The following is a 70,401-nucleotide window of genomic DNA, read 5'->3' on the forward strand; positions in this document are numbered from 1 at the left end:
AACCCAATGCATCACTGTACAACATGCATTCAAAAACGTATTGCCATGATTCCAACCTTTATGTAGCCGATTCCCACAGTAGGTGTAGATTTGTCACATTATCATTAGGTCTGGGAATAGAGAAGAGGAAGTATGAGGAAATCTCAATGCAAATTCACTAGAACTTTATGGATATTACAGTGTAATCAACACCAGATATGTTGTAAACAGTCCAGACATCAATAACATCAAGTGCATTGTGACAGTTATTCTTATCAGGTGTAATCTAATCTTTGTTCTTTCAAGTGAGAAATTGAGTCACTGGGATAGCAAACTCAAATTGTGGCTATGAACAATCAATGCCTTTGATGTCTAGCCAAGTCTGTAACAGCTACTAATTTTGCTCAGACCGACAACCAGAACAGCATCTCAATCTGCAGTTATATTATCCCAGTAAAAATTATTGCTCTTAGGTCTATTCTTCTTTTTTTTCCCCATCCCAGTAAAATAATGAGAATTGCTTTACTATTTCATTGAATGTTGTTATGCGCATTGTCCTATCTCAGTATACCACAATTAACTGAATAGAATTTTTAAGTTAATTTTGGGTCATTGGTGTTTTCCTTTTAATCTAATGACCTTAAATGACTTGAATCAGTATATACAGTTAATAGTTTATTACTCATGTGTCTCTTGTTTTTTTTCTACAGTGCCTCAAGCACAGACCTATCAGGATTTGAGTCAGGATTCCTTAGGAAGAGCCCAGATCAGTACAGTTCCCGAGGCAGCATGGAGAGCCTAGATCACACTCACCCAACCTACAGCTCCTGCTATCAACTATCATCATCCAAATCCTCCAGCAGCATTGATCACCTGCACAGCAAGCGGGATTCTGCATATAGTTCCTTCTCGACCAGCTCCAGTATCCCAGAGTACCTTGCGGCAGCTCCATCATTTAACAAAGAGAGGTCATATTCCATGGAGAACGTTCCACAGAGAGAAGGGATGCATCAAGCTGATATACGCTACATACGCACTGTGTATGACCCCCAACAGGGTGTATCTGAAGAGCATGAGATCAGCTCTGCTGCTGTTATGAGATCCAATGACAGCAGAGCACAGTCTAGAAGTGGGAATGTCTCAGGCCAGATCTGTCACCGTGGCAGCAGTAGTAGTGGAAGCAATGGGAGTAGTGGAAGCACCTCCAGCTCACAGCGCCACAGTGTTGGGCCAGTCTGGGATCCAGTGCACAACCGGCGTTCCTATGAGAACCTAAAGGGGGTGCCAGCACCTCCATTACGCAGTGACAGCTATGCAGCATTTCGCAATCACGATCGTCCCAACTCTTGGTCGAGTCTTGAACATGCTCGTTCACAGCGGGCACTTCATAAGGGTTCCTGGCATCACTCAAGTGGTTCTGTGGCAACAGGAAAGTCCTCGTTTGGGGCTGAAGGTCAGTTGCACACAGTCATAGAAAAGAGCCCTGAAAGTAGCCCCACTACCAAACCCAAACAGGGTTTTCCTCAGGCCGCACAACCCGGTCGCCTCATGTTACCCACTGGCATCTACCCTGTTCCACCTCCTGAGCCTCATTTTGCACAAATTCCAACCAGCAACCCTAGCTCTGGTAGTGTCTACCCAGCACTGGCCAAGGAGAGCAAGCACAACCATCACTGTGACCACTTGGGTGGACCAGTGAAAGAGGACAGGGTCACCATTGAAAATGGATACCAAAGCAATGCTCCTAGCTCAAATCCTGTCCAAACCCATGTTTCGGCACAACCAAAGCTCTCCGATAGGGTGCAAGATGGCACTCAAGTTAAACCTGGTTTTAATCGGCCTCACTTGCAACCACAAATCCAGAAGTCACAAACACCATATGTACCCCAGGAGAGGAGGGACCCTTACACCCCGGTGCAACCAAGAGGAGAGAGACCAAGGTTCTCACTTGGTATGGAGGATTACGACAATTACAGGCCACCTCAAGATGAAGAACTAAATAAATGCAATGAGCAAAGCATCCATCCAGACCCAGGACACACTGGGAAAATTTCACAGGGACAAGTTGCTCAGACATACAGAGGAAACTTCACTCAAACGCAAGGAAGTGACCACATAGTTAAACCTTCAAGGTACTACAGTGACTCTAGTGCTCTCCAGCAGAAAGCGCAAGACCTGGATCATCCCCTGACCAGACTGGAGAATGCACTTGTTGAGGTTCAACGATGTGCCAGTCCCGAGAGTACAACTAGTCAATCCAGTTTCCAAAGTGAGCGTAGCATGTCCGTGCTGGAGAAAGTAAGTCATTTTGAGAGACAGCAAGTCAAGCCTCGCAGTCATAGCAGCCTCTCCCACCATGGTTCTACGGCTCGTCCGAGCCAAACGCCACGACCTTCCAGTGCCAAGAGCTCCTTCTCTGGTGTAGAGGATGTGCGCAACATGTTGGAGAGCAGCAACAGTTCAGTCCCTCATGGGAGAACTCAAAGTACTTCTAGCATGGCAAGTTATGATGGACACACGGATGTGCATCAGGATTTCCTAACAAGACGTGGAAGTAGTGATCATGTCCAACATCGCCAGCAACAAGAGCCTTTCGTTACTCACAAGACCTGTCTTCAAAGAAGTAAGAGCACCTTTCAGCTTGGTGAAGGGAATGGAAAAGACATCCATAAGAAAGGTGACATTCATGACATATTAGGCACCATCCAAGACACATCTTTTAACAGAGCATACAGAGACAGTGTTAAAGATGCCCAGTCTAAAGTTCTGAGGTCAACTTCTTTCAGGAGACGTGACCTTAGTGTTAACCCTCCACCAGTGCCAGCTAAACACATGTCTCTAGAACGAAAAGGACCCAGTACAAGTCCCAAACCAGCTATAACATCCCCACACACTCCAAAGGAACGCCATGTTGTTCCTGTTGAAGCACCAAGCAGACCCAATCCTCCTGAACTCCCCAGTGTCCCAGCTGTTGGACCCCCAGTTATGCGCATCTGTGGACGCAAACGATTCACAATGGAGCAAAAGAAACGATCGTATTCTGAGCCTGAAAACATGCATGAAGTTGGAGTGTTGACTCAGGAAACCAATCCGGGTGACAAGAAACTTCAACAGCAGTTTCTGGCAAGTGAAACGAGTGTTGCGGACAGACGCAGGATGTTCGAGCAGGTGGCGAATCGTAACTCTGACCCCAGATTTTCCTCCTCCAGGCCTGAGTTGAAGCAAATGCAACAAGATGCACTTGTTGAGTATATGGAGCGCAAAACAGGTAGAAGAGTAGACGGACATTCAAACCGCCCACATAGTGCTTATCTACAGTCTGCTTCTTCCTCTTCTGCTGACTTGCGTAGCCTAATCTCCACCCCAAGTATGTCCTCTTTGCAAGAGCCAGCATACGATGGCCTCACTGGTGGTATACTTAAAGCCTCCACCCTTCCAGCAGGAATGCAAAGCCCCTTTTACCCCCCAAATCACATACAGCCTGAGGTTTTTGGCCTGCAGTCACAAGGCACAAATCCTGAATCTTACAAATCAGGCCCAGCCCTGACCAGACATAACCTTCCACAGCACTTGAAAGCCGCTTTTGAGAGAGCCACCTCTGCCAGGAGCTCAGGGAGGTCAGCTTCAGCTGAGGATTTGCTGGACCGTAGTGAAGAACGTCCCGTTCCTCAGCATTTCCGCTCCAAGTCATCTCCAGTGGAGAACGTTAGTCAGGTAACAATCATTTATTAGGTGGCAAACAAGCTGGGTGAACTTGACTGCGTCATTGGTTAGATCATTGAAGTGACGTGACTTCATACCACACAAAGTTAAACAGTAATGTTCATGGCAGAGTAAATTTGCTTATTTTAACCCTCTTATTGAATAGTTTAAACCAATTACTCGTACAGAGTTTCCTTAGCTAGAAAGCTGATGAAAAACTCTCAGAACCGAAGAGAATCCGTTCTTCTCAGAATAAGCAACATTCCCACACCCGGTCACAAGCAAACTGTAAAAAATTTTCTACCTAGTTTTTAAAAATGAAAATGGTCATCATTTGCTCATCCTCATGTCATTCCAAACTTATATGGCTTCTTCTTATTTTTTTTATTTGTGGAACACAAATGAGGATATATTGAAGAATGTTGTCCATACAGTTAGAGTCAATGGGGTCCAAATGGACCTTGTTTTTGACACCATCGACTTAAGCTCATTGTATGGACAAAAACAGTTTGAAACTGTTTTTATGTTCCACAGAAGAAATAAAGTCTCTGGAATGGCAAGAGGGTGAGTAACTGATGGCATTTTAATTGTGGGTGAACAGTCAAGCTGGTGTTCAGCGATAAACAGTGCACAAGTTTTCAGCCAATTATGGTACTTGGTGGCCTGTCCATTATTGTGCAAAGGAGCAGTCCCTTTCCTAGACGTGGACAGATAATCATTTTTGTACCCACTCCTGGTGCACCACAGGAAGAGGCCAGAGCTCCTCACTTCCTGTGTGGTGCCACAGAGCCTGGGCTTTAGTCAGAGATCTGACAGATGTGCAACAGATAACTGCACTCCTTCTGTGCCAGAGAGGAGATAATGGACGACCCGTCATGGTTTGAAATATTTGGAATGGTTTAGAAGGCCATTTATCTAGGAGAATAATTATCCTTTATGTAAACGATAATGGTTCTGGTATGATGATGACCATGTACAGTAGACGCACAACTGTCCTGTGAAATCCCAGACTGTTCCAGCAATCCAAAATTAGAAATGGTTCAAGCGGTAGATAAAATATGAAATAAAATAGATAAAATGGCTTTACATAAACTGACACATTCTGGCCATGAAACAAATTATCTAAACCAAGCACACCATTAAGGTCACAGTCATACTAATTGAATACGACATAGTTCAGCTATGAGGATGTTGTCATGCTGTGTCTCTCTTTTTTATTAACGGATCTTAGTTTATCAGTAGTCATGGCATGCGCTTGAGTTTAAAATTAACACCAAAGTACCAACATTCTCTAAACTTGAGGTAACCATGAAATAATGATTAACTTCCTGTTCCTGGTATATGAAACTGTACTATTTTTAGTTGCCACTTCTACCAGAAAGTGCTACAATATGTCACCTGCTCAAATAAAATATTATTTGTTCTTTTGTGTCTAGGACTTCTTAGCCAGAGACCTTCAGCTGTTGAGAGTTTCCTCCAAGGAATCCTCTGAAAACAGGTTGTGTATACATTCAGAAACATTTACTTCCATTGTCCTACAAATAAATCCTACTTTTTCGCAACGAATTCACATACTAAAACATTTATATATTTAAATATTTTGTCATTGCATAATCTATAATTGTATATTATAGGCTTCAATTTAAGACCAATTAGCATTAGTAACATTTTTGAAGAAGAACTGTGCAGATCAGTCCTTAAAAGAGCAAGTTCAAAACTATTTGAAACTGAGTTTTATGGAAATATTTACCCATAATAGGTCTTAAATTATGGACCAACCCTTAATTGGTCAGTGGCAGTGACAAGAGTCCCGCTACAGCTATTTTTGAGTTTGTTTTGAGCCATGCACGATTTCCCACCAGACATTGAAGGATAATTGATTTGCATTTCATATGCATGTTTTAATAGGGTTTTGGCGAACACAGGACAGATACAGCCATCATGTTCAGCACGTACGGAGAGGAGTTACCAGCTAAACCCAGGTCCTGTCCAGCAAAACGCACCTGTGTTGAGGCGTGAGCGTCAGAGACATTCAGACCGGCCTAGAGCTCAGAGTGCTTCAGGTCTGGCTGCGTCTGTGGGACTCCCTTGCCCTTTCACCTCTCCAGGCACTGCCGCCAGCCTTGACTGGCATAACGGAGACAGACTGTGTCAGCCCAACCTGGATTCTATTGCATTTCCCGAAACTGGCCCACAAGGTCCGTCCGGAGCACCAGGAATGCTGCGGCAAAACTCCAGCGACACCAGCACTTCTGAAGACACTCTGAAGGACTTCCCATGTGCACCTCCACATCCAGAGGTCACGGGGTCACAACTTGATTCAAGGCTCCTTCCCAAGAGCCCGGTTTCCCCAGCAAAGCCTCTTCTCTCTCTTCGGATCTCAGAATCTAACCTTCAAGATGTTCAGAGTATACCTGTGTCGCAAGATGATGATGAAGTGTTTTTAGCACCTCCGCCACCATCTCCTCCTCCACCACTGCCCATCAGAGAGACGGAGATTATGGAGGACTTCCCGCCTCCTCCACCTCTCACACCTCCAGTCGAGGAGAACGTGGAAGTGTCTTTACAGCATCCGGGACCATTACGGCCCATCAGGTAGAGACACTACTTGTTGGTCTTGAAACAAGAATTCTATCAACCAATCAGATTTGAGGAATTAAAGCCCTGGTTAAGGGCTTGAGCAAAATGATTTTATGTCGTATCCCTCATGATATTATAATGGAGGTTAGGGTTTGGCTTATGATTTGTTTGATAGGAATGTTGTTCCAAGAATAACAAGTGAACATGTCAGTCATTCATCATGCTAAAATGTTACAGTACAGTCGCTTTTAAAGGAATGTTCTGGGTTCAGAGTTAAACTCAATCGGCAGCATTTGTGACAATGTTGAATGCCACAAAAACAATTGCAATTCGTCCCTCTTTCAAAAAAAAAAAAAAAAGCAAAAATCAAGGCTCTGGTGAGGCAACCCATATGACAAAAAATAAATACATGCAGGTGTATTTTTTATGTAATGCAAAATACAAAAATAAAAATGATAACATAAATGTAAAATATATTTACACAAATTAATATAGATTTTTTTGCTAAGTATTTGTATCTTATTTATTTTCAGCCATGTTCAATATATTTTTAGTCTAAATATATTTATATTGTATAAACAAATGTATTTATTTAAAAAAAATGTGAAAATGTATTTTCCACACTCTTGAAGCACATTTTTTAATATTTTGCCATTTAAAGGTTTAAACTAAATATTTTTCTCATTTGAAAAATATATTTCTTTAAGCTGTGCTGCTTACAACATATATTTCTAAATATATTTTGGCCAGACTGCACATGGGTAATTAAAATGGAAGTGTTCTGCTTTTAAATTCTTCAGTAGTATGAAGCTTATAATTTTATAAAAAAAATATTATTTGCATATTATTTGAGCTGTAGAGCATTTTATACTGTTTAAGGTTAGTTTGCAATTTCCTCACTCTAAAATCACTGTATATCTTGTGACCGTACTGTTGGAATAGTGATTAATTTAACAATTTACAAATCAGCTCCATTTACTTTCTTTGTAAATGTCTGATTTTAACCCAGATTTTGCTTGAGTTTTATGTTTTTCAAAAGAAGAGGAAGGAATGGGTGGAAATTAATTTTCGTCATGCCGTCGATCCTTCAGTCTCATTACTGTAACATGATTTTCTCTCTTTTCACGTTGCAGCAATTGTGAGAATCTGACTGAGCCAACAGCTCATCCAGAGCCTGAGCGACCATCAAATGACTGCACGACTCCATCGGTGAGCCCTGACATCACCAGCGCTGCCTCTCTAGAGCAGGACGCCTCTGAGATCCTGGGACCCGACTGCCATCTGCTGTCCAGACGAGAGCGGACACAAGCCGAGCTGCTCGTGGAGGCTTTAGCTCGAGAGCTGGTGAGCCACGACAGATCGCTCACCTCGCTCCTGGACACCTGGGCAGGAAAAACCACCCTCGATCTGATTGAGGACCTCTTCCCTTCACACAGGACGATCAGTGGCGGCAGCCATTTGAGTGACAGGTGAGTGTTGTTGAAGGTAAAGCACGGGAATCATAGATTTCATGCTCGCAGGGCTGATAAACACAAGAGCACTTTGTTTAAAGCTGATTATATTAGTGCTTGCAGGTCACGGCCTAATTTTATTGCAGTAACTCAACAATAGATCATGTTGTAAACTTCTGTGTGTTTCCTGTATTTAGTGGATAATTCACTCATATTCCTTATAAAAAAGTGACTGGCGGTACTGTTACAGAGATGGCTGTGGGTGATAATACTGTACTTTGATGTATACTATTAACTCAGTGTTTACTGTACTCATTTAGCATGCTATTTACATGCTACACAAGGCAGTGAACCACTGATAGAGCGTTTTCAGCGGGTGTTAAAGATATCTAGAGACCAGGATGCAGTGGTTTTACTCTGTTTAAACTAAAACTATGAAAAATTGTTTTAAGTAATTGAAACAAAATATAAATATTAGATGAAATACTTAAACTTGTTGTAAACAAAAATTAGAAATGAAATAAGTTGAAGTACCAAATATAAAAAATAAAGTGATATAAAATTAATAAAAATGAAATAAAATATAATTATTAGATGGAATACCTAAACTTAAATATGTAAACAAAATTATAAATGATATAAACAAATTGAAGTACCAAATATAAAAAATAAAGTTATATAATTATTATAAATATATTAATAAAAATGACAAATAATCATAAAATTGCATAAAAATACAATAAAAACTAAAAATATATTTTAAAATAATTTTAATGTTATACAGTTATACTATAACTGTATATGAATAATAGAAAAATAACACTGCCATGATAAATAAAGTTTCATTATAGAAAAAGAGAAATTAAATGAATAAAATGTAATTCTATTTTACATAAAATATATTCCAAAGTAAGTGTTTTTATCTATTGACAAGATTATTGTTAGATTTTAAATGGTATTTCACCCAGCAGTCATGGTTATTTATCACAAAAGCCAAACACCAGTCAATAAATCAGCCTGGCGGATATAAATAGTTATATCATTACTCCAAGTAAAGAATACCATGGTCCAAAAAACATGGCCTTACATCTTAAAAAAGGTTCAATGGAGTAAGATATCCATATGTTAAATAAAACACAAATACACTGATCTGAGGTGCCATATTTGACCGTAATTTTAAAGCGTTTGAAGCAAATATGAAATATATTAATTGAAAACAGGACTTACAGTTTATCACCAACACAAACACACCAAGAATGAAAAAGCAAGCAAGGTCGAGATTTTTCACATGAATTTGTCTCTGGTGCTCTGGTAAAAGATTTACTCTCTATATTAATTATAGGTGACCCGCTAATCAGAGCAGAACTACTCTGACATCTAGTGGCCGATCCTGAAATAGACACATTTCTCACCCTCAGTCTTCACTATCCACCTGCTGAATCTATATAATAAGCTCATATAATATATTGTTTCACATTAATATAATTGTTTTTTTTTCTTCAGGAAATGCATCTGATTAACCAAACATTGAAATGTTTTTTGGGCATAATACCTTGAAAGACCATAACTTTTTATACATGTACTGCTGTAACAGCTTGTTTGTTTTTTTTTACATTTATGCATTTGGCAGATGCTTTTATCCAAAGCAACTTGCATTACATTAAAGGTATACATTTTTTACTCATTCCCTGGGAACTGAACCCATTTATATTTTGTATACTGTATGAACCATGGTAATACCACAGTAATTGTTTTAAAACATTTATCTGTCACTTATAAAACAGCAGTTTTTTTGCTCCATTGACATGTGGTGATTGTTCTGTTGTGCCGCTGAACTAAATGTGTAATTACGTGTGCTCTGTTTGACACGGGGAATGTGGATTTTAGCCATTCTCTGTCCCTCTATCTAAAAAATAGGGCATTCAGGAGGAAAACTAGTGTGAACAAGACCAACGTTTCTCTTTGTTTCATGTGTTTGACCTCCATTAGGGCTCAAGATGGTCCTGATACTCCCTCTCAGGCTGTTCCAAGAAAAATGGAAACCAACTTGGACGACGAAGAAGCTTACTTGAATCAGAAGAAGGTCAGATACACATTTATAAATGAAAATATAAAAATAGAAATAATAATTAGGGAATGTAAGTAACTAAAACCTATTTTAAAAATTATATTTCAAATTTATAAATATTTTTATACATATATTTTTATATTTATATATGGTTCAGCATTTAATATAAATATTAAAACCTATCAAAAATATATTTATGTTTGTGATGCATAAACATTTGTTATTATACATAGATTTTAAAGGTTTTAACATCTAATAAGAACTAGGAAATATAAATAACTAAAACCTAAAATAACTAAAACCTATCAAAATAAATATATATTTAAATGTGTAGATTTTTATAAATACGTTTTATGTAAATATTTAATTATTATTATATTACCATTTAATTATTTAATATACAAAAAAAGTTTATTTGTAATATTTTTATACATACATTTTGTATATTTATGCAAATCTATTAAAAACTAGTGAAAGATAAGCACTTACCAAATATAATCATATAAGCGAACTTCCAAAATATGTTTCTATTTGTAATGCATAAATATTTATTTCTATGCACACATTTTATATGTGTATATATCTAAATATGTTGAACATCTAATAATAACTAGGAAATATTTGTAACTAAAATCAATCAAAAATATATTTATACTGTAATATATGAATATTTGCTTTCCTATACATATATTTTATATATTTATCTATGTAAACATGTTTTAACATCTTTGTTTTTGGCCACATTTGTACAATCTGAAATTTATTTTAAAATATATTTGGATATTTATTTCTTTGCTGTGTGGTAACCTTGATTGCATTGTTTACACTCTCATACTGGATTCACATTGTATTCACTGAGTGCAGTGGCACAAAAATGAGAACAATGGCACTGAGCACAAAGCCATTCTTCATTTCCCTGAATCAAGAGGCCCAGAACTCTGATCTGAGAGAGTCTGTGTTTTTGTTGATGGTGCAGTGTTGTGTCCCGTCCTGCAGGTGGAGCTGTTGCAGGCGCTGCAGGTGAGCATGCGGTCGCTGCAGGGGGAGAGAGACGGGCTCTCGGAGCAGCAGAAGCGCTTCACGGCTCTAGGCGGCAGCATGGAGGCTTTAGTTCAGGAGCGCTGCAAACCCAATGAGAAAGAGAAGTACCTCATGTTCGTCGGAGACCTGGAGAAGATCGTCAACCTGCTGCTGTCGCTGAGCGCTCGACTCGCACGCGTGGAAAACGCTCTCAGCGGCCTGAGCGACGACGACACTGCAGAAGAGAGGGTGAGCAGTCTTTAAATAATGCTTTGTACTAAATGGGACATTTTTGCCTTTGTACCTTTAAGGCTTCTATGTAAACACTGTTTTTGCTTATGAAATAGGCAAAAATTATTGCTTATTTTATATGCAAAATATGGTGTTTACATACAAGTCTTAAAGAGACAGCAGCAAAAATGTCCTCCTGTTGTCGATGCATTATATTTAGTGCTGTTACATGCTTGCAAACAACGTTTTTACAAAGTTGCATTACACATGACCTGCATTACACATTTGCAAAACAATTTGCTCTGAAATGTGTTGCACAAAAATTCAGACCAATATGATGAAGGCATGTTATAAATCATCAAACATTTCAAAAGAACAAGGAAAATGTGATTATCTCCTTTTATACGCCAGTGAACAAACAAGGATCTGTTTTGTAATGTAATCAGTCTGACATATCTGCTGCCCTGCAAATAAACATGAACAAAACAACCATTAGAGATCAGTTTAGAAAATTACAACGTCTTAACCACTTTGCCTGTGGGAGATGCCAGCATCACACACATAAAAACACACTGTGCAATAGTATTGGGATAGTTATGAACAACATTTTCTTCAAGTTCTCCCTGTTTGCAATCAATCTTAATCTCGAATAGTAAAGTGTAAATGATCATGTAGTGTGTCAAATGCATTTCTGTACACTACTATTCAAAGGTTTGGGGATTTTTGTATTGTTTTTGAAAGAAGTCTCTTCTGCTCACCAAGGCTGTGTTTATTTGATCAAAAAAACAGTAATATTCTGAAATATTATTACAACTTAAAATAACTGTATTTTATAGGAATATATTATGAAATGTAATTTATTCCTGTGATGCACAGCTGAATTTTCAGCATCATTACTCCAGTCTTCAGTGTCACATGATCCTTCAGAAATCATTCTAATATACTGATTTACTGCCCAAGAAATATTTCTTATAATTATCAATGTTGAAAATAGCCTCTCTTTTTTTTTTTTGGAAACGGTGATACAGTTTTTTCAGGGTTCTTTAATAGAAAGTTGAGAACAGCATACATTTGAACATTATAAATGCCTTTACTTTCACTTTTAATCAATTTAATGCATCCTTGCTGAATAAATAAATAAATAAATAATGCAATGAATTAATAAAATCTGACGCCCAAACTAGTACTAATATTGCATATAGCCTTTCGTATAAGAGGCTACATGTATAATAATTATGAAGGAATTAGCAAAAAGAGTTTTATAAGGCGTATGTCTCACCACAGGACACATCACCTTCCCATTGACCAAAACTAACAACAATCCAACCTGACACTCCCTAAACATATACTTTACTGAATAAAGGGTGATCCAGATAATTACACATTTCACACACTGAGAAAGAACGAGAAATGCTTATTAAATGACATAATATTATATAACAGCACAGAGTGATTCATTTCAGACACCTGCGTCTGAAACTCAGCTGAGGACAGAGATAAAGTCTAATCTGCGAATTACACAGAATCAACGTCGTCATAAATTGAGGGTCAAGTTCATGATAATTAGACTTTGTGTGTTTAATATCTCATGACATAATGGCATTTAAAATCTGTACCTTCAGTTATATTTTAGATATTGCACATGCATGTGTATTTCAGAAACCAATTTTTTTACAATATATCATAACACTATAAACTTTTATCAGAGCGATTCCCATATCTTCAAAAGTTTTTTTTTTAAGTCGCACAGTCATGTGCTTGTGCACCATTGTTTATTTTATTGTTCAACAGCTAATCCTGTTCAACAGGCATCAAGAACTGTACAAAAAACTACAGTACTGTTAGTATCTGTTAAGAGTGATGTTAAACACCTTTTCTGTGGAAACACCTGTTTGCAATATTATGCAAACATAAGACCTGTCATAAATAAATCCTTGTTTGCAGAGTAAGCTAAACTAGTAATTCCTTAAACGTCAAAGACAGCTGATGACATGTTGAAATATTGTTATTGAAAATAATATTTCTGTTTCATCTAGCATCATGAACAACTGTAAATATTTATGTACACTACTGTTAAAAATGTGAGATTCGTTAACGTTTTTGAAAGAAGTCTCATCAAGTCTGCAATTATTTGATCAAAAATACAGTAAAATCAGTAATATTGTTAAATATTATTACTATTTAAAATAACTGGTTTCTATTTTAATATACTGTATTTAAAAATTTATTCCTGTGATGCAAAGCTGAATTTTCAGCATCATTACTCCAATCTTCAGTGTCATATGATCCTCCAGAAATCATTCTGATATGCTGATTTGCTGCTCAATAAATATTTCTTCTTATTGTTAATGTTAGAAACAGTTGTGCTGCTTCATATTTTTGTGGAAACCATGAAACATAATATTTTTCACAATTCATTGATGAATGGAAAGTTCAAAAGAACAGCATTTAAATCTTTTGTAACAAGTCTTTACTGTCACATTTGATCACTTTAATACATCCTTGCTGAATAAAAGTATTAATTTCTGATATGTTTGTCTGTATCTATAGGAATCGCTTCAGCTGAAGAGGAAGCAGTTGTGCAGTCAACAGGAAGACGCTCGCGAGCTGAAGGAAAACCTGGACCGGCGCGAGCGAGTGGTTCTGGACATTCTGGCGGGTTACCTGAGCGGCCCGCAGCTGCGCAACTACCAGCGATACATCCGCGTCAAACCCGCCCTTCTGATTCGCCAGCGCCACCTGGACGAGCTCATACGGCAGGGGGAGGAGCAAGTGCAGAGGTTGGAGGAGACCCTCCCCCCTGAGTCCCGCCCAAAGGACACTGACTCCGCCCATCAAACGGCACATTGCTTTAACTCCACCCACTTGCCACGTCCCACCACTGTGACCTCACTCTGACTCCGCCCATCGCTTACAGCTGCGGACGAATCAGAATCAGTGACACTGACTAGAAGCAATGCACACTGAGAAGTGCCTTAAATGAAGGAAATGACTTTTTCCGACTTTTTAAAGTATGGAAGACAATAACTGGTTTATCTACATTAAACAAATACACAGCACATTTACACTACATACTAAGCGTATAGCACAACACTGAAGCACAAGCACAATGCTAGTTCAAAGGCACAAAATGCCTCATTGTGATTGGCCGAAACACGAAGAACTTCCAGCCCTGAGCACTTAGGAACACATAAACCACTATGACGTCACAAAGACAAGAAACAATTGAACACACAAACACTTTCTGTCTATCTGAAATTCCTGTCGTCGATAAAAGCGACAGCTGATTATTTATGATTTTACGTTGTTTAGAAACAATTTTTTACTCCGTACGTTGCTGTACATACTCAATCCCCTCGTGATTTTACAATGTAGATGGTTAAAAAGCAGAATAGATATTGTATTTTTGTAAGCAAATGACTAGCGAGGGTGTTTTTGGGCGGCTTTAGCAGGTGCTTTTATATCTAAATCAGAGACTATAATAATGCTTCATCAGCACTTGAACACAATATCAGTACTTGGTTTCAGTAGCAAAAATTCTGATAAAACTGAATATTATTCACAACTCGGCTGAATGCACGGGGTTTGATCACAATGCACATGCCCAAACTATTTTACCATTTTATTTTATTTTAATTTGTGGCTGTTTTTTATTTGAAGAACTTCTTTATTTACGAAATATGTAACCCTTGTACATCTGTATGAAAAGGCTGTGATAGCAGCAAACTGTAGATGCTCATAATGGAAGTGTTTATATCGGACTGTCCTTCATCTGATACACATGCAGTTGTTATTTTGATGGGGCTTATCTGAAGAAACAGTTCAGCCATCCTTTACACTGTTTAAAAGCAAAAAGAGCACAATTGGAAGCAAAATAAATCTATTTTTTAAATACAGCATTGTGTTGGTGTGTTATTTGCAGTTTAATTTTGATTTAATTCTAATGAAAATAAAACACCTGTACTTTGATTGATCATGTCCTGTAAATACACGATTGAAAATTATAATGCAGATGTGATACTTGGCATATTAGTGTATTAATAAAATTGGTTTATCATAATCACTCATATTTCACCTGTTTTATACCTAAAAAAAATTAATCCCACATGCAAATCATATTCTAATGCAACGTTTCAGGCATGCGACCTTCATCAGGTATTGTTTTCACTTAGCAATGCTTAATGAAGGTTACAAGAACCATTGCATTTAATTTAACTCATTTTATTGATACACTAATATGCAAAGTGTTACTTGCGGATTGTGATTTTCAATAGTATATTATATGACATGAGCAATCAAAAAGTATCAGTATTTTATTTTTGCTTTTTATACCTAAAAATTATTTATAGGTAATAATTCATGCTTTCATACATTCCTGTTTAGAAGCAGAATAGCATGTATCCATGTCAAATTATATAAATAATGTTTCAGATTTCATTGCTTAAAAAATATGCTAAACGTCTGAAGTATTCACCTCATGTGCAAACTGAAAGTTATGCTGCATAGGTGAAACTCCGGGTATATTCTAAATGTTTTGTATTTGAGCAAAACCAGTTGCTCAACCAAGTAAAAAGGGCAGGGAAAGAAATTTCTGTGGTATCCAGTAACACTTTAAAATGTTTTAGCATCTAGAAATTGCTCTTTGCGAGCATAATCACTGAAAACTATTAATCACAAATGCATGGGAGAGTCATGGAAATTGGTCAGAAGGTGTGGAAATACATGCACCTTTATTCTTGAAATGATCCCTAGAGAGAATCAAGACACACTATGGTCAGTACTTCAAAGAATACTGCAACTGGAAACTAACAAGGAAAAAGAAACAATGTAATGGTAACCAGATCACAGAAACAACTAAACCATAGTGATATCCACTACTTTATCAGGGCTGAGCAAGCAATCTGAATCATTTAAGCAGCAGAATGAAATCAGCGTATGCCTCATAAAGGTTTAGTGATTATGGCATGATGTAATAGATGGGAAATTCTGTGAAACCAAAGAGAAAATGATCTAAAAATGCAGCATGAAGCACAACCAAAAATGCAGATTTCAAGGTCTAACAATTTGATTGGTCTGTATCTTAAAGCATTGCATTAAAAGGTCAAGATGGTTTTACAAAGGTCAAAGTCATTGTTTTTTATTCAAACAATAAACCTGGAACATAAAGGTGCATCACAAAGTGTAAATATTACGTAAGATTCAATGCAGAGCAGAAACACAGCCAACACACCCTGACACGTCAAAACATGTCTGTAAACAACACTTCATACCACACACACACACACACACACACACAAAAAGGCTCAATTGTGATAGGATGCGATAAAGATAAACATCCAACTCCACCTGTCAGATCATACTAAACTCTCCTCCCAAACTCTGCTTTTCTGTATCTATCAGATCAAAAAAAAAAAAAAAAAACTGGTTTAGCTAAGCATGCAAATCAACCAGCCTTGAAACTCAACACAGAACTTCTATTCCTACTTCAACTCACTCTATAAAATGATTCTGAGAAAAACCAAACAAGAGAGAGAAAACTTGACCAAAGTCACTGGGATGTTGCTTATCCTACACTTGAGGTCTGTGAGGTACCACTGTACCAACAGCTGGAATGTTCTTATAAATGAATTGGAATTTTGAGGGTTTTTTCTTTATCGCTCATTCAACAAATTTAGATAAGGAGGAAAGTTGAGATAAACCAGCTAGGAGCTTATCTTTGGTATTCTTCATGAATGCATGCAGTGCTGCAGAGCATCAGCGTGTGAGATCATGTGATGAGAGACACCGACTGCAGCATCCCAATATGAAAAGCAAAGAAAGAAATCTAAATGAGATTGAAATGCTCACATTGTGGAAATCTCAAATGCATGGCCATTTCTGAACAGCATAGTTTCCAGGATTAAACACAAAAGTGGGCACAAAGAGCTTCCTACACCTGCAGAGCACAAGGGTAAAAACAATTACAGGGCACTGAACCAAATTCGTCCCTGCAGAGAAAATTAACAACTTGTTATGGGCAGAACATGTATTTAGATGATCCTCAGTCTGAAACAACTTAAGAATCTAGTTTGTCAGTACAAAGCCAAACACTGTTGCATATAAGACTTATTAAAGGAATAGTCCACCCAAAATCAAAATCCTGTTCATAATACAAAATAAGTATTTGATATCGGCCTCACAAGGGAAATGGTTTCAAAATGCCAGAATATATAAATGGCATTCATAGAAAACACACAAACCCAGAAATATATAAAGTTACAAACCAAGAACAAAACAGGAAAGCCATTGTACAATGCAAGTTTCCATTTTTTAATTATTAAACAAAAGGCTTTTTCACCACAAAAAGTGCCACCATTATGAGCAAGGGTTTAGGTCCTTACAATAATCTAGTCGCTAAAAGGCTTGTGGACTAGATGAGACCCTCAAGTGAGACTTGTGTTTGATCAGTGCAGCGATGGATGAATGTCTGCTGATGTTCACCTTGGTGGTGGCAGGTCTTGCGGTCAGGTTCGCTGGACTACCGCTGTTGCATTTCTGTGGGGCGCCCAGAAGTTCTAAGATGTCCCAGGTTTCGTTTTTGCTCAGATATTGCCATGCTCTTTTACCACTGCTGTCCCGGATCCGCACGTCAGCGTTGAACTTTTGCACCAGAAGCCGAATGAATTTCTTGTGGCCGTGAATAGCTGCCAGGTGGAGTGGCGTGTATCCACACAAGGTCTTTGCATTGACGTCTAAAGTCATCCCAGCCTTGTCGACGCCGTACCACAGCGTATTCAGGACGCGATGGTCACCATGCTTGGCGATCCAGTGGACGATGGTGAAGCCGGATATGAAGTCTCGCTTGCTCAGAAGGTTCGGGTCATCTCGGAATAGAGCATAGATGTCGGACCATGTGCCTGATGCCGCTTTGACAAACCACTCGTGCTCTCTGGGGTCAAGAGGGATGGATGAGAGTTTGCCGCTGAAGGAACTATCGTGCAAGCTTCGTGTGGATCCAGCAGGCGACAAGAGGTCTTGGGAACTTTGTCCTCGGCTAGAGGACTGCGAGACTAAATTGCCCATGCTTAGAGTCGAGGACAGCAGCTGGAGTCGGTTGTGCCTCGCCGAGACGTTGTCCTCTGGGAACGGCTGATCCAGGTCTTCTCCGAGACTCCGACACATGCGACTCCGCAGACGGGACGTCAAGCGGCGGACGATGGGTCCGTGACGGGTCTCTGGCGAACTGCTTCGCGTAGAAGAGCCCTCGTCGACAATGTGACCGGTCGAGTGGTGCATGGACGTGATGTTGTGACTTGGTTGGTAGAGTTGAGACAACAGCCTTGCTTCCTGAGCATGACGTAGGAAAGCTTGTACATCGTTCCCGTCTTGTCCTGGGACAAGCCCCTGATCCTTGGACCACTCATTGTCATGCGGCCAACCGGTGTCGGGTGGTGTAGAACAAGGCGAGGGGATTGAGACGCTGTCACGACTTGAGGAAAGACTCGATGACTGACGGATCTGCAGGTACGTCGCACTTGCATAGACTTGAGGGTCATCAACAGACAAGCCGTGAGTCTCAAATTCGTCCTGCTCCTGGATCGGAAATCCATTAAACCCTCCATTTGATCGTAGTAGACTATCATTGCTTCGGTTTAAGCCTGCTTGGTTGTACGTCTGGGAGTGTATGTGTGGAGAAACAGGACGGTCCAGCAGACAAGGCGAAGACTTGTATAGGTGAGACTGTCCGAGGGTCGAGCACAAAGGCCATTCTTCGGCGACAGGCTCGTCTGAGTGTTTGGTGTGAACGTCCGATGTGCTTGCATTCAAACTTTTCCTTTCAACCGTAGGCGACACTCTAACCTCATAGTAAGCAGGGTTGACGAAGGACTGCTCGCAACCGTCTGCTTCCCTTAACTGTCTCTGTTTGGCTTCGTAAACACCGTTGTGTTCCAGATCTGTTGCTTCGCTGGCTGTGTTCGACTCCCACGGCTGTTCGAAGCTCTGGCCGCTCCCACTCGAGCGACTGTCCGTGTCCGACGGGGTTGGTTTCAAAGGGCAGGTGACGTTCACCTGCTCCACACAGGAAGCAGAGACAGCAGGTTGTTCCCTCCCATGAGGAGATGAAGTTCTGACAGCTTCTTCAAAACTGGGAGTAGCATCTTTGTTGTTGTTGTTGTTGGTGTTGGTGAGGATTCCAGCAGCTGGCAAGATTTCAACAGTTGGGACGGTCAAAGCAGCTCGAGGTTTAGAGTCTTCATTCTGCTGCTCAGGCTCTCGGTTCTTGGAGATGTCTCCGAGATGCACACGGTATTTTTTCCTCAGCACAACATGAGACACCCCCTCCTCCTGCTTCACAGTCGCCACGGAGTTCACATACCTCTTAAATAACTCCCGGTTCTGCACTCTATCTTCGTCCTCCCGCAGAAACCGCCTGTAGTGGGTTAGTAAATCCACATTTCGCACCTTGCCGCCGTTGTTGATGATGAAGCGCAGCAGGGATTCTTGTGTAAAGTCGGTGGCCATGCTCTCGCCGTGTGACTCTCTCTCGCAATCAAACTGAAGGACCTCACGAGCGGTTTCGCCTGTTGAGACTGTAACTCCGCCCACGAGTTTCTCTCTCAGTTCCACCTGCATACCTGCGCGCTGAGCTTCCCTGTGCACCACACACAACACACAACACACATCTATCAGAATACGAATGTATGTATTTATTTGTGTATAAATCAATTAAAATCTTTTTTTTAAGTCTGGTCATGAATAATACTTACAATAGTACATCTTACTACTTAACTGCTCAAATGTCTACTGTGGAATATTATGGGAACTTTATTAAATTTGCCAAATAGGTAGCCTATACGTCTATTTATTATTTATAATGAGTTTTTTTGGACATTTGAGAGGATGTGAAAATTTATAAATTCCACTACATTGGATTAAACCAAGTTGTATTTATTATATACATATGTAAAACAGCACAAGCTGTATGAAAAGATTTCACACACACACACACACACACAAAGTGTTTTAACTGATAAAATATAAATACTGTTCTAAACTCATGTAGTTGAGTTGGGTATGTTCATAATTAATGTGATTAACTTGTGTGAACTTGAGGACAATTGACTCCATCCACAAAACATTGACATTCATACAATAAAAATATTAAGTTGATGGAAAAAAATGATTCTGTAGCATTATATTTTATTTAAATTTTTGGTTTTAGTGCATGCAATGCACTCATACGAAAATGTAATATGACATATATTGCCCTTTATCACGAGTGATGTTACCTACAAGATATAAAATATTTTTACATATATACTAGGTAGATAAAAATACGTTTATTAAAAAATAAAATAAAAAATCCCCATAGTAAAAATTGCACGTGTACATATGTTAATATCTGACTTTTAATGTAGCAACTATATGCAACTTTATTAAAACACACACATATATATACTGTATATAATCTGTATGTTTATAAGTTTTTGTAATGTTTTAAATATATGTGTACCTTTTATATTTACATAATATCAACAAGTATTGACAGGCTTTAAGATGGATATACATACAGATGACATATGTGTCCAAAAATGTATTACACATTCATATTTTTATGGGCTAGATGTACATGTTAATGAAATTAACATTTTTCAAATTTCTAATAGTTATCATATGCCAACATATTTTATGTATGGAAATGTGATACCACATTTGCCCATGGACAGGAACATTTCTCTAATCCATCTTGGAAATTTGGAAACTTACCTTATTAGATAAAACACTGCAGTTCCAGAAATTCAACAAATTCCTATTTGAATAAATAGCTAAATTTTCATCTGTGCCTCACTCACTTATTGTCATTGCAGGCTTTAGATACTGAATGACCTTTTCTTTGGCAACTCATCCATCATCAATTAGCTACAGCACATAAATCGTACACCGAACACAACAGAAGCCTGACCCCTCAGTTTCTCTCTTTTGTTAATGAGAGCAATGAGTCCGCAGTGAAGATCTCAGATTTCATTCTTAACAGGGATCCTCTGGCAGAGTATTATTTCTCCACACAAACTCAGAAAAACGAGAAGACACGAGCAGTTCAGTAGATTTTCATTTATTTGAGCATTGGGAGGTTTCTCAGCAGCGGCCCGGACCGTCATCAGCACCTCAGAGCAGGAGAGAGAGCTTTCGGCAGGAAGGTTATGATCAGCAAAGGAATGGCGTCAGTCTAAAGCTTCTTCTGTTAGTTCAGAACCTTACGCAGTTTATTCTAATCATTATAACAGTTGCATTACTAGGTTTAAACAAGTGACAAACAGTTCATCTTACCGAGCCACGCCACAAACAACACGAGCTCATCATTAATGCTCAGTATAAGAAAGTGATAGGGACATTATCACCCTTCAAATGCTCTCTCTCACACACACACACACACACACACACACACACCTCAAGCAGTCAGACCCAGCTATGAACGAGAGTGAACATTTGTACAAAACTAATATACATCTTCAGAAATGCCACTCTTTAACCACGGCCTTAAAAAAATAAAATAAAAATAATAATATATAAATATATATTTATTATTATAAATATATATTTATCATTATGAAATAATTAAAATAATAAAAAAAACTTTAATAAAAAAATAAAAAAATAAAAAAAAAAAAAATTTAAATTCACTCAGAAGTGTTGAGGGCTGTGTTTGACAAATAAAAAGTGAGAAAAGACAACAGTGAAAGTTTTAGATGAAACTAAATTGGCAAATACATATAAAAGAGAGACAAACAGGAACAATAACGTTTCCAAAGATGGAGGGAAAAATATGGCTACTTTTTTTTGCAAACATTTTTCCTTTATACATACATATAGATTTTTTTCTGCTTTTTTAAAGCCTTTTATGTTTACGATTATGAAATGGCATCATGCACAGAGTATGTTTTTTTTGTTAGTATTTTTGGCCTCTCTCTTGCTCTGAGGTGAACTGATGAACGCGGCTGCTGCGGTTGTGTGATTGATTAGCCGTTTCCTCTAGGTTTCTCTGACTGGTTGGAGAGGTGGGCAGGGGGAGGAGCCAGCGTTCTGCTGTATCACCAGTAAACCCTGTCCTCCTCCCACTGTTTCGGCTGTGCACGTGGGCGCCCCCTCCTGGGGACTCTCCTCGTTGTACAGGCGCTTGATCCCATCAAAATACTCATCCACCTCCATGTGTTCCACCTTCCGCTTGGCCGAAGATTTGCACGAGCGGGTGTGGGTGATGTTGAGGTCAGAGTGCGCTGTCAGGGCGGGGGAGACGTGCCAGGCGGGCAGGACTCCCCCGTCCCGAGGCTCTGGGGCATTCGGCAGGGGATGGCAGATGTACACAGTGTTAGGAGGCAGGGAAGCCGTGTGCGTGGACAGGCAACGTGCAACCAGCTCTCGACAGCCGATCAGCTGAGAACTGTCGATCTGAAAGAGAGGAAACAGAAATTATGATATGCACAGTCTTTTATTCGGGAAGGAGGCATTAAATTGATCAATAGTGACATTTATAATGTTAAAAAAGAATTCTATTTCAAATAAACGCTGTTCTTTTGAACATTCTATTCATCAAAGAATTGTGAAAAAAATAATGTATCACTGTTTCCACAGAAATATGAAGCAGCACAACTGTTTTCAACATTGATAACAAACAGAAATGTGTCTTGAGCAGCAAATCAGCATATTAGAATGATTTCTGGAAGATCATGTGACACTGAAGACTGCAGTAATGATGCTGAAAATTCAGCTTTGAGCACAGGAATAAATTACATTCTAAAATATACCCAAATATAAGTCTTATTTTAAATAATAATAATATTTCTCAATATTACTGTTTTTACTGTATTTTTAAAATAAATGCAGCCACTGAGACACTATTATAGTTTTTATTCATATTTTGAATCAGTTTTTTTTTCCATTTTTATTTCAATTTAGAATTTTATTTTAAATAGTGATTTTAGTTTTAAACAATTAAATGAGAAATGTTGCTTCAGCAACTAGTTTTTATATTTTTTGTTATTTTACTTTCAGTTTTAGTTAACTATAATAGCCCTGTTACAGTGCCAAAACTTTTAAAAGGTTGTGTATATCACATTAAAACACAGTAATGTTCAATAAATAGTCATGAATATTTTAAAACCGTTTCACTGTTGTTGACAGTGTTAGTTACTGAACCTGTATGTTTAATGATGCAATAACCTGTAAACTAAGGGAATTTTTTTATCAGTTATTAACCGTATGACAGTCATCGCTGTAAAGTAAGGGACTTTTAAAGGTCTTTATTTTTAGTTTCACTTTGAGCTCGCTGCTGGCATTGATAACAGAGTTTGCTTTGGAGAAGTGACTGACTGGGCCTCTTCTGAGTTATGATAAGAGTTTAAGAGCCTACAGAAAAGCAAACATGTGAGACGGATTATACACGCTAGTGCGGCTCGAAAGTATAGTCTGAGCAGATGAGTTCAATTAAACATCACGCATCAACAGAGCCTCTGTAAGCGAGGAATAATGAGATAACTGGATCGTCACAAAACGTGACTGACACTGATGATGAGACCTCAAGAAGAAGTTTAGAGTGACCACAGATTCTTGTGATCTTCCTGAACACTTTATGGATTTCTTTAATAGAAACGTTTGAATGTGATCTCCTGATTTTCCCTCTAAAATCTCTTAAGCTACATTATTTCTAAAAAACAATGTTCAATACCCTTTCATCCCTATGAAAGCTGCCATATTGGATATGCACATTTCTAAGGCCTTTAAATGATCAACATGATTAAAACTTTTCTGAACAACCTGATCTACTACATACCTTCTGTCACCTGATAGATAGTTGTTGTTTTTTTGTTATCAAGTAAAAGGCCTTTTACTATAATTGTAAAAATGTCCACCTTCAGGTTGTGGTTCATGTGTCTTTGTGCTGTGAAATCCTGATTTTTATTAAGTAAACTTAACATTAACTTTCATATTGTTAGTAATATTTCAAGACAAACACTTGCTGGACTGAAACAACTTTTGTTTACTTGAAATCAATGTTTACTTGTTCGTTTACTTCACAATGCTTTCTTACTCATAATTGTTTTGTTTTTTTTAAAGCAAAATATGTTAAAAAAATATGATTATCGCTTTTAAGGAACTTTTATTTGTTTATCTCGATCATCATTGTATTGCATTGCATAATATGTTTTGAAACTACAGAGCTTTGATCATAAAGCTAAGCTTTTGAATATCATAAGACATTATTGGGAAATATAGAGAGATAACTGATATTTTTATCCATTTTATGGAAGTAATCTTTAATATGGTTATACTCAGTGATTTATATTACAGGCTATAAGAATTTTCTCTTATATTTTGGCCATATAAATATCAGCATCTGCACCAAAATAAATATTTTTGCTCAGTTTGGGCCTTTGGATAAAGCTGGTGTTTTGAGCTCCATGGTCTATTTCATACTATATGAGCCATAAAGTCCTGATGTATCAAATGATATTTAACAAAAGCAACATTTTGTAGAATTGTTTTTTAAACTTAGTCCAAAGGTCCAATAAATTTCTATAAAAATAATTAATAAATAAATAAATATATATATATATATATATATATATATATATATATATATATATATATATATATATATATATATATATATATTTTTTTTTTTTTTTTTTTTTTTTTGGAAATATTTGTCTATTTCCCAGATGAACACTGAAATCATTTTGAGACTAGTTGGATAATCTGGAGCCAGTGAACTTCATAAGCTCTTACCTGTAACTTGTGCAGCAGATCAACAGTGAGAGCGAGCCAATCAGGACAGATTTTCTCCAGTTCCAGCGTGATGAGGCCGAGGGACAGCAATGAGCCACACACCGGCAGCAGTGCACTGTGGGCCAGACAGTGGAAGAGCTGCTGGGTGAGCAGAGCCACGTGCTGCGACGGGTTCAGACCCGACAAAGCCATGTTCAGCCGGCCGGACTTACAGCTCAGAACCATCGCATGGAACTACAGAGAGAGGTAAAAATGAATAAAAATCTAGATTTTTGGATCTTAATCGGATGATTTGGCAGTGAGAGCCAGGCTATTAACAGCAACCTCAATATACCAACAATGGGGATCCTTCCTCAACACCCACACGAGAAAGCAGATTTAGGCCATCAAAGTTAATTTCTCTTCCTAGTAGCAGAAACATCCAGTACATCTAATTTTCACAGCCAAAGAGCTTTAAAGTTGTTCGAAGTTTTTTTTTGTTTGACTTAAGCATCAATATAAACTGAAAAACAAAGAAAATGCACTTTACATTTTTTTTTTTTTTTTTTTTAATTTAGAAGATGGCATTAGCTTGGAATAAATCCCGTATTCAGATCCCTAACCCTAAATATGAGCAACAGTAAATTGTTTTGATGCATTAGCAAGTATGTTTAACAATTTTTGGTACTTTTGTAAACTAGCACAGTGTTCTGTGTGAATTAGAATATTTTAACTGAAATAATTTCTTCCAATATGAAGCAAATTAAATACCGCTACTGTAAAACACACCAGTTATGGCAGAAATTAATGAGGTCATGGTGAATATGGTAACAATTCACACGTTTTGTGAAGTTATCATCAACATGAACAAACAACGATTATTACTTACATTATTTATTATCTTTTTTGAGAGCATTTGTTTATCTGCACACCTTTAGAAAATGTCTTTAAGATATTTGATTTAGATTGACTGGAAAACATCTTCTGTTTAAAAATCAGTTTTACATTCAAGGTGCTATTTAACACTTCTTTCAATGATCTTGGAGACGTATGTGCGCTATCTGTGGACGACCTCAGCCAGACCTCCATACAATTACAAACTATCCCATACTACAAACCAAAAAGGAGAGTTCAGTGTCTGTACGTAGAGCTGTAAAGTTAGCCTGTGTGTGTGTGTGTGTGTGTGTGTGTGAGAAAGAGGAAGTGCACTCACAATGTAAAGGAAGTCCAGTGCTGTGGCGGAGTGCAGGTCCCAGTTCAGCTTATCCAGAACAATCCTCTCCATCCGCAAGATCTCCGACGGAGAACAGCCACATTTGCTGCTGGACACCAGCTCTTTCAGAGATGGGATACGCTGCAAAACACATATTGTATAAGCTCTTTATATTTGGTTGGATATATGTCCATGCATGTGCAATTTTATATATTTACATAGGGCAATATATTCTATATAGCAAATCTCAACAGTTTGACTGCTTGTATAGTTGCAAAATGTGAACTATATTATTGCATGATTTATCGCAAGTTGCTTTGAAACAATGTATAAAATCGCTACACAATTTGATTTGATTGAGGTTATAAGGACAGAAGCGCCCCCCAAAATAAGGTCAAATATAATAGTAAAATAATGGCAAAACTTTGAACTAAATTATAGTAATTGCTTCACTGAGTTTAAGCCACATCACATGGTCAGTTCTAGCCAGAAGCCACTTTAAAGAGCTGCCAGAAAATAATCGGATTACATATTAGTCCATCTTTGGCGTTTTAAGCAGAAGCCAGTACAGAAATCTCAGTCGCTATAATTTTTACAAATAATTTCTCACTGTCTGTCCTTTCTTGAAGCAGCTGAAGGCAATGAATTTTTCCCACAAAAAAAAAATGTAACTTATGATTAGCATCAGCATATTAATACTGCATTCACCTCATCTTCCTCACTGGTCTTAACAGCAAGGAAGAAACAAGAGATGGCGATACAGCGCAGGTACTTTGGACGAGCCTGAAAAAGAGACAGAGAGAGATTGATCAATAATGGTACTGCAATACTGCATCTCGTGCACTTTTATGCCACAACAGCAAATGGCAAATGTTTTTTTCACATGCATTTCCTGTTTATTTCCTGTTCATTTAAATGCCAAAGCACGAGAACTAATCAGATCTGCAATGACTGCCATATATTTGCATCTAGAAATACATCACAGTGCAGTTTCACTTTCTCTAAAAATAAAAAACCAAATTATTCTAGAACTGTCTCTGCAACCGTTCTGATGTGCTAAAAGAAAATGGCAAACCAAGAGCAAAAGAATTCAGTCTTGTATAATAAAACAGCTCAGCTAAATAGTGACCTAAATTTCTGTAGCACTTAATATTACATAACAGTCAAAGTTTTAGCTAAATAATGTTCACTGTACACAAATGCTCCCTGCATCTCAAAAGCAGTTAGGTTAATTATATAAAAATTGATAACTTCAAATGCATAAATTACAATGCAAAACATGCACAAATTCAAATGCAAACCTGAAAGCATAAATTATAATGCATTCAAATGTATGCGTTTAGTAGTAACATCATATGCGGTTTATCACGCCAAGTATAAGCTACACTACTACACAAGCTTGAACACAGGTGAAATGCAGAAATGACAGAGAGTATTATTATAATTGATTTTAAAAATAGGTGTTATTATGTGAAGTACCTTTCATGGGCTGCAATTAGGCCAGCCAACACACGGCTAAACCCTGTTACAGACAGCTGGATAATGGAAAACACCATAAACCCACAATCATTGACTGGGGCAGAAGACCTTGACCGCTCAGATGTTTCTGAACATTACCTTAATGGCAGAGAGGAAGCGATCCAGGATGCCGATGGCCAGGCAGAGGGTCTCTGGATAGAGCTTCAGCTGGGAATGAACATCCCTCAACCACCGAACGGCCTCATCACGCTTCTCAGGGGAAATATCTGTATCCTGAAGAATAAAAATGCATTGAATCAGATACACGACAACACACAGGTCTGCATATGCATTAATCTGGCATGACCCAAAAAAGCCGAATCAAACCCCTTTGTTCAGATGCACAGATACTGATTTATAATAGTAATGCATTCCGACATTAATTACTACCCCAATATTTACACTTATTGCTGTTGTTATTCCTATCGTTACATTTTGAGATTGTTATGATTAAAATAAAATAATCACAGGCTTATTATAGTCAACTAAAACCATTTTGAAAACATTTTCATTACTTGAAATAAAAGAAAACCTTAAACTTATTTTATTTCAGCTAGTTGTCGAGGATACATTTCTCATTTTCATTTAGTTTAACTTGATATGCTAAACTTACTAAAACTAAAATTAAATAAAAACCAATTACACAGACATATTTAAGAATAAAAAATTAAAACTAATAACAAAAAAAAGACAACACACAACAAAATCACTAAAACTGTAAAATTAATTTGAAAACAAAACATGAAAATAAAAACCTAAATAACAAAAACTGAAAAACATTAACAATTCATAGTACTGACAGACTAGTAGTATATAGTAGTACATACTAAATCTAAATACACACAATAAAACGGCTCGGCTCCCATCAGGATGGGGTTGGATAGCAGACCTCAGACAGCTGGTCGCATATATGTGTGTTACAAACACAAACACAAACACAAACAATAAGCAGACAACTACTGTACATCTAGAGATAACACAGCCTCATATAACTGTACTAGTCCCTCTGTTTACCAAATTACAGATTCATATACAGCAAATCATACACATTTAATCCTAAAAGACCCAAATTACAGCACATAAGAATGATGACAGTATATTGCAACATAACTATTCACATATTTCCAATGGAGCTTCACAGAAACTAGATTAATTTATCTGCATAACTATCTGCCTCCCACAATCTAAACATTGCTGTCATACCAAACAAACCAGAGCTATCAGCTGACGGACTCACCTGGTTGGTAGGTTTCTTTGGCACGTAAACCTTCCATAGTTTGGCTTCCCTAGAAACTGCCCTCTCTAGAAGAGACGACAGCTTCCGGCTTTCCAGGGGCAGAGTGAACTTCATCACGAACCCTGGAAAAGCCTACCTCCCCACTGGATACAGCTACCTGAGCGCAGAACATACGAAACATCTCAAAAATAGATCAAATATGATCAACCTTAAATTACATGGGAATTTGTTTTATTATTCAGTCAAAAAAAAAAAAAAAATTTATATATATATATATTTATATTTATATATATATGTGTGTGTGTGTGTATAAAACATCCTAGAATAAAAAAAAATTAAAAAATAGTAACTATTTATCATATATAATTTCAAAAATAATATTAAAAAAATAGTAATATTTTAGTAAATATTATTGTGATATATGATACATAATGATGACCTCATTATTCCAATCGTTACTGGTTATGATTAAAATATAATAATCATTTTCATTTCATATTTTTTAGTCAACAATAAACTCCAAATCAAAAATACTTTACGCTAAAAATAAATAAATGAAAAGATAAATCAGCTCTGATCTGATGAGGGGTTCACCTGTCATTTTAATTAAGAATGAAAAGTGATTCAGCATCCTACTCATACTATATAGATGCAAAATGTATTGTTTAGTGTAAACAGTGACATTAAACACGTCAAAATGCATATCATTAATGTTAAATCTCAATATGAAATCTTGATAGTGTTGACGCAGTTTACATTTGGTGTGTATTAGCTGACTAGCTACACAGCAACAGACCGATATACACGCAATCCCACACACCTAGGTACACCTTAAAGACAAAAACTGTATTTTATGTGTATGTTTATGTCCAGTATCGCTGGTTTAATGAGGCTTAAATCGTTAAATGTGTCTATAAAAGCTGCTAGAAACGGTTAGATTCTTACCTCCCCTGCAAGGTTGTGGGAAACGCAGATCATCCGGTCCATTAAACTGAGGTAAAATAAAGGAGCAGATCGGATTCCGTCATCTTTTTAAGCGTCCAGCTTCGCCTCCATGTTTGCCGTGAAATTTGGTGGGGGTATTAAAGAACTAAAAGGGATCCTTCTAAACTGATATGAAAAATAAAATGACCGGAATATAGACACGGACGTCTACTTCCGAGGAGACTGAGAAGGGAAGAACCACCTTCCGCCGACCTCCTCACCGCACACAGGCAGATACAAAGAGAACATTTTCTTATAAATAAATAAAGATCAAGAATAATTATAAATGATAAAATACTGGAAAGTACACGTAGATCTAGTCGGAGGTTTCGTTTTCAACGTATTTTTTTGTGAATTCGGTAAGTGTCATAATAGAACTACTTAATCTGGCGAATGGATTTTGGAGTGCAGCTCGTACTGTAGTAGGGGGACTACTTTCATAAGCAATCCTATTCAAGATGACACAAACATACATAAAATATCGTACAAATGAGATATTAAAAGGAGGAAATATCTGAATAAATTAATAATACTTTTAACATCTAGATTTTTTTTCTTCGCGGATATTAAGCTTTAGGAAAAAAACTTAAACTTTATTTAATTTGATGTGCCTGATAGTCCAATCTCTGACCTAAAGGATTATTCTCACACATCAATTTAATATAACAGCTGAATCAGAATTCACTACATATCTGATGTGCTGTAATATCCTCCTGAGAACCAAAGAATTTTATTTATTTATTTGTTACATTGGTTGGAGCATAAGATTTTTTTTAAAAAAAAAGATTCATTCATATTTTATTCTATGTCCTTTGTAGAGGATGCCAGGACTAAACTATTAATAAATAAATAAATAGACATGAAAAGGCATGTATAGGCAAAAACAATGTTTTATTTTTTCATTCACCAGTTTTTAGGTTTCAGGCTATTTTTAGCCAAACTTTGCACAAATATGATTCTCAATTATGTTATGAAAGATATAACAGAATGATTTGATATACTATTGTACTTTATGGAATATGTGTGTAAAATGTCCATATTTTCATATTCCCATTCTATACAATGTATCTATACATTTCATCTAACTTGCATATGAATGTGCTCTTGGGGCAATCCATAATAATAAAATAAAAGTAGTATAATAATGGAAGTAATAACTTGGCAACATTTTCATAAGAATATCCCATATTACATAGAAATATTTATTCATATTTTCTTTCCCTGTTGAGTTTTCCCCCAAAATGCCTGATTAACACTGATCTGTCCTCTACATAAAACATGAAAATTATGCCCCGTTTCGTAACAAAAAAAATCATATTTCAATTTGAAACCCCATAAAATTTTTCTGAGATGTTTATGACAAAAAATTTAAAATTAGGTAGATTTAAATGATAATTACAAAACATTATAAAATTTCGTTCAGAGTGCTACATTTGATCTTTCTGTCAATATAATTCATATTTAAAACTTAACTTTAAAACTGTGGCATGTAAGGAAATTCATTAAAATATAATGTCCTCTACAGAGGACAAAATATTCAGCAAAAAATGTTACCACACACGAAAGAAGGCCGAGCTATCGACTCGCTAGCCAATCGTCGGCGTCTACATGAAAACCAGCAGCCAATGAGAACCGAGAATTTTGGGCGGACTATTTGAACGCTACTTCTTCGAGCGATCCTATTGGTCCGTTAGACTGTCAATATTTTAAGACACAGCTCGCTTTAAAACTACGCTTGTATGTTTTAAAAACATTATTTGAAACAGTCATGTTATAACGATAACATAATATAAAACACGCTTAATTAAACAGTGAAATGATAAAAGTAGCCGTTCTAAAACGCGTTAAACTATCTAAACAGAGCGCCTTACGTTTCCTACGTGACAGGCCCAGGGGGCGGAGCCACATTCAACATCAACAAAAGGAAAAGAGAAGCAGCGAAAACAGACGAAAGATTCTCGGATACACGAACACAATATGTCCTTTTAACAGCCCTGGTAAGGTAATGTACCTTTATTTGTCTTTAACAACCTTCTTTAAGATATTGGTTACCTTTTAAAACGTCTGCTTAGATTAACTGTCACCGTTATGATCGTATTTCCTTTTTTTTTTTTTTTTTTTTGAATATGGGCTTGATGTTTGTTTATGCTGGTATTTATGTACTAACGTTAGATTTTTGACTAAGTAACGTTAATCTGTATATTTTAAGACATTTTTATCGATCGTTTGTGTATGTCGCTAATGAAAATTAGGTTTATTTTACTGGAATGACCGAATCCCTTGTTATTTTTCTGGTGGTCTTTGATGTTTACTTTCTAAACCAGTAACGTTACGTTATATTTATAGTTTTAAGTGAACTTCCGTATAAATCTGAATCGAACAGATGGATCTGTTTACGGTTTCAGCTCCCTGCAATTTACAAAAAAAATCGTATATAAATTTAATTTCGAAAACAAACTGTGCAGAAGATTTAAACCCCTCCCCCCTCTGGTCGAGGTATTTTCCAGCTGAAGGATCAACTGGATGACATTTACTTTCGATCCTGTTTTAACCTTAGCATTTTGGTCAACGAGTTTTAAAAAGGTCGATTTCACATTAATTTCTCCATCTCAGTTGGAATGAGTCGGATTTATTTGTTTGGATGTCCTGTAAGAAGGCGTTAACCAGCGAAACCCGACACCGAGGCTCAGCTGAGAGGAGGGGGCTGGGCTAAACCTTGACCCACCCTGTGTGAACGGAATTTACTTAACTTTTTTTAATGCATTTTTAAAGGTGTTTTGACAACTTGAAACCCAGACGAAGTGAAAATATGGAGGCCATCAAACTGATGAAGGAGCTGAAGAGCAATTTGGATCAGGAGGTTCATTATCTGCCAAAGGAGACGGGTCTCAGTTTGATCGAATCCACACAAGAGGTAAACTAGTTTTACAAACTGCTGTGAAAATACATATACAAACTTTATTTGATAACATTTTCAACAGTTCTGGAATGTTGCACTGTATTTCTATACTGTAAAAAAAATACTTTTTACAATGTACAAAACAATATTTGGGACTAGAAGGCAAAATGTGTCTCAGTTTTAAACGTTAAATGTAACTTATTTCTCCTCATCCACACAGAATGGTAATGGAGTTTCCGCCAAATGTCGAGATGCTCGAGTGGAAGATCTCTGGAGCTTGACCAGTTTCTTCGGTTACAGCACTCAGACCTTTGTATTAGCTGTTAACCTTCTGGACAGGTTTATAGCGATGATGAAGGTAATCAATTAGTTATAAGTCAATTCATCTGATTAACAGGTGTTAGAACATGTTATAACTGATCACTTGTGTGTTCCTAAAGGTTCAGCCCAGGTATCTGGCCTGCATCAGCATCAGTTGCCTTCACATCGCCGCCCGAGTGACCAAAGAAGAGTGCAAGGTTTCGTCCAGCCATGAGCTGATTCGCATCAGCCAGTGCAAGTTCACCGTCTCAGACCTCAGCCGAATGGAGAAGATCATTCTGGAGAAACTCAACTTCCAGTTAAAAGCTGTCACAGCCTTAACCTTCCTGCATTTGTACCACGCCATTGCACTTTCGCACACGTCGAACAGGTAAGAACAAGTGGCATTAACACACTTCAGAGCCACAGACTTTAACATGCAGGCTTGGCATGTGAAACTTTGACTTGTAAAGGTTGATAAACAGAGCTTGCAAGTGGACTTTGAGCATTCTGCTGTATATGGGAGTGATGGCAGTCAGAAAATAGCAGATTATCTTTAGACTAGACGCAATCGCTTGTTCAATGACAAACAGTTTGGCTATTAAAATCTCACTAATGCATTAAATCATCATCTTTTCAGAAAAGACGTCCTCAATCTTGACAAACTGGAAGCCCAGCTGAAAGCCTGCCTATGCAGAATTGTTTTCTCCAAAGCAAAAGTAAGAACACCTTAGATTCATGAAGCAAGGTAAATGGAAATTTGAATTATGATTAATCATCTCTCTCTCTCTCTTTTTTTTTTTAAGCCTTCGGTGCTCGCTTTGTCACTCTTGATGCTTGAGATTGAGGCCTTACAGTCTGTGGACCTGCTAGAAATCGCCCAGCGCATACAAACACACCTGAAGGTAAGAATTTATGAGGAGATCGACATTTTTACACGCCCTGAACATCAATAAAAACCTTTTAAAAGTGAAGAAATCCAGTTGAATGTCACAGACTGCTCTGTTTGGTTCAAAGTCAAGCAGAACTAGTTTAGTTTAATCAGAAAATTTTTCACCAAAACAAATCAAAAATATACCTTTAGTTTCAGCCGCACTTAAACATCTGTGGTGTAGGATAAATCCAGAGCACTTAACCCAGTTCTGTCGCCAACAGGCCATTGGTTTACACATGTTGGTCCCAATCGAAAGGTAGCTGGCTCTGTGCCCTGTCCTTGTGTAAGCAGGAGTCTAATGCAGCAGTGTCTGTTTGCAGATCTCGAAGGCTGACCTGGTGCACTGGCGAGGCCTGGTAGGCCAGTGTATGAGGGAATACTCCTCTCCAGAATGTGCCAAACCTGACCACAAGAAACTGGTGTGGATCGTCTCGCGTAGGACGGCACAGAACCTACACAGCATCTACCGCAGCATCCCCGAGCTGCCCACAATCCCAGAGGACACGTGGGACGAGAGCGAGAGGTAAACACAGCTCACCTGAGGAAAAACACAGGTGTTAGGATGTCACACTCGTACTAAACAGTCAATAGAGGAAGAAGGGAAAGGAATATTCCGGGTTAACAGCATTAAGATGATTTTAGTCAAGCTTTGATTTCCACAGAAAATCATTTAGACTTTTCATTCAGTTTGTGAAAAACAAACAAAAATCAGTTAGGTTTGAAATGGATTTCTATGGGGCAAATGTAAAATCAATCAATAAGTCAAAATGAAAATAATGTTAAATACAAGAGGATGATAAATTAGATGAAAAACTGAATTATTAAATTATTAAAACTGAAATTAAATAAAGCTAAATAGAAAATAAAAATGACATTAATATATATTTAAATGATAATGAAAACAAAGTCTAAATAAAAGTTAATTCTAAATAATAAATTCTATAATAGTATAGAAATAAAACAAATAACATTTGTACCTAGAATATACTTTTATAAACTCATAAGGAGCTCACATTAAAAAAGAATAAATAAAAAAAAGACAAAAGCACAAATTTACTAAAATTAAAACTGGAAATAAAAAAAAAAAGCCAATTCAAAATATTAATAAATACTATAATATTTTAAATAGTACTAAAATAACAATGAAACGCAGAATATGGTTTCACGAGCTCATAAGGAACTAGCCAAAATCAGTCACAACATCTCACAGTACAGTGATTATATTTTCATAGTCTACTGATAAATATAGTAAAATAACAGGAAGTAGCATGTGACATGTTGGTGTTTTACTGACACACACCTCTTACGTCACAACCTCGTCAGCACAGCGGCCCACCCAGCGTTACACTATCAGGTGTCCTTACAGTGCTGCTTGATAACTACAAATAGTTAGTCACGTCCTAGCAACCAACACAGCTGATTACAAGCTGGAAATCCAGACAGGACGTACTGCTTTGAGATGTCTAATGGGTTAGATATGCAAACATGTCACACTAGGCGCAGCAGTGGAATGTGGGTAGTGAATGATGACTATTTACAAACAGGTCACAGGTTGTGCAGCATTACCCGTGAGTAAGAGAAGGGTGTGCGAGGTGGGGTCAGTTAGACAAAAGCACAAAACATGATCTGACAGTGGTTTTTTAATCTATTACAACATTAAGTAATATTCCAGGTTAACCACACACAAGATTTCAGTCAAGCTTCAATACCACAGATAATAATATAGACTCGTAATTCAGTTTGTGGGGGGAGCAAATGTATAAGTCTAACTATACTACTATTTTTTTATTTGAAATAAAGCTGAAATAAAAACGTGTTAGATGAAAAACAAAAAAACTTACTGAAAATTAGATATGCTGCCTTTGCAACTAACTGAAATTAAATGTGCTGAAAGGACAAAAAAAAAGGAAGAAAAAATTAAATAGAAATATTAAATAAAAAAAAAGTACTAAAATTACTAAAACTAAAAAAAGATTTAACACCAATAGAAATGAAAAAAAGAAAGAAAAACAGTACTAAAATTGAAGTACTGTCATTTTTAAGTACCAAAATGACTATCTGAAATAAAAAAATAAAGTAGAAATATTAAAAAATAAGTTTAAGTTCTAAAATAACTAACAAAAATACAATAAATAATTTACATGAACAGAAATAAAAACAAAAAAAAATGTTTAGTAAAATGACTACAATAAAAATAAATAGAAATATTAAATGCTAAAACAACACTGAAACACTATTCTTTTATGAACTTGTAAGTACCTAACCAAAGTAAATAAATAAATAAAAGTCAAAATAAGAGTGCATCTGACTATTTTTTATTTTCTTTTATGACAGTGAGGATTCAAGCGAAGACCTGAGCTCAGGGGAAGAGAGTCTGAGCAGTTCGCTGGGCAGCGACGCCGAGGGACAATACTTCCCCTCGAACTTCCGCTCCCGTGCCCACAGACCGTAATCCGCTCTAAACCACTCGTCAAGGAGCACAACCGCCAATGGAGATGTGGCCTCCACGCAGCCAATGATCTGAATGGCTTCCTTGTCATCTTCCAAGATGATGTCACAGACCTCTTCTGGCTGGAAACCTGATAGCGAGGTGCCATTGTGCCTGGTCCAAAATATCAGAATTGTATTTTAAAACTCTTCTTTTATGGCTTTACAGAAAGCCAGCCCAGATACTGTAAACATCTCTCATGATTACTTGTGTTAAGCTAAAAGTAAAATAATTCAGCACTGCACAACACTGGCAGCTAAAAACTAAAACAAACAAACAAAAAAAAAAGTAGCGTAGCGTTTATAGAAGTTGGTGCATGTTCGGATTTGTCAGCATTCCAGGCGGCTCAATATGACATATCCAAGGTACACTAGACTGTTATAGACAACTTGAGACTTGTACTTTGGTGCTTTGCACAGTTTTGTAATATGATTGTAAGTGTGTGACAGTGAGAAAGCTGAGTGCCAGCAGATCGAGATTTAATGTGGTATGCATGGTGTTTGCAGAAAAACAGTGGATTGTTTATTTTTTGTGTATGTATGTGAGTGTGATGTTGTTAACCTACTTGCCAATTTAGTACAAGTTTCACTTTAGCCAATGTATGAAGACAAATACTGTATGTTGAAAATGTGCAACAAAAAAAAAAGCCTAAAAACCTTATAAAATGTAAAAAATGTCAATATAAAAACATGTAAATTTGTATAATGTAAAAAAGAAAATGCATATACGTTCTGTATAGCATCTTGTAGATATTAACTTATTTATTGTTATTTTTGTCATGGTAATATAAAAAAAAAAAACATTCACCATTAAAAAAGCTATTTTCAAATTCACTCAGTCTCCTGTTTTGCTTGGTCGGGTTATCCTGAATCAGAGGAAGTGCCTCCCTCAACTCCACACAAGCAGAAAATGGCAAACAGGCAGCAGATGTTGTAAATCGCCTCACTGCCGCAGGACATTTTACACAGCAACAGAAAGACAAAGCTGTGGCTTCATCACGCAAGAGCCTTCGTCAACTACAACGTCATGTTATCAGCTGATTTAAACACATACAAATGACCAGTGCATGACGCAATTCTGCCCAGTGTGATGTGGTTTCCCATTTTCCCCAAAAAGAGGAACTCGTTCTTATGAGAAACCACCAAACAGTGCATGTCTAGTCAGTCAAAGGCTGGAAACAATCTTTCTGTTCTCTTGTAGTACGAACAAGTGACCAAAATGCCATAAAAATACCATAGGATCATTACACACAATGCACTACATACTGATGAAATTTTTTGTGTGACCACCAGAAAAACCACAGTAAGCATTTGAAGATGTTTTCGAATATGGATTTGAAAGCCAAAGTAATAAACTAACAGACAACAATTGGGATATTGATGTCATAATGCCTTGTTTTTCTCTTTAGGCATTATACAAGTTATGTAAACTCATATGAAGTGAGAAAAGCAAGCAGAAAGCAACTATGCTAAAGACCACAAGCACACTCTAATTGGTACAAACAGTAAGCATTATTTATTATAAGCACAAATATTTGTGCAGTTCCTCACACACACTCTCACTACTGGCTTGAGTTTCTCGTTCAAACACATCCCGCCTCTTTACAGTACCCAAAAATTCGACACCACGCAAAAAGTAGGTCACTTGCCTTGCTGCATTCCTTCTTTTGACTCAGATTTTTAGAAGCCCATCCGAGATTTCTTGATTCACAGTAAATGCTGCTCCATGAATCTCTGCATCTGCTGCATGTTTTGGTCACATAATGTGCATTTTTTAACATATAGCAAACATCTTCTCCATACTTGTAATGAGGAGTACTTATAAATAGGGTTGCAAAGGGGTGGAATATTTCCGGAAACTTTCCAAAAATCTTTTGGAATATTCAAAAGAAATCCAGGAAAATTCTGTAATGTTTCCGAAATTTACTGGAAATTTTCCACCTTTTTGCAACCCTACTTATAAACCAGGTGCTGCCAACAAACAAGAGGTTTTAAGCTTTTACACCAAAGTAAAAGCTTGATGGTTTAACTTTTGAAAAAGACCAATTACTTTTTAATTATTATTATGTTTTACAGTTTATTTTATTAATAATCATCATAAATTTCAAACACCTTTTTTTAATATTACAATTGGTATATAAATCACAAAATTGTTAGCCAAATTGCCACTCAACAAACAAGCACACCAAACCTAAAGTATTTTATTTTTTTAAACTACAATCTTAGAAAAATCCCCATATTATGCAGACTTATTATAAGTCAATCTTCAGTTAACATTTTCCTTGCATATTACTGTGATCACATGACAACCCAGCAATCCCACTTTACCCAAAGTCTCATATGATGCACCAGAGATTATCCTAATTTACCAACTGAAGTCATATGAATTCCTATAGTTATGGTTTTGTCAGCTCTTTTTATGAAGCAATAAATGCAAAATTGCTTTGACTAATGCAATTATTTCACAGAGTAAATACTTCATTCTATTCAAAACTGTTGAAATGGCTGTAAAAGCATCCTGACCTGCAGCAGGCACATTCAGTCTCTTCTGAGCGAGGTGTGAGTGAGGTAAAATTAAGATGCAGTCATTAGTTATATCAAAATTATAAGATTCAATCTTATTCTAAGCCAGTAACTATTATATCACGAGATGTTTTGAGTTGTTTTAAGTATTTCTTATTCACATTAATGCAATCAAAAATGTAAATAATGTATAAAAAAAAAAAAAAGCATGACAGTCAAAGATGCCTGCCCAACCTATTTACATTACAAAAAAATTATAAAAGCAATGCAGAACAAAACTGCATTCTGTGTGAACCAGCCTTGGTGCATGAAACAAAATTAACTTTTGACCAATACAATTATAATACCACCATTACATGATTTGATAAACCTAATCATCATCCTGTCCCACAGCTGGTGCACATTTCCAGGCAACACTCAAAGTGACAGGCTGATAATGATGCACTGTAATTTGCTTTGGATAAAACCATCAGCCAAATACATAAAAGCACAAATTATAACGAATCAGAAACTGTTGCTCATACACCCATCCCCTGGTGAGCAAAAGAGACATTAAAAATCTTAACCTTAAACCTTCTAACAGTTGTGAAAAACTAGAATACAATGGCACTTAATGATTACACTATTCATATACAATTGTATTTGCGTACACAAAGATAGCTCAAAGATTACCACAGAAATACTATGGTAAGTGCCAAGGTACTTTTTGGTAGTCAAGATCAGAGTTAATACATTCAATAAGGAACTGTTCCACAGAATTAAAATCAGATCTCTAGTTACACTGACAGCGGTTAACAGCTCTTGTAAAGAATTAAAAAAAAAAAAAAGGTTCAGTGGTGTGTGGGTGTGTGTGTGTGTGTGTGTGTGTGTAGAGTCAATGACAACTGATACAGATCATCATTCAAGGAAGCTCTGAAGGATTGCCTGGAAAAACCACAGGGTGAATCACACTGCTGCAACTCCTTCAGGCTAATATCTGAAGATGTTATGTGATAAATGACGGCGTTTACCTGGGAGTTTATTAATGAGGTGGTGATGGGCGTGGCTTCTCAGGTATTTGGCGAGTATCTCTCACTCTCCCGACGTACAGGCTGCTGTCCTTCTGATCCAGAACTACGTCAGCACTCTGCACAGAGGAAGTGACAAAGATGAATAATAAATTGAGACCCACCTGAATAAAAACAAAGAGAAGAATAACAAAAGTGTTAAACTAAAGAATGTTCATTAAATACACAAAACTGAAATAAACAGTAATGGTAAATTCAGCTTAATCAAAGGCCTTTATTCACAAGCCAATAAATTTTACACAATTTCTTGAAAGGTACTAAAATTCTTATATTTCAAATACTGTATAATGATAATAATAACTTGAATACTACTAATAATAATTATTACGGTTGTTATTTAATTGTTAGTATTACCTATAACAATAGGTATTAGTAATAATTAGATAAAATTAGAAACACTAATAAAAAATGATACTTAAAAATAATTATATTTTATAATGTTATCTAATAAGTATTGAGTCTTGTTAATATGAACAATAAAATGATTTGATAAAAATTAGGTAAGATTAAATATATAATTATTTTATTAATAACAACAATATGTGACCCTGGACCACAAAACCAGTCTTAAGTGTCAATTTTTAATAATAAATAAGCTTTCTATTCATGTATGGTTTATTAGGAGGACAATACTTGGCCGAGATACAACTATTTGAAAATCAAGAACCTTACAATGCAAAAAAACAAAAATATATATAAAAACACCATTAAAATTGTCCAAATGAAGTTCTTAGCAATGCATATTACTAATCAAAAATCAAGTTTTGATATATTTACAGTAGGAAATTTACTAAATATCTTCATGGAACTTGATCTTTACTTAAAATCCTAATTATTTTTGGCATAAAATAAAAATCGATAATTCTGACCCATACAATGTTTTTTTTGGCTATTGCTAAAAATATACCCCAGCGACTTAAGACTGGTTTTGTGCTCCAGGGTCACACATAAGAATAATAGTAAAACATTGAGACCTAAAAATAAAAAAAATTATAATAACGAGATTTTATAATATTATCTAATTATTATTATTAAATCCTATTATTACAAACAATAAGATTTAATATAAAATCTAATAATGAGACATATTACATTTTATAATTAGTTTCATCAAATAGTTATTAAATCATAAAATTTATTAAGTTAGATATTAAAATTATAATAATATATTTTTATAATATTTAGTGGTCTCTCTTCACCTGTCGCACCTCATCCAACCACCCCAATACACTGACTTTTTACATTTAACCCTTTAGCAGATGCTTTTATCCAGAGACTTACAAATGAGGAGCATTATATTACAATATTACTCAAAATACATAAAGCCAAATTGAAAGCATAAGCAAGATTAGCCTGCAAGCTAGTGCAGAAGTGAAGTGAACAAGAAAGGAACAAGAATTTATTTGAAATGTGTAAGCACATTTGTTAATGGTTGTGGATTAGTTAAGTGTTCGCAGAAGAGGTGTGTCTTCAGCTGCATTATATTTATTTTATCTCAGTAACATCCACTTTTGATTGTGGAATTAATCATTCATGAGTGATAAACACTACAGTGGACAAAAACCCTTGCATGATGCTGTTTCGACACTGATAGGAGTTGCTGGTTTGGCTATCGACGTAAACAAAATGCTTACAGTAATAACTCTGAATGCGTCGCTTTACCCGCATGTCTGTAAGCTCCGCCCCCGTTCTTTCAGCATACACCATCACTCTCGGGTGACAGAACCCCGTGCGTCGCTTTCGACAGGAGAACTCACACCATCGCCATGGCGATGTCTGTAAGCTCCGCCCCCTGTTCTGTCAGCAGGAATTATTGGTCAGGACACCAAGTCAAAACTAAAAGGTGAAACCAAAACTAAAAATCTAAATTTGAACTCCACACCATCGCCATGGCGACTTAGCACATTTTGTATTTAGGATTGGGCATTTCAGGTTGGAATCCTCCTCACGGAACTTCTTTGGGGATTTAGGATTGGGAATTTGGTAAACAGAAATCAGAATGTCACAAACCCTCCGGGACAGGATTACAAATTCATCAGACCCTCACTGGGTTTGAAATGGCAATGAGCTGCGGAGGGAGCTCCCAGTGCTAAGGAGCACACTGTAATGAAGCAGCTCGAGGCTCAGCGGCTTGAGCGAGGACAGACTTATTGACCTCACAAACCGAGCGTACCACAAAATGCTTGCTTTTAAAGCAAGGAATCTGCGTTTTAAATTTGTGGCAATAAACACTAAAAGAAACTGAAACTAAAATGAATGATCTTTCATTTACGACAATTCAATCACGAAAATCAAATCTTTAAATTTCAACACATATTAATTTGTGGCAATAAACAACAGCCTATTTTGTCATCATACACGGCAACCAATTATATGGGCATGAGGGAGGGGCCGGGCCATCACAAACAGGTTATGGTGGTAATGCTTAAAAATATGTTTCTGACAAATGTGTGTCACAAATGCAAAAATAAATAGTGAGATTTAGTTCATGCTGGTTATGCATGCCAAAAAAGTTTACCTTTCAAACCCAGGGTTACTTTCGTGAAACATACATAAAAAGGTTCAAATTGTTGACAGCTCTTTTTTGTGAGAACATTATGAGTTTGATTTCAGTGGAATTTGTTTCTGGGTTTTTTAAAGAGCCGTTTGTTCAAACGAGCCGGCTTTGAAAAAGCCCTATTAAAGCATCTATTTTTCAAATTTTTAAATAAATCAAATAAAAATAAAACAATCAATAATACAAATAAAATCTAAAAAAAAATTACAAAATAAAAAAAAAAAAAAATAAATAAATAAAAAAAAAAAAAAAAAAAAATCAAACATAAAACGCCACGCTCGGTTTGATTAAGTTATCACACAGTCCTCGCTCAAGCCGCTCACTTTAAAAAGTAATCATTAAAATCCCTTTGCTGTCCATAATAATTTTTAAATCCTCAAGTCTAAAGGCTAAATGATAAAGGCCCAAAATAAATCAAATCCTAAATAAAATGCAATTTACTTTAAAACCCGAAGATAGAAAATGCCAATGTTACAAAAAGCCCTATCCTAAATACCCAAATTATTTAATTTTCCATGTTTCATTTAGATTTTTGAGCAATTGTCAGACTTTTAGTATTGACTAAAACTAAAAAACATCCTAGACCCTACCTTTAGTTTAATTTAACCAAAATAGCGAAAGTTGAATAAACTTAACAATGTATGATGTGTGGTAGACCAAAATTATTTTTGCATTTCAAATTTTGTGGCAAAACACATTCTAGTGGTAAAAATTAGAAATGTCCCTGCAGTTGCTACTAACTTAAACAATAAGTTCGAAATACTAAGTGGGACTGGGTCTTAAAATAAATAAAACTGAGTACCTCTGAAACATTTGATAATGTTCTGGGACAAATATAACCTATTTATATATATTTTACATAAATATACTAAACAGGGATTCTCAAAATGACAAAGTAAGCTAAAAGTGAATTAGTTAAAAAATTACAAAAAAACCAAATAAAAATAAAACATAAAAACCGATAATTTTCCAAGTAAAAATGTCTAAATAAAAAAATTTTCAGTTAATTTAAATGAAAGAAAATGACCAAAAAAAACGTAAAACAAAAAAATTTGAATGTTGCCTTGGATAAACATTACAAAAGTTGAAATAAAATAAATAAAAACTAAATAATCTAAAATGTTACAAAAGAAACATGACAAAAAAATTAAAAAAAACTAACATTGATATAATTAAATTAATAAAATATTAACTTTAAGTCTCAGGTGATACTTCAGGAATATATTGTTAAATTAATAAAATATTAACTTTAAGTCTCATTCAATAATACATTAATATATAAAGATCTAAACTGAAAATGCAACTGAAAAAAACTGATAAACCATTCCACAATGTTAAATATTTGACTATAAAACAACATAAAAAAACATGAGGGTGAGTAAATGAAGACATTCTCACAACCAAAAAAGCTGATTAATATGTCGACATATAAACATTTGTTATTATATATGCTTGGGTACTGGATGAACTCAACTAAAGAACATTTTGTTGAGGAAGCTGATATGATGATGATGTTGGAGTCATGTACACTGAGCTCTAATCACAAGATAACAGTGAAGCACATATTGTTCTTAAACACACACATACCCTTTTTTAACAGTCCAAAGATAACTGCACTTTTCTTACTAGTCTTCTCGACCCCAGTTTTTTTTTAAAGTACTGTATGCAACAATTTTCAGAATATAGCATAGCATAGCCTCTAGAACTTAAATCTGGACTATAGTGTCCAGTACATATAGTGAAAGAGACATGACATACAGCCAAGTATGGTGACCCATACTCAGAATTCGTGCTCTGCATTTAACCCATCCATAGTGCACACACACAGCAGTGAACACACACACCCTGTGAACACACACCCGGAGCAGTGGGCAGCCATTTATGCTGCGGCACCCGGGGAGCAATTGGGGGTTCGGTGCCTTGCTCAAGGGCACCTCAGTTGTGGTATTGCCGGCCCGAGACTCAAACCCACAACCTTAGGGTTAGGAGTCAAACTCTCAAACCACTAGATCACGACTTCCCCTCTAACCAACACGAACACAACTAGTCTGGAGTCAGAAATGCTTACACTCATTCAGTGCAAAATAAAGTCATCTGAATATCAGCCCACTAATTTGAATAACCACTAGGGACATTTTCCAAATCAACTAGTCATTGGAAATTAGTCAACTAGCGGTCAGTCTTAAGGAAGAACTGAATAATCAGGGACCTATGTATGTGAGAGCTTTCAAACAAAAAGCACCAATGTTTTGTCTGGATGATGTTCATTCACTGTGGCTTTGTTTTGTCTCCTAGCAGCCAAACGGCACAGAAATAATCCAGCTGCACTGCCACATTACCTGCACACAGATGCTTTGAAAATGCACCTGATTTTACACTCTGACATGAAATAATGATTGCATGAAATTTGATTTCATTACTGATTAATATCATTTGAGTTTTATTGGTAGTTGCACACAGACTACCAAAAACACAATCCTCTTTAATGCTTGTGCTTTGACTCTTCCCAAGTGTAAGGTCTGTTCTCTGTCCACCTGTTTATCAGATCTCACCTACATCCTCCAAACTGGCCGAACTGATCTGACAGCTCCATTCAAATCAGACAAAAGCTTGAGAGTCCATGACAAGACTAGGAGGCTCGTCATCACTGAGCTGTTGCACCACCCTGTGGAAGTCTGAGGAGATATAAATGAAGCAGCAAATACCTTTTTACATTTCCTAAAGATTTAAGAACGGGGTGTGTAACATTAGAGTTTTTAAAATTAAATATTAGACTCTAAAACCAGCACAAATAAAATTAAGAGCATTGATTTTTAAAATAAATCTAAGCTTAAAAGTAATTTAATTGCAAAATCTTAAAATACTCAAGACATTTTTAATATATGCATATGTATTGAAATTGATTATGAATACTTAATCAGATGTCGATGAATATTTAATTTTACCGCTGTGATAATGTTTTTAAAGAAATTTAGCTTATGCATGCATCATGATTGCATAACTCTACTGAAGGATAAAAAGCAATTTTACAATTATAAATTTAGGTGTATGCAAATACAGTTAATGTTTGTGCTAAACGCATTTGCATTGTATTCCCTGCATTACAACTCATTATATTTATTATCAGGACGGACTGTAATTATCATTATTATGATGCGTGTCGCCTCACCAATCCAGCATTGACAGCGACCACGCTTCGGCTTTACTTCAGGCGGTCCGTCCATGTAACAATGTGGGAAAAGCTGGTCAGGGAATATGCTGTCCATAGTGCTGGTCCCGTCTTTCCCCGGCCCTGAGAATCAGACGAGGCCGGGCATGTTCTCGCGTGTCCAGGTGTCCACGCGCGCTCTCATGGGTGCCATGATTCATGATTCAGTCCGGTTAGCATCTCGTTCTAAGACCGCAATATGTCAAAAAAGTCGTTATAATAAAGACAAATACTGGAAATGTTAGCACGTATTTATGAAACCAAGTGGCGACCGCGTGGGCGCTAAGAAAAAACGCGTCCACGCCGCTCGCGTCACACGTATCAGCTGATTGATTGTGAGGGAAGCCAGACGCTATACGAGAAGATTCAAAACGCCCGCCACCGGAAATCTTTTCAAAATAAAAGCGCTTTAAAATTTCAAAATAAAGCTGTATAAAAATATAATATGTATATTAACAGCCCAGTTGTAAATGGAACGATTTTAGAAATAAAAAAATTAAATAAATAAATAAATAAAGGAAATATGAATAAAGACACAAATAAATGAGTGAACAAATAAGCAAATAAACAAATAAAGAAACAAATCAATGAATAAAGAAACAAGTAAATAAGTGACAGAAATAAATAAAAAACAATAAATACAAATAATAATAAAAATGAATGAATGAATGAATGAATGATATGTTAATAAAGGAAACAAACAAACAAATAAATTAAATATAAATAAATAGTAAATGAATAAATGATGAATGAATGACACTATATCCCTCCATGTCTTGTTATTTTCTAATAATGTTTCGAATACTAAGTGTGAATTTAAGAAGTTGTGGGCCTATGGGTTATGTGTATTTTGGTGATTAGGGGTTATGGACTAATAAATATGTGAGCAGTGCCTCCACCTGTACATCCTGATTTTTTACACTTGTTTATTGGTTCTCATCTTATTTACATATTCTCAACAACTACAAAAAAAAAAATGTTTAAGGCATTTGATACTTTTACTTTTCATAAGGTAACCAAATTCACCAAAATACAAAACTTCAGCCTAAATTCAAATGAATTTGAACATTTCTTATGGCTTATTTCTTATAGCTCTCTATAGAAAGCTTGATTCTGAACAATAAAAAACAAGAACAGGCCAAATACAGACTTCTCCATATCTAACACTTTTGCATTTGGATATTTTTAAATAAGTTTGCCATTGCACTTAATAGATTCTAATAGATTCATTCATTCATTTCTGTGCATTAACAATGACAATAGAAAATAAACACTTTCTTTTTTTCTCATTTTTCTCACCTGCCTTTCTCTTCCTCATTCCTGGAATGTTACACGTATGAAACCATAGAAGTTGTCAAGACAGTGTGAATGTATCTGCATTTCACCTCAAGCACAGACTGCTCACAGTGTTTTGTATTCCATGACAAGTCATAACAGGACAAGACATAACCACAAAAATAAAACAAGGGAGAAAAAAATGCATCAAAAAAGAATATTTAAAAAGGGAGAAAGCCAAACAAGAGAGCGATCTAATCATAAGCAACACATAATTTATTTACGGCTATCAGTTATCTTATGGCTGTCACCTGGATTAAACTATAGATCAATGTGAAATCTAGTTGCATTTCACAACTAAATTAAGAATAAGTTCACCCAAAAAGTAAACAATGTTGAACATTTTATCACCCTCGGGCCATCCCTTATAAAGATACATTTCTTTCTTTATGGGAACAAGATCTGGAGAAATGTAGCATCACATCACTTGCTCAGCAATAGATCATCTGCAGTGAATGGGTGCCGTCAGAATGAGAGTCCAAACAGCTGATAAAAACACCACAATAATCCACACCACTCCAGTCCATCAACTGATATCTTGTGAAGTGAAAAGCTGCATGTTTGTCATAAAGAAATTAATCATTAAAGAATTTTTTTAACCAAATAATAATAAAGCTTTCTGCTGAAAAAGCCCATCCCCTGTTGTTTAGAACTGTTTTTGCTTGTTAACACTGCTTGATCTGTACATATTTCTCTCCGAGACTACTTTTTCATTGGAGAGTGCAATATTATGGATAGAGGACTTGATGTTGATTATTGTGATGTTTTTATCAGCTGTTTGGACTCTCATTCTGACAGCACCCATTCACTGCAGAGGATCCATTGGTGTGCAACTGATGTAATGCTAAACTTCTCCAAATCTGTACTGATGAGGAAACAAACTCACCTACATCTCCTGAGGATGAGTAAGGTTTCAACTTATTTTCATTTCTGGGTGAGCTATTCGTTTAAGCAGTGCGTGTCTCTGTATGTGCATGTCTGCATGAGAATCAGAGGGAAACAATCTGTTGCTACGCTGTTAGTCACAACCCACTGGCACTTTTGTCTTCAGGCCAGAGACAGTGTCTCCAAACTGCAACTGTTGAATCCATCTTGCATATTGTATAACGAATCAAATCCAAAGAAAAATAAAGAGAAAAACCAACACACACCACTGGACCTTAGTCAGGTAGACTGCATATTTAATATGACCATCTGTCCTGATAAAGGTTCATTAAACCAAAACATAAGACAGGTGCGACTTTTGTTTTATTTGTTTTAATGACTATATTAATGGTGTGCTTTAAAATTACATGAGTTTAAATATAGGTATTATAATACAACATTTGGATTCTCTATACAAATAACATATACAGTACAGACAAACTTTACCTTGGTCAACAAGGCTTTATGTAACATTCAAAACACACAGACTCTGAACACAGTCCAGGCAGTATATTACATCCTTTTCTTTCAGGGCCATTCAAATGACTCTCCATTTGTATTCAGTATAAAAGGTGCGGCTCCTGTCCAACTGATTCTGGCTTGAACTGCAGCTATTAATTCTCCTCGTGGCACTTCACATATTAAAAACTTTAAATCTACAACAAAGAGGCTCAGAAACAAGATCGAAACCAAAAAACATTCATTCTAGAAAACTCCTTTTTAAAATAATAATAATACAGTCAACAGAAAATCACAATTGACTGAATCCAGTTTCAAAGATTAGAGAAGTTAAATGGGTTGCACACCACACATTTCATGTTGATTTATGCAGAGATGCTATGCGCACGTCCTTTGCGCGTAAGGAAGTAGCGTTTGGTTCCGACAGTCCTGGACATGAGCATGAACAGATATGGATCCAGAGCGCTATGCAGGCAACACAGACACACGGTCACGCTGAAGTAGATGTAAAAACTCTCCGTAGAGCCGACAGACAGCAGAACGTAATGCACGAAATGAAGGCAGCTGCTCGGGCTGAAGCACAAAACGAAGATAATGAAGTTAAACGTGCTAGCTCTGATATAAAGAGCCCAGTCTTGGTGTGAACGGTTCAGGTGCCAGATGATAGAGGTGTAACATGCCACTGTCACCACTAGGGGCAGGAAAAAACCTACACAGGTCAAGCCTAAGTTATAATAGACAAGCCATTGGTAGTAATAAAAATCAGCCGGAAGAACATCGTGGCATGTGATTATTCTGAGATCTGTGACGCGGTAGCTTTGTTGCACAAGGAATTCCGGCAGGAGGGCGATAATAAATACAACCCAGATGGTTAAACAACCCAATGTGCTCAATGAGCGCTTCGGCAAGCTCTTATAAAGGAATGGATGAACCACAGCTAGGTAGCGTTTGATGCTAATGCATGCTAGTGTGAAAGCAGAGCAGTAAAGGTTTCCGTAAAAACAGGCGGTCGTGATACGACAAGCGGTTTCGCCAAATATCCAATGGTTTCCGCTGAGATGATAGTGCACCTTTAGTAACAGGCTGAACAACAGCAGCAAGTCGGACGCTGCCAAGCTACAGTACAAAATAGCCGACGAAATGACCCTCACTTTGGTTCCAACGGAGACCAAGATGGCAATATTGGCGGGAATGCCGACAACGATGGCGATGATGTAGACGGCTGGGATGAACCTATTGCTCAGAGGACCTTGGAGGTAGTTGGCCGTGTTGTTGCTTCGTAACTTGACTTCAACATCAACGGCGGGTGGGTGGATGCGTGTTTGGGGGTCTGTGGTTTCGTTTGGAGGAGGAGGTACGTTGACTGGGATGGCGTCTCCTTGAAAGGTCCTCGGACTGGCGATGTCAGTGCTGTTGCGCTTGCTCTTCCTGGCCCTCTTTCCTGCAAGTGGACATAGAGGAGAGTTAGAAATGGTTTTATATATATATATATATATATATATATATATATATATATATATATTTATATATTATATATTTATATATATATATATATATATATATATATATATATATATATATATATATATATATATATATATATATATATATATATATATATATATATATATATATATATATATATATACACACACAATACAATACAGTGTTTATTTATATAGCACATTTAAAAAAACCACAGTCGACCAAAGTGCTGCACAGAGTATGCAAAACAAAACAAATAAACAAGTTTATCAACAATAAAATGCTAACTATAAAACACACACTGTAAAATGGACGAATATAAATAAAATAAATAATCATTTCACAACAAAAATATCATTTTACCACAACTTAAATAAATGCATGTTGCTAGCTAAAAATTCTATATATATATATATATATATATATATATATATATAGCATGTTGCTAGCTAAAAATTATTGTATGCAAATATCCTTTTACCACAACTTAAATAAATGCATGTTGCTAGCTAAAAATTCTATTTTATTGATTATTGAACATTTATAGTTGCAAACATAATTTTGATAAGTTCTTTTAGTTTTAGTTGTAGTAATAATAAAATTAATAAAATTGTCTTGATGAAAGTTGGGTAGTTGGTTTCAAGTTCCCAGCATGCTTTGCATAGGATAAGGAGAATAAATGTTGTAATTGAGTGTTATTTTGTTTTTATATATGATCCATCTCAAACTATTTAAAATCATATTTAAACTTTGTGTGTATAAATATATACACATGCATTGACTGATTATATTTAGTGAACCTCGAAAAAATCTGATTAAAAATTTTAAAAGTATTTAAATCTTAAAAATGTTCCTGCTCTATACATAAACTTTTAAAAAGACCTTCTGTTGCGTCTTATACTACTTAAAATGGGCATATTTAACATAAACTTATTAATATAATATTCACAAAATAAAAAAATATATTAATTTTTACTGTAGTTGATCAAATCTGTTTGATTATAGATTATTTTAGAGGAATACAGTCTTTAAGAGTGTTTCTTTATGGAAAAAAAAGAATCCTATTCACGTTAGTTGCAAAGTTATTTTCTTTTTTCTTTAACAATACCTTCTGTTGTGTCTTACAACGCTTAAAATTGGTCTAGAAAACCAAGAAACAAGTCTTAAGGGAAAAAAAAAACAAAAACAAATAAATTCCATTTAATTCATTTCTACTTCAGCTTAATTATTTGCGCAAAATGCTTCTTTCAGATTTAATGCTGTATTTGTTACGGAGTAAATCGTCTCGTTTCTCTTTCATCACTGATGCACGCTTCAACAGGAAATTCAGACTGCTGTACAGACCAATGGAATGTTTGAAGAGAAACGGATTTAAACACATTTAACAAATCAATTCGCTTACCGTTAGCCTGGGTCGCGTTTAGAAGAATTAAAGTTATCAAAACGACAAGAAAAACTTTCCCCATGACTGAGAAAGACGTCCAATACGGTCAATTCAAAACAAGAGAAGTCCCCACACGCTTTGTCTGTGAGTGGAATCCAAATGAAGGGCGTAAAGACACAAGAGCTGACTGCGACCCTCTCTCTCTCTCTCTCTCTCTCTGAGAATAGCGGTGTCGTTCCAAACAGATGACATCATCATCGCCCCCTCTTTTTTGAACCCCTTTAGGCATTTGACGTCATAATTACTTCTATTATTTTGTGTTCTTGATCGTTCAATAATTTATCCATCTAAAGTCTTAAAGGGGCCATTCATAGTTTTTATTATTATTATTATTATTTATTGCTCACTTGGTGGCCTAGTGACACTTGGAGAAAAAAAAAGTAAGACCTGTTGGTCTATCAGTAATTTCTGTTTAGTTTGACGGTTTAAAACAAATATCTTGTTGTTCAGCCAAAGATTTTGCGTGCATGTAATTTTAACATTGTGTGAAGGAATGGAAATGCCTGTAGGTAAGAGATAAAACAAATATAAAGGTCACATTTATGATCTAAGTAATCTACAACCATCTGGACGTCTGTGTTTCACTTCCCATCACTGCATTCTCTTCTTACTTGTTGGTTACTGCGTTGCAGTCTGCACGAGTTCTCTATGACGCAGTAGGAACAGATCGATGAGGCATCAAAGCATGACAAAAACATGAGAGAGAGATGATTTCCTGTTTCCTACAAAGGACAAACTCATACCTAGATGTGATTTAAGTAAACCAGCAAAACATGCATTCTTGCACACCCAAACATATCCGTGCACACACACACACACACACACACACACACACACACACACACACACACACACACACACACACACACACTTTTGATTTAATTACAGGTCAGGTCAGCGGGTTGGGTGTAAACATGCTTTACAGATTTTACATTGAACATCAACTGGCAATCAAACACAATACCGAAACTCTTTATTGTGCAAGAGTAAAACAAAAATGATCTAAAAAAAACTAACATATATTATACACGTAATATTGTACCAAAAGAGCTTGATTTAACGTTATCAACAAAAGAGATGGGATGCATTTTCTGCTCTCTTTTAAAGAAATAGTTCAACCAAAAGTTTGCTCACTATTGGATCAATGGATGCTCTGCAGTGAATGGGTGCCGTCAGAATGAGAGTTGATAAACAGTTGATAAAAACATCAAAATAGTTCACAAGTAATCCACATGACTCCAGTCCATTAATTAATGTCTTGTGAAGTGAAAAGCTGCATATTTATAAGAAACTAAGCCATCATAAAAGCATTTTAACTCTAAACCATCGACTCTATAATCGATGAGTCTATAATCCATAATAACACTTCCTCTCGAAGAAGTCCATCCGCTGTTGTCCTCTCACATCAAAATCCACCCACATAGACGTCTTTTTCACTGGAAAAAAACATTATAGATGACTTGTGTTTTAGTCTGAAGTAATGGTTTGATGTTAAAAATGATCTTGATGGATTTGTTTCTTACAAACAGCTTTTCTCTTCATAAGATGTTAACTGTTGGACTGGAGTGGTGTGGATTATTGTGATGTTTTTATCAGCTGTTTGGACTCTAATTCTGACGGCACCCATTCACTGCAGAGGATCCACTGGTGAGCAAGTGATAAAATGCTACATTTCTCCAAATCTGAAATAAATTAAAGTAAATTTTCAACCATTTTAAATTTTTGAGTGAAATATTCCTTTAAAAGTTGATAAGATGATACATTTTGTTATCTTAACTATGCATGATTTTAGGATTGCTTTTTGTCCCCAAACAGTTTGAAACTTTTTTTTCTCTAAAAAGCATGTGCATCAACTATGGGTGTCTTCATATTTTGTTTTTGAAACTGCTGGGTTTCTATCAAAGTGATTGTTGTTCAGTAAAGGTGAAAGGTGTCATTGTTTCCTGCATGAGTACACATTGAATGACTAACGCACATCTCCTGCTGCGAGTGAGCTGCGTGAAACTCATGCAAATAACTATTAAACATCCACATGCAAACACCAACTAAACATCCTGCTGTTCAGAGTAAACATTCTGATAGAAAGCCTACTGATATGGTGCGTCAGTTATACTCTCTCGAACTGTGAGACTGGAACACAGATGTCTTCCTTACAAATAGACACATCAGAAACAGTCAGGCATGGAAAAATAGTGCCTGGGGGTGATTTCTCAAAAATACTCACATTTTTATGGGAAAAGGACGTGGTGTTCTGAAGTGACACTAACACATGAGGACTCCTGAAGGGTCACAGAGTGTGTTTTCACATGCATGAACTGGTATTCAAACAGATATTCCACACACAGCATGAACACACATGCACAGAGATGACGCATTTAACAAAACGGTGCCTAAATTCTTTACAGTATGTGAACATTTCTGAAGTTTGGGATTCTCAAACATAGACTTACTGAGAGGATTCACAGAGAGTTCTCTCCTTTAGCCTAGAAACAATTAACATCTTAAATCATATTGCTAATGTAATTTCTTAATAATATTTAATATGATAACTATTATAATGTTTCATTTTATGTAATTCAACTAATGCAACTAAAAGACTCAACCCCATGTAATTTCAAATCTGTATTTCTTATTTAGGCTGTGGAACAGAAAAAGGAGATTTGAGAAATGTCTTATATATATATATATATATATATATTCATAGAATAGATGTCAGTGGTAACCAAAAGAGTTTTGGTTATGCTACCAAACATTCTTCAAAATATTTTCTTTTATGTTCTGCGAAAGAAAGTCATACAAGTTTGAAACGACATGAAGGTGAGTAACTGATGACAGATTTTTTTTTTTTATTGTGAACTATTCCTTTAAGAATTTTTTATGTGACAATCGTACAATAGTGCCGCAGACATACAATTACAACGTAATTTTGGTCAAATTATATAAACATACAAGTGATTTTTAAGCACTAAACTTAAAATGCAGTGCTTAAAAAGTGGATCTGGCAGGTGAACACTCAAACGGAGGTCGTTAAAGAGATTTTTCAGAGTTAATGACTGTCTAAACCAGGAGAAAAATCCCAATAAGCCGCAGGCGCAGCCCTCGGAGCTCAAGAGAGCGTAACTCTGGATACAGAAACAGTCAAAACGCAAACAAATCTGAGCTGCAACACTAACCTGCAGCTATGCTTCTGCTGACCACGTGTGATTCATTACTACATTTCTGAAATAGCGATTATTTCTCATGAATAAGGAAACATGTGGCGCCATTCCTCAGAAGACTTCAGCGTGTCCAACATTAGGTATTTTTCCAAACACAAAGGAGAGGTAAGCCCTGTTATTTTTTCTTAAGCCAACTTATTTTAATAATGCTTATATTTGTAGTTGTCTATTTTGTATAATTTTTTACATTTTACATAAATTAAATGGATTAGGTGGATGTTGTGGTGTGTCTCAGGTAAATTGCTGCGCATTCTCACCTGACTGTCAGATAATGCTCACGTGCTGTGATGACGGCAGACTGTACCTGTGGAACGCCACCAGTGCAAAACACCTGGCCACATTTAACGGACACTCAGGTATTTTGTGACTCTGGAGTCTCCTATCGTTAAACGAGTGGAATTCACGGTGGTACAATAATTAAGGTGGATAGCTGTGCACCTGCATTTGTTGCTGCCTTAAAGCAACGCGTCTTTAGTCTCAACAGTGTTGCCAAGTCCGTGGTTTTCCCGTGGAATCGGGCTACTTTAACACTTTTGCTTGTGATATTTAGCCCCAGGAATGCGATTGGGCTAGTTTTAGATAGCAATTGGGTGGGTTTTGTTTTGAAAACCTGGCAAACCCTTATTCTCAGAACAGACGATTTCGCTTTATTAGAAGTCGATGGTAAAAACTTGCTAGCTAACTCACAAAATATATCAATATATTACTCATACAGTAGTTTCATAGTGGGAAAGGGATGCATAAACATGACATATGGCCCAGAACATCAGAAATGGAAAGAATAGTTCGGTATTTTTAGTGCAAGAATCCACAAAATTACGAAAAACACCAAAAAAACATACCAAAAATATTCTGTCATGTTGTCACAAAATGGTGTTTCATGAACTGATGTAAAGTCACAAATTGGGGCTAAACAACGAAAAAAAATCTTGAAAAATTGGCTGTTTAATACGTTCAACTTACCTCATATAGAAAACAAAAAAATAAAAAAATTAAGCTTGCATTGATAAAAGATTTACTGGAGTTTTTTTTAAAGAAAGTGATAACTTGCCCTGATGTATAAATATCAAAGCAAAAAAAAAAAAAGTGAGAACTTGCCCTGATGTGTATTTATCAAAGTAAGTGTAGGCCTATCATAATGGAGGAGTATTGTTTTATTAGGAGAGCTTAATAACAGGGAAAAGACTAAATCCAGGGCCAAGCTAGGGGTCAGTAAGTAGAAGCAATCTAGAACACAAACAAACAGATTCACAGAGCACAGAATCCAGAAAAACTAGCTAAAGATAAAAAAAAAATAAAGGATTAAGAAAATCTAGAATATACAACACTTACAAAAGAGCAAAAATATACACAAGCATTGACGGGTCCATCCAGTGGTGTGGGTGTGATGTATTTAGTGTATGTGAGTAAGCATAAAGTTCAACATTTTCTGTTTAATTATTTGTTTTGCAGGTCCTGTGAAATCATGTGTTTTCTCCTCGGACGGTCAGCTGTTTGCGAGCGCGTCTCATGACCGTACCGTCAGAATCTGGAGCCGCTCCAGCACTGAATGCACACACATACTGACAGGTACTCATACTCGGTTCATAACGACTCATATAAACTCAAATACTGATCTATCACATGATTCACAGCTTCAGCAGCAGCGACAACATCTCATCAGAATCATCCTTTGTTCTGTTTTATAATCGCCCTTACAATAACCATGTAGTTTCAGTCAAACGTAACTTCATTTAACATGTTACTGCTTTTCAGCTCACAGTGGGAGTGTGGAGACAGTGAGCTTCAGTCCGGACGGTCAGTGGCTGGTTTCGGGCGGATGGGACAACAGAGCACTGATCTGGAGAGTTCAGGTGACAAACACACACGTCCCATTACAGATCAGGAACTAATGTTTGAATCAAACACTTCCCTTTTTAAAAAGACTTCTGCAGAGTCTAACAAAAATAGCGGGACACCTGTATTTATCCAAATGAAACAAACACTTCCCTTTCAAAACCATGTGTTTTCAAAACCTGATTTTTAGCCATTTTTAGTTTGAGAAAAATATTAAGCCTGATATTATATCTAACGTTGTCTGTGGTTCAGGAGTGGCTTAACAAGAGGAATACGACAACTGTAGCCAAATTCCTCAACACGTCTGTGTGTGGTGGCTCTTGATGCCTCGACCCCAGCCTCAGTCCATTCCTTGTGAAGTTCAGTCAAATTCTTGAATCGATTTTGCTTGACAATCCTCATAAGTCTGCGGTTCTCTCGGTTGGTTGTGCATCTTTTTCTTCCACACTTTCCCTTCCACTCAACTTTCTGTTAACATGCTTGGATACAGCACTCTGTGAACATCCAGCTTCTTTGGCAATGAATGTTTGTGGCTTACCCTTCTTGTGAAGGGTATCAGTGATTGTCTTCTGGACAACTGTCAGATCAGCAGTCTTCCCCATGATTGTGTAGCCTAATGAACCAAACTGAGAGACCATTCTGAAGGCTCAGGAAACCTTTGCCGGTGTTTTGAGTTGATTAGCTGATTGGCATGTCAATTCTAATTTGTTGAGATTACTGAAATAAATTAACTTTTCCACGACATTCTAATTTATTGAGATGCACCTGTATATATACGTATATATGTATATGTGTTTAATGTTCTTATTTATTATTTTTAAAATATATTTTGAATATATATATTTAAAATATCTATTTTGTTGCTCTTTTGAAGCCAAAACTCATTTAAATATTATCTGGAAAATTATTATATAAATGTATATATTTATAAATATTATAAATAACATTTTTTTCTATTAAAAATATAAAATGCTAATAAAAAATATACAAACAACATACATACAGCTTTAAAAATAAAAAGATTTTTTATTAAAATAAAATTAGGACTGTCAATAGAATATAACAGAATATAATAACTGATTAATCTTGTGATTTCTGACTAGAAAGAAAATAATGTTTAAATATTATTTTGAGCATTTTTTTAAATATCTAGCAAATTTTGACAGCTCTAAAAACTATGTTAAGGGAAAAAAAACCTAAGCATCCTCTTGCAACCCTCTGGAGGTTTAACAAGATATGAAGTTTTTTCATATCAGTAACCTTAAGAATGAACTAAATACATAAATCTTGTACTCTGTTTATGTAGTAACAGGTGTTTTAGCTCACCAGTTGAAGTCCAGTAATGTTTGTGTGGTGTTGTTTGATGTCTCAGAGCGGTGAGCTGCTGGAGGATCTGCGGGGTCACACTGCAGCTGTCCAGAGCAGTGCCTTCTCATCAGACTCACAGTGTGTGGTATGAATCGTCTTCTCACTGTGCCGTTTGTTTTGATCTGTTCAGCATGAGCTGCTTCACCTCCTCTTTCTGTCGGTTCAGGCCACGGGCTCCTGGGATCGGACCGTGAGAGTATGGAAACTTTTTGAGGAAAAAGAGGCTGTGACATTACAGGGGCACTTGGGAAACGTGGCCTGTCTCTGTTTCTCTGTTAGTGGGATGCTGGTGAGCTCACAAAGCAGATTTCTTATCGAGAGTGAGCTTTGATGTTTGATTCAAGATAAAAAAAAGAAATGTTTTTCCTGAAAGAATCTCTTCTGCTCACAGAGGCTGCATTTCAATTCAATTCAAGTCAAAAGAACTTTATTAATCCCTGGGGGAAATTGCTTTCCATGTTACAATTGCTCTCAAAAAGAGAGAAAGAAAGAAAAAGAAAATAATAGTAAGATATACAAATAATAATATAAGACAATACCAATAAAAATGGTAGTTTAGATCAAATGTAAAATTAATTAGGTGCAATAGAATGACAAATGTTGTGTATAATAAGTCCAGTGAGAAAATGATACAGTACAGTGGTTTTATAGTATATATTGCACACTAATCTAGTATTAATAAACAAGCAATAATAATAATAATAGATTGTATTGCACATGAAAATCCCTTATTGCACATAAATTGAAATTTGCATTGCACAAGAAAAATATAAAGGATCATTTATGTGATCGTGATAAAATATTATAACAATTTAAAATAACCATTATTCAAATAGATGTTATTTTTAACCATAATAATATTTCAACATTTTACTGTTTTAACTGTATTTTTGATCAAATAAATGTAGTCTTGGTGAGCAAGAGAGACTTAAAAAAAGAAAACAATTTAAAAAAAAAAAACAATTTTTAAAAATTATTCCAAACATCTGAATGCTAGTATATTTATGAATGTGTGTGTTTCAGGCCTCAGGCTCATGGGACGGCACAGTGCGTGTTTGGTTGCCGATGCGTCACGCGTGTCTGTTTGTGTTGGGAGGCTGTGAGCGTGTTTGGGTCAGAAGTCTGGCTTTCTCCAGAGACGGACTGGTTTTTTCTCACAGTCTGTGTGGCAATTCAAAAAATCTATTTGTCAATACTACACACACACACACACACACTTATTCAAACAGTCTGTGTGGCAATGCTTGATATTGATTTGTTTGTTTATCAGGTGAGGATCTGGGATGTGACCACTGGAGTCTGTCTGAAGAGGCTGCAGGTGACTGAGAACCTTTGACAAGTAACATATTTAGCACCACACAAGCTTCATGGCATGTGTGTGTGTGTGTGTTTTAGGGTCATAAGGACTCAGCATACGGCTGTGTGTTCACTCCTGATGGGAAGCTTCTCACCAGCGGTTCTGAACAGCTGGATGTAGAAGAGGATGAGGAAAACAGCACAGAGGAGAGTTTAAACACGGGACAGGACTGTAAAGAGTGACCATGAGGACAGCCAGGACATTGTGACCCACGGTGAATGAAAGCACCTTTGGAACTGCATCCAGTTTTACTCAGATAAGCAGCGATTATAAACTTACTGTTACACATGGCCGCAGTGAATGTTGTGCAGCCTTCTGCATGTCTGAATGAACATTTTTATGAGATAAACATCCATGAAAACCACCACAATGTCATAACATTGTTTGGGTTCATAAGGTTTGAATTGTTTTGTGATTGTTGACAGTGTGTATGCATTTTTATTTTGTACTGTTTAGAAGTTATTCACCTTGCAAAAGTAAGCTATTATCTGTGAATGTGTGAGATTTCTGATCATTTACTATTTTTACTGCAAACTAGTGTTTATGGTAATAAATTGAAATAATAAATAGCAGTTTGTAACATCAAGCAGCAAAACAGACTATTTTGGTACTGCTAAAATAACTGGAAGTGGATGACAATGGAAGGTGATTGTAATACTATAATACAATATTATATTTTATATAATATTATATATTTTCATGTATTAAGAACCATAAAGGCTGTGTGAAAATAGGTTGTTTATAAAATTAAATTGTAATGTTTTATATTGTACCTTTGTATTATACCATTACGTGTTGCTCTTTTTATATATATATATATATATATATATATATATATATATATAGATTTTATCATGTTACTGTTCTAAAGTGAGAGATAACTTAATATCTGGAAAGTATTTTAAAAGTTTAGATTTAAATTAAAAACAATGTATAAACCTTTAAAAAAAAAAGAAGCCAGATTTAATTTAAATAAAATTTAGGATTTTTAAGAGTATGTAAAATTGTTTTCCATCATGCAAAAAGCATATTGCAACCCTTTTTTTCCCCACAATCAAAATAACTTCAACACGTAATTAGGATTGCCAAACTTGAAATAAAAATATTTGAAGGATTTGTAAGATTATCTGCATACGTCTTATTAAATCAAATGCACCAATTCAAATTTAGTTTGTATGAGTGACATAGAATCTTTTGATTAATAACCATAGACAAATACTTGAAAAAAAGTTAACTAAAATATTGTTTTAGATTTTTTTTTAAAGGTTCTTAAATGTTTTAGTTTCACTCTTGCGTAAATAACTCAAATCTAACATTTTCAAAGCTGTAATGCAGAGATTTACAGTAAAAAAAAAAAACCATCCCAGTTCCAACTAATGTCAAAAACACAAGTTCCAGGTGCAATCATCACTTCCATCATATTTCCCAAAAAACCCTATTCCTGCTTCAGAGACACACAGACTCGGGCGTCTTAATTCCACGGCGGGGTGTTTATTTTTTCAGTGATAAACAACAGTACAGCCTCTCAAGCCTTGACGGCGAATTTGCGGATGGAGTAGAGGCGGGACTTCCTCTGCATCTTCTTGGTCATCAGGTTCTGCTCATGTTTTGTCAGCTGACGACGGATGGCACGAGTCTTCTTGGGCCTCAGGTCCAAAGGCTTGTACTTCTTCCCCTGAACAAGAAGAGAGCAGGACTGTTAGAATCTACTAGACGGACATTACAAGCAGCAGCTGGAGGAGAACAGGAAGTGTGGATACTGATCAGACTGAACATTCATTAAATGGACTGCACCCAGCTGGTGGAATGACCTCCCGATCTCAATTCGAACAGCTGAGTCTTTACTCATTTTTAACAAAATCTAAAAGCTGCCTGCAAACCAACTAATACTAGTACTACCTTTTCTTTTTCTTGTCTATCATATTCAAAAAAAAAAAAAAAAAAAAAAAAAAAAAAACCCTGGCTACGTGTTCTGTACTAGACTAACTGAGACTTGTCATAGCACTTGTATACTGTTGTTGTTCTCAAATTGTTGAATTTCTGAGGGGAAAAAAAAAACAAATATAAAACTATAAAAAAAAAAAAAAAAAATAATCTTAAAAAAAAACTAGTACATGGACCTTTTTACAGACAGTTAACAAATCTAAATCTATAAAACTAATTACACTTATTTATAGTGCATATTTCTATTTTTTTTAAACCATGTTTAGATCGGTTTTTATATTTGTATTTAAAAATGTATAACATTATTTGTATTATATTAACCTTGACATACATTTCAGAAATATAGTTAATGCTGCATTGAGTGTTTCTTAAAAAAAATTATATATCTCACACACACGCATACACATATGAGACTAGGTTTTAAATTTCAAAGACAGTAACTGGGTTCTCTAGTAAACTGTCTTTTTGAGTAGGACTACAGCTGAAGTTCATTAAATGAATATAAAGGCTCTGTCGGCTGCTCACAGCAGATGAGTGTCATTTAAAGACTCTGCCGTGAACCGTCATATTTCTTTAGCAAGAGAATATTCACACTAGCTCCACTTCAGCAGGAGGAGTGCTGGGTGATCGTCTTGCTGGAGTCTAAACGGACGCTCTAATTTGTCTCATAAATCAGCTCATCTGAACACTATAATGACTGTAACATCAAACTAATGGCCATTAAAATCACAAACACCGCTGTTTATCAAGCATCATCTAAATGTATCTGTCTGAAAGACCATTCTGCTGTCAAGATCATCTGAACAGGCTTTCACTTTCTCTTTAAATTTGACCTCATCTAAAAAAAAAAGTCTTCAAGGTGTTACCTGTAGCAAAAGATCGTAGCATGTGTGCATTTAAGTGCTCAGTGGCATTAAACTGACCTTGTAAAACTTCCTCAGATTCTCCTTCTGTGTCTGGTTGATAACTGTGAGGACTCTGGCGATGGACTTGCGGACAACGCAGCTGAAAAGAGAGGAAACAATCATTTTCATTTAATTCTTCAACATCTTCAGTTCATTCCAAAACAACATTTTTGACCGAAACGCAAAAGAAACGAGGCCGCAAATCATTTAAAAACATATTTTCAATGTATGTAATAGACACAGGGTTTCTGCAGGTGAAAATAGACTTAAAAGACATGGAACATGAACATGGAAACTAGGGATGTGTGGTATACCGGTACTGGAAAAATACCGGTATCTATTATATTTCAAACGGTACAATATCATAATTTTGCTCAATTCGGTATGTCATGCGCTGCTGTTCTGACATGTAGGTGGCAGTGCTTCCCAAACTGATGCAAACCGGTAAACCTGAAGAACAACGCCATGGATCAAACAGATGAAACTCTATTAACGCGCCCGCAACTAATAAATCCAGAGAGCAGTAGAAGTGAAATATGGCATTACTTCACATACAAAACAGATGATAAAGGTGAACGAACTGACCACAGGATTCAGCACATCATGTCTTGCTAACTTGCTCAATTGTGTGCTCATCCTGATCTATTCCGAGAATTAAGAGATCGACAGGTTAGTGCATCATTCATAAATTCAGACTTAATTTGAACTTTGTTCTCAACTGATCAACGCACAACATTTGTAAACACGAAAGCTCAAACATGTGACGCTAACCAGTGACATTTTAGTCACATTTTGGCAGTTTTTGTGTTATATATTCTAGTATCAATAATATGAAGGGAATGTTTCTGCCACATTGTTGACCGCTAACATGAAGCAGCCGAGAGAGAAAGATTTATATTTAAAGCTTTTTCTTGCCTAGCTGAGTCTGAAATCTAAAAAACATTGAGGGAGAGAGAATAACGTGATTTTGAATATTACTTTGACTGTTAGATTAACACTTGAAAAAAAAAATTTGTTATAACCCATCAACAGCATTACAGCACATATATCTAGGTCAATGATTATTAATAAAAGATAAATGTAGACTACTAATACATGTTTAGTGTGTAAACATTACTAAACACATACCTAACATTAACCAAGATTATTAAATACTATAAATGATGATAATTCACTTTTATTATCCTCCATTTTTATTATTTTTAGTTTTCAGTTCACTTATTTTTTGAGGCTGGTTATTTGCCACCTATGGTATCGATACCGAGGTATTACTTTCTGGTATCGTACCGAAGCCAAAATTATGGTATTGAGCCATCCCTAATGGAAACACATGGAAATTAACTTGTAGAGGGGTGGATTAAGACTTTAAGACCTTTTTACAACCAGCAGAATGTGAATGATGTGTGTATACTGCACATCCTTGGATCAGAATACACTAAAGAACCAAAATACACACTTGTTCCCATCACACTAAAGTTGGCATTGAATCCCAGTTCATTGTTCTTCCTATACACTACACATCTCTAATAATGCTGTTCTTTGGTAAACCGGCGAAGGGTGCGTCTCAATCAGCTCCCGAGCTCGTGAATCAGTACATCACGTACACAAATCTGGTCACTAGTAAGTTCCCTGCACACTGGGACAGTGATTACTCAACGCAATATGCCACTGCTGGTAATAATCAGCAACAAGCACGACCAATCTCTGTTTTTATTCTCCTTAATTAAATCGTTCTTAAAACATTTCATTCGAATTTTAATTATAAATGTTAAGTAGATGTGATCATTACCATTCTAGCGATGCGGGTTTATGCTGAAATACAAAAAAAAAAAAAAAAAAAAAAAACGGTTTGTTTAAATCGTCCATCACGTGTCATATTTATCGATGTTGGGTTGTAGTTTTTTTTGCGCTTCAGAAATGTGAGACAATATCTGATAAGGGAGCGTAGTGAGCGCCGATGCTGCTTAGTTTTTTCAATGCATTGTGGGCTTTTTCAGGGAGTGAACATTCCAGTGCACTGACTACTGAACTAGTGAGCTGATCGAGACACAACCGACTCCATCCCATCACTCACATCTTGGAGAGTTTGGATGCTGCTCCGCCGGTAACCTTGGCAACGCGGAGCTGGGAAAGCTCCACCTTCAGATCGTCCAGCTGTTTCAGCAGCTCCTCCTTCTTCTTTCCCCGCAGGTCTCTGGCCTTGATCTTTGCCTACAAAACACACATTAATCATTAGCATTTACTCACATCAAACCATTTCTGTATTAATAAGAGATAACAATTACAAGAGACCACTGTAACTGTGCACAACGATCAAAAACCTAGTTGTTTACTTTTGGGTTTCTTCAGAATTGTCCACAAATATCAAGTTTCTGATGTTTTGGAAACGCACGTCAATCAAACTCGTTTAAACAGGTGATAACCAACCGTCACTTCTGTTCGACGGCTGAAAGTCACAATATCCAAAAGCAAATTCATAATATTAACTTCATGTATTAACTTAATTCATAACTGTAAGCTGTCCGCTCCGCTAACAGGCTACAGAGCACTGCTGGACTTCGCTTCTTCACTCAAACTTCACTTTATTACAACATCATCATTTCAAATACCGTGCTCAAACTCTAGCGCACGGCTCGAGGAGTACTTTAAACTCTCTCTCGGGGTTGTTAAACATTTATAACGGACAGGATTGATTCAGATTGTTCGGTTTCGCTAAAATCCTCACCATTTCTCTCGATGGCTGCCACAAGAAAGGAAGTCGCAGCGGTCACGTGGGAAAATCTACCGGCTGACGGAGCAAACTAAAAGGCTGCGGGAGGGGGTCCAGGAATATTCCATTCGCTTCTAAAAGGGGGTGGCTAATAACCATAATTAATAAAACAACTACATTATTATCTCAAATGTTGACAATTTAGAAGTAAAATAGTAAATAATATAGAAGACACAGGGAATATAACTAATTCCCAATGTCAGATTTCTGTTACAAACCATTCTGTTTATTAGACGAGATAATAATATGTTTACGTTTTCGTAAAAAAAATATATATATACAAATAAAAATATTTGTAAATATATAAAAATAAAATAAACATACAAATAAATACATTTAAAATGTATTCGCTTTGCTTTAAAATGTATTTCTCTTAAATAAATATTTTAATGGGAAAGCGTCGTTGGTCGAGGGATTTGATTGACAGCTCATCGCTCCGCCCACTCTTCCGGAAGAATCCGTTGAGCATCATGGCGCTCGCAAGAAGTGTCTACAATCTGCTCTTCAGAAGAACGTCAACTTTCGCTATAACCATCATGGTGGGAGCCGTGGTGTTCGAGAGGGTGTTTGATCAGGCTGGAGAAGCGGTGTTTGACAACATTAATAAGGGGGTAAGTTATATTTCGACTGATTTCGGTAGATTTCCTCATGACCCGCCGGTAAACTGACCTTGATTAGCCTGCATGCTAACTACAACTAAATATTCACAGGGATGAAAATATAGGACATATTTAATGCCATTACACTGTAATGCTAATTAATTTTTATCTGGAGTGTGACTGTACAATCTGAGTGTGTTTTGCTCACCCTGTGTGCTGTCATTCAGTTGTTTATTTTCTTTTTGTAGAAACTCTGGAAACACATCAAACACAATTATGAACAGAAGGATGAAGAATAATGATGCAGCTTGTGGAGCATCATCCCGCTTCCTGATGTGACCCTGTCCGATGGTCCTCTGGCTTTTCCAGTGTCCTGTAGCCGCCGTGTTTCATCTTCCAGCCGGACTGTCCTGGGGACACAGACAGAGACTTATTACAGAACCCTGATAAAATGTCACGTGACCACTTGTTATTGTGCGATATGTCACATTCTTCACCATTTGTAAGTGTGTTGCAAACTTAATTCTGTGTGAATAAACCCAGTGACCCAGAATCTTTGAAATATGGTGGTTCTTTTGTGTGCAATGCCAGAAGACATTTGAGTTTTAGTTATTTTCTGTACGCCACCACATATGAGCGCTAAATTTGTATTTCTAGTATTTCTGCTGAAACTGAGCATTTTCAAACTGTGTTTATTAACAGAAATAGGGATATATTTCTCTATTAAAATAACTACTTTATATATATATATATATATATATATATATATATATATATATATATATATATATATAATATGTATGTGTGTATATATATATCCTTTTTGTGATATTGTGGAAGTTAAAAGAATGTTATTCAGTTAAAAATGTTATCGCAGGGTGAAATATTTTTATATTGTTGTATTAGGAAATGCATTTCAGTATACATTTTGATTTTTTTATGTGTATATATGCATATGCCGTTTTTTAAAATTATTGTTATTAAGTACTTTTGATTAATCTTGAGGCCCCTTTGGTTGAGAAGTATTGCACGAACAACTGAAAAAGTCACTGAAGTGCATTAGCTTGCTTTCTTGCAGACCTAGAGTAACTGAGAGACGTGGGCAGCACTGTAATGTTCTTGAAGTCTCACCGATCCGTCAGTTTAAAGATTGAAGAGCCAAAGTTTGTTTGCAATGTGCCTCGTAAAATGTGAGAAGGTGGGCAGTTTTAAGATGGACCGACCACTTGGTGTTACTAGAGCACTTCTTAATGTCACTATTTGCTCAAACACTTCTCTGTGTCACTGTGTTGACAGTGAAAATTGCTGCATTTTACACATAGTGAGGTTTAAAAAGCTCATTTAGGGACCTCGGAGTAAGTTATGATCTCATATCTTTGAATGTGATTGAAAAGGTAAGCGGTACTGAGCGTCTTTCAGTGCACAGACAAGTAAAACCACATTTTACACAGTTTTGCACGGACCCCCAGCACTAACTTGCGGGCCATTAGGGATCTCCATCAAAATACAGAGCGGAACGTGCATGCGCACACAGTTCCTGCACGGAGCCTATTGGTGTAGCACACGACCAGAAGTTCCATCAGCATGGTCGTCTCATGGTGCAGTTATAGGTAGTGCCTTTACCATTATTACTGTTAAATGCTTTTAAAGAAATATATTCTCACAGGCTGATAGATATAGATACATTTTCCATATATATATATTTACTATTTTCCGCGTTACTATGCATGTCATAGGTCTTCCACAACGCTAGAAAGCTTCAGTATAACATGTAAACATCTGGTGAAATTCATGTAACGTTAGTAACAGAAAAGCTGAACAACATCTTAGTTTTTTTTTATTGTTCATTAGGTTACTTAAGTAAAACCTTAGGATGTCTAAAGTCAAACTGAAGAATCATGCTGAAAGTGTTCAGACTAATGATCAGAAGAAGAAAAAGAAACATGATAGCAATAAAAAGACGTTCTTCTACGACACAACAACAGTCACAAATAAGAAGAGCAAACCAAAAACTGTGAAGCCAAGTATTATACCCCCCACAAAAGCTGAAGAGTATTCGTGCAACTGGAAGACGTTACTCCAGGTAAGAGCAATTATTTAACATGATAAAATCATATTGAATTCTGAATGGGAAATGCATGTTAGCTGTTTTTACATTTGGTGTGTGTGTGTGTTTGTGTAGATTATTGCTGCAAATCCTGAAAAGAAGGATGAAGACACAAAACAGACGAAAGATGCAAACGCTAAAGGAAAGCAGCTTCAGACGACGCCGTCAGTTTCCAAAGACTCTCATAAACCAGATAAACCCTTCAGAAAACCTGCACGGACTGTCAGACCTGCTTCTGAGACACCTGGAAGAGCAGGAAAAGATGGATTCCAACAGAATGGAAAAGACTCAAAGGGACACAAACAGTTCAAAGCAGAGAAAAGGAAAAGAAGGGAGGAAAAAGAGAAACCGATGAACAAAAAGAAGAAGGTTGAGGAGGTGGAGATGAAAACTGCAGAGTATGTGGAAGTCCTGTGGAAACTTGTTTCCGCAGTGCAATAAAAAAAATTACATTTTAAAGGTCATATCTTACAACTCAGGCTTTTTTTCAGAATTGTGAGATATAAAATCTCAATTGCAAGAAAAACGTCAGAATTGTGAGAGAAAAAATTGCAATTACATTTTTTACTTCCATGAAAAAAAATAATTGCAAACTCAAAATTCATAGAAATAAAAGTCAAAAATGCACGATGTAAACATTTTAATTTTGAGAGGAAAAAAGGTCTAAATTGCAAAATATGCACTCAGAATTCTGAGAGAAAAAAAAGTAAAAATTGCAAGACAAACTCAGAATTTTGAGAAAAAAAGTTAAAATTTCGAGACATAAACTGGTCGTAAAATAAAAATTTTCAAACTTTTAAACTTCCAAATTTGATGTGAGGGACTCCCATGCGAAAATTTAAATTTCATAATATTTTTTTTTTTTCATAAATATAAAGACTCAATTTATACTGTGAAACAGTAATATTGTAATGTATAAAATATTTTTCTTATGTTACATTTTCTTCTCGCTATAGTACTGTTGTTTTAGATTTATTTATTTCAATTCTTTCAAAATACATTTTTGTGATGAGTTTAAACTCAGAATTCTGTGCAAAAAGTCAGAATTGGGAGTTATGAAGAACATAAAGTCTGAAATGTGAGATTAAGAGTCAATTATAATTTTTTATGTTCTATGGAAACAAGCTTATATAATGTCTTCTTTTAACACACCGTTTCGTCTTAGGCCTGATATCTGGTTTGATGATGTGGACCCTGATGACATCGAGGCCGCCTTGGGGCCCGAGGCTGCAGACATCGTACGGAAGCGCAGCGGAATGCTGAAGTCCAGTGCAGAAGTCACAGAGAGTGTGCTGGTGAAAGAGCACGCGTTTGAGGGGTGAGACACCTGCAGCTCTCTGGGTACTCATCGCTTTTGAAGGATGTCAACCGATGGCTCTTGTTGTCATGGTGATTTCAGATTGACCCGTGCTGTTGCTATGGACTGCGAGATGGTGGGCGTCGGGTGTGACGGCGAGGACAGCATTCCAGCACGAGTCTCCATCGTCAACCACTTTGGGAAGTGCATCTATGATAAATACGTCAAACCCACGGAAAAGGTTACGGACTACCGGACGGCTGTTAGCGGCATCAGACCGGCGGACATCGAAAACGGTCAGGACCCCTCATAGTCTATTGCAATTGAAAAATACAGTATATTTGATGAAATAATTGTTTGCATGGATTAAGAATGGAGTAAGAAAGTATTTCTCGCAATTTTGAGTAAATATCTCGACATTTTGGCATTTGCAACACAATTTTGGCTGTATTTCATGTAATTTAGAATTTGCATCTTGCAAGTTTGAGTGAATATCAGAACTTTTTAATATTTTTTCCACGGAATTGCGTGTTTATAACACAATTCAGACTGTTTCTCACTATACTGAATTTATTTAACATTTTGCAATTCTGACTTTTTTTCTCTCAGAATTGCGTGTTTATAACACAATTCTAACTATTTCTCACAATTTTAAATGTATATCTCTCAATTTTAGTTAAAAACATGCAATTTTTAATTTTTCTTAAAATTATGTGTTTGACAACATTCTGACTGTACATTGTTCAGTGTTTGACTGATTCCTTAAAATCAGAATTCTGAGAAAAATGAGAGATTGTGACACAATTGTGAAAAGTCACAATTACCTTTTGAAACGGGCTTCTGTATGTATGAGATTATTTATTAAACTTCCTTCTATATACATGAGATTTTTTATTCTGTGGTGGAAACAGGCTTCTGTATGTTTGAGATTATTTATTGTTCTTCCTGTGATTGACAGGTGAGGACATCAAGACAGTCCAGAAAGAGGTGGCTCAGATTCTGGAAGGAAGAATATTAGTGGGACACGCCATTCACAATGACTTAAAGGTACAGTACACACAACAAAAACGCTCATATTGTTCCAAACCTGTATGCTTTTCTGTGGAACCCAAACACCAGAAAAGCACCAAACGAAGCTCTATAACAGCATACGGGATTGGAATGGCATGAGCGCGAGTAATGATGAGATATTTCTTTAACCGGTGTCAGATTCATTTAAACATCTCTGTCTTGTTCATAGATTTTGCTGCTGGATCATCCCAAGAAAATGATCAGAGACACACAGAAATACAAACCATTTAGGCAGAGAGTAAAGGTATTATGGGGAATCTGATAAATATTATTATTAATAAGTAAATATGCAGCTAGTGGATTCAAGTCATCTTAATTGTCAATTTCTGTCCTCAGAGCGCACGTCCTGCATTGCGGGTTTTATGCAAAGAGATTCTCAATGTGAAAGTCCAGCAGGGTGAACATTCATCTGTAAGTCTCTCATCAACATCCAAGACACATGAAAAATAAATCTACATCTTTTGTAACATAAATGTGGTTGCTGTCACTTTTGATCAGTTTAATGTTGTGTGTGCATCATAGGTTCAGGACGCACAGGCCACTATGAGGTTGTACACTCTGGTGAAGAAGCAGTGGGAGGC

The 70,401-nt window shown here is 36.3% G+C and overlaps 9 protein-coding genes and 1 long non-coding RNA gene across 15 annotated transcripts in view; 5 read left to right on the plus strand and 5 right to left on the minus strand.

Moving 5' to 3' along the window:
- The window catches only part of LOC109108302 (protein Shroom3-like), a 58,629-nt gene extending 43,702 nt beyond the window's left edge, over nt 1-14,927 (plus strand). For all 4 annotated transcript variants that reach the window (XM_042778621.1, XM_042778625.1, XM_042778624.1 and 1 more), the window contains 7 exons: nt 690-3,693; nt 5,118-5,179; nt 5,590-6,276; nt 7,395-7,730; nt 9,702-9,795; nt 10,777-11,049; nt 13,582-14,927. In XM_042778621.1, the coding sequence (XP_042634555.1) occupies nt 690-3,693; nt 5,118-5,179; nt 5,590-6,276; nt 7,395-7,730; nt 9,702-9,795; nt 10,777-11,049; nt 13,582-13,929 (4,804 nt within the window). In that variant the 3' untranslated portion in view covers nt 13,930-14,927. The remainder of the gene's footprint in view (nt 1-689; nt 3,694-5,117; nt 5,180-5,589; nt 6,277-7,394; nt 7,731-9,701; nt 9,796-10,776; nt 11,050-13,581) is intronic.
- A 2,497-nt stretch (nt 14,928-17,424) lies between these two features.
- LOC109065173 (ankyrin repeat domain-containing protein SOWAHB-like) lies at nt 17,425-19,644 on the minus strand. Its single transcript, XM_019082186.1, has one exon. The coding sequence runs from the start codon at nt 19,642-19,644 to the stop codon at nt 17,425-17,427; it is 2,220 nt and encodes a 739-aa protein (XP_018937731.1).
- Nucleotides 19,645-21,826: 2,182 nt separating this feature from the next.
- Nucleotides 21,827-29,926, minus strand: LOC109046217 (cyclin-I-like). Of its 2 annotated transcripts, none has more exons than XM_042778626.1 (7): nt 29,688-29,926; nt 28,743-28,899; nt 27,605-27,739; nt 26,696-26,770; nt 25,988-26,128; nt 24,796-25,029; nt 21,827-22,458 (listed from the first exon to the last, which is right to left on the minus strand). In XM_042778626.1, exons 2-7 carry the CDS (start codon nt 28,854-28,856, stop codon nt 22,042-22,044), a joined length of 1,116 nt encoding a protein of 371 aa, XP_042634560.1. In that variant the 5' UTR covers nt 28,857-28,899; nt 29,688-29,926; the 3' UTR covers nt 21,827-22,041. The 2 variants fall into 2 exon arrangements, with proteins under 2 accessions (XP_042634560.1, XP_042634561.1); XM_042778627.1 differs by lacking the exon at nt 29,688-29,926 and adding an exon at nt 28,333-28,403.
- Nucleotides 29,927-31,521: 1,595 nt separating this feature from the next.
- On the plus strand, nt 31,522-37,180 carry LOC109045898 (cyclin-G2-like). 2 transcript variants are annotated; one of them, XM_042778629.1, is made up of 8 exons: nt 31,522-31,723; nt 32,499-32,640; nt 32,846-32,983; nt 33,066-33,316; nt 33,566-33,644; nt 33,732-33,830; nt 34,180-34,382; nt 36,194-37,180. In XM_042778629.1, the coding sequence occupies exons 2-8, from the start codon at nt 32,536-32,538 to the stop codon at nt 36,309-36,311; spliced, it is 993 nt and encodes a 330-aa protein (XP_042634563.1). In that variant the 5' UTR covers nt 31,522-31,723; nt 32,499-32,535; the 3' UTR covers nt 36,312-37,180. The 2 variants fall into 2 exon arrangements, with proteins under 2 accessions (XP_042634563.1, XP_042634562.1); XM_042778628.1 differs by having other exon boundaries at nt 31,523-31,728.
- LOC109045899 lies at nt 32,665-41,655 on the minus strand. The gene is made up of 3 exons (XR_002010469.2): nt 41,599-41,655; nt 39,880-40,040; nt 32,665-34,397 (listed from the first exon to the last, which is right to left on the minus strand). It is a non-coding gene; the product is annotated as an uncharacterized LOC109045899 (long non-coding RNA).
- Nucleotides 41,656-48,195: 6,540 nt separating this feature from the next.
- On the minus strand, nt 48,196-51,534 carry LOC109045897 (proteinase-activated receptor 3-like). The gene is made up of 2 exons (XM_019063713.2): nt 51,307-51,534; nt 48,196-49,860 (listed from the first exon to the last, which is right to left on the minus strand). Exons 1-2 carry the CDS (start codon nt 51,368-51,370, stop codon nt 48,785-48,787), a joined length of 1,140 nt encoding a protein of 379 aa, XP_018919258.1. The 5' UTR covers nt 51,371-51,534; the 3' UTR covers nt 48,196-48,784.
- Nucleotides 51,535-54,206: 2,672 nt separating this feature from the next.
- wdr38 (WD repeat domain 38) lies at nt 54,207-59,911 on the plus strand. Its single transcript, XM_042778630.1, has 9 exons — nt 54,207-54,671; nt 54,802-54,922; nt 56,019-56,135; nt 56,322-56,419; nt 57,775-57,855; nt 57,937-58,059; nt 58,794-58,958; nt 59,041-59,088; nt 59,166-59,911. The coding sequence occupies exons 1-9, from the start codon at nt 54,603-54,605 to the stop codon at nt 59,307-59,309; spliced, it is 966 nt and encodes a 321-aa protein (XP_042634564.1). The 5' UTR covers nt 54,207-54,602; the 3' UTR covers nt 59,310-59,911.
- A 687-nt stretch (nt 59,912-60,598) lies between these two features.
- Nucleotides 60,599-64,847, minus strand: LOC109057990 (60S ribosomal protein L35). Its single transcript, XM_019075212.2, has 4 exons — nt 64,702-64,847; nt 64,051-64,187; nt 61,995-62,076; nt 60,599-60,802 (listed from the first exon to the last, which is right to left on the minus strand). The coding sequence occupies exons 1-4, from the start codon at nt 64,702-64,704 to the stop codon at nt 60,653-60,655; spliced, it is 372 nt and encodes a 123-aa protein (XP_018930757.1). The 5' UTR covers nt 64,705-64,847; the 3' UTR covers nt 60,599-60,652.
- Nucleotides 64,848-65,180: 333 nt separating this feature from the next.
- On the plus strand, nt 65,181-65,898 carry LOC109057989 (cytochrome b-c1 complex subunit 9-like). Its single transcript, XM_019075211.2, has 2 exons — nt 65,181-65,357; nt 65,594-65,898. Exons 1-2 carry the CDS (start codon nt 65,217-65,219, stop codon nt 65,642-65,644), a joined length of 192 nt encoding a protein of 63 aa, XP_018930756.1. The 5' UTR covers nt 65,181-65,216; the 3' UTR covers nt 65,645-65,898.
- Nucleotides 65,899-66,677: 779 nt separating this feature from the next.
- The window catches only part of LOC109057988 (RNA exonuclease 4-like), a 4,156-nt gene continuing 432 nt past the window's right edge, over nt 66,678-70,401 (plus strand). Inside the window, exons 1-9 of the mRNA XM_019075210.2 lie at nt 66,678-66,955; nt 67,197-67,428; nt 67,528-67,850; nt 68,618-68,770; nt 68,852-69,045; nt 69,708-69,796; nt 69,990-70,064; nt 70,157-70,231; nt 70,343-70,401. The exon at nt 70,343-70,401 is cut by the window's right edge and continues 432 nt beyond it. Of these exons, the coding sequence (XP_018930755.1) occupies nt 67,219-67,428; nt 67,528-67,850; nt 68,618-68,770; nt 68,852-69,045; nt 69,708-69,796; nt 69,990-70,064; nt 70,157-70,231; nt 70,343-70,401 (1,178 nt within the window). The 5' untranslated portion in view covers nt 66,678-66,955; nt 67,197-67,218. The remainder of the gene's footprint in view (nt 66,956-67,196; nt 67,429-67,527; nt 67,851-68,617; nt 68,771-68,851; nt 69,046-69,707; nt 69,797-69,989; nt 70,065-70,156; nt 70,232-70,342) is intronic.

This window comes from Cyprinus carpio, chromosome A21 (genome assembly GCF_018340385.1).
Source record: "Cyprinus carpio isolate SPL01 chromosome A21, ASM1834038v1, whole genome shotgun sequence".
NCBI lineage: Eukaryota > Metazoa > Chordata > Actinopteri > Cypriniformes > Cyprinidae > Cyprinus > Cyprinus carpio.

Bases quoted from the DNA above. Each gene is read 5' to 3' on its own strand.
- LOC109045898 (XM_042778629.1), top strand. From the start codon at position 32,536: ATGGAGGCCATCAAACTGATGAAGGAGCTGAAGAGCAATTTGGATCAG. The intron at 32,984-33,065 runs GTAATCAATTAG...GTGTTCCTAAAG, and splicing joins GGTTTATAGCGATGATGAAG to GTTCAGCCCAGGTATCTGGC. The intron at 33,645-33,731 runs GTAAGAACACCT...TTTTTTTTTAAG, and splicing joins TTGTTTTCTCCAAAGCAAAA to CCTTCGGTGCTCGCTTTGTC.
- LOC109046217 (XM_042778626.1), bottom strand. From the start codon at position 28,856: ATGAAGTTCACTCTGCCCCTGGAAAGCCGGAAGCTGTCGTCTCTTCTA. The intron at 26,771-27,604 runs GTAATGTTCAGA...TCTCTTTTTCAG, and splicing joins GCTTCCTCTCTGCCATTAAG to GCTCGTCCAAAGTACCTGCG. The intron at 25,030-25,987 runs GTGAGTGCACTT...CTCTCTCTGTAG, and splicing joins CACTGGACTTCCTTTACATT to TTCCATGCGATGGTTCTGAG.
- LOC109045897 (XM_019063713.2), bottom strand. From the start codon at position 51,370: ATGGGGAAAGTTTTTCTTGTCGTTTTGATAACTTTAATTCTTCTAAAC. The intron at 49,861-51,306 runs GTAAGCGAATTG...GTCCACTTGCAG, and splicing joins AAACGCGACCCAGGCTAACG to GAAAGAGGGCCAGGAAGAGC.
- wdr38 (XM_042778630.1), top strand. From the start codon at position 54,603: ATGTGGCGCCATTCCTCAGAAGACTTCAGCGTGTCCAACATTAGGTAT. The intron at 56,420-57,774 runs GTGACAAACACA...TTGATGTCTCAG, and splicing joins CACTGATCTGGAGAGTTCAG to AGCGGTGAGCTGCTGGAGGA. The intron at 59,089-59,165 runs GTGACTGAGAAC...TGTGTGTTTTAG, and splicing joins TCTGTCTGAAGAGGCTGCAG to GGTCATAAGGACTCAGCATA.
- LOC109065173 (XM_019082186.1), bottom strand. From the start codon at position 19,644: ATGCAGGTGGAACTGAGAGAGAAACTCGTGGGCGGAGTTACAGTCTCA.
- LOC109057989 (XM_019075211.2), top strand. From the start codon at position 65,217: ATGGCGCTCGCAAGAAGTGTCTACAATCTGCTCTTCAGAAGAACGTCA. The intron at 65,358-65,593 runs GTAAGTTATATT...TTCTTTTTGTAG, and splicing joins TTGACAACATTAATAAGGGG to AAACTCTGGAAACACATCAA.
- LOC109057990 (XM_019075212.2), bottom strand. The intron at 62,077-64,050 runs GTGAGTGATGGG...CTCTCTTTTCAG, and splicing joins GCATCCAAACTCTCCAAGAT to CTGCGTTGTCCGCAAGTCCA. The intron at 60,803-61,994 runs GTCAGTTTAATG...CTTCTTGTTCAG, and splicing joins ATCTGAGGAAGTTTTACAAG to GGGAAGAAGTACAAGCCTTT.